The sequence below is a fragment of the Dipteris shenzhenensis genome, chromosome 5 (genome assembly GCF_047967505.1).
Source record: "Dipteris shenzhenensis isolate YYH24624 ecotype China chromosome 5, Dip_SZ_1.0, whole genome shotgun sequence".
Taxonomy (NCBI): Eukaryota; Viridiplantae; Streptophyta; class Polypodiopsida; order Gleicheniales; family Dipteridaceae; genus Dipteris; species Dipteris shenzhenensis.
Window position 1 is genome coordinate 16229683 of NC_141600.1, and position 72089 is coordinate 16301771.

Below are 72089 nucleotides of genomic sequence, written 5' to 3' on the forward strand. Positions count from 1 at the left end.
ATGTAATCATTGACACAATGTTACTTGCCTCGGAAACACCCACCACACCCCACAGTTAGGTGAATCTAGTGCACCCATGAGAAGGAAAACATCCATATTAAAGAAATAAAGTATTCTAAAGTATTGCGGTCTTCACCTTTGCTGATCTTGCTCGTCCCATACTAGTTGAACAAATTCAACATGAACACAACTGCCTCGTCGTCCATCGTATATGAGAAACAATTGCATTATAAACAGTCTCTGAACCATCTCTCTCTCCACTAGCTCCCTCATCCCTCAATCATGCATACCACATAGTACATTTAAAAGACATTGCACATGTTTACTTATTATTAAAGTGATTACTTGCATATTACTGCAAGGGAGGTTTACACATCAATTCCGTAATATGCAATTGAACTATTGCCATAATTTCCATTCTTTTTGTCTCCTCTTCTTGTTTGATTTTGGAGAGCCTTTCTTCGAGGTCATTCCTTCTTCCTTCTAGTTGTTCCATATAGTAGAACACATTGACTTAAAACCCTCTGCCACTGCACGGGAGGATGCAAGTTTAGGATTTTCTTTTTTCACTTGCTTTTTGGCTCCTTCACTTTTTGGCCCTTCAAACCATTGTCTTCTTTGTCCTTGTCCTTCCCCTTGTCTTCAGACGTGCTCTCCATGACCACGTCATCATCTAGTATGTCCTCAGGTAAAGGATTTTGTCCTATATCAGTGTTAACTACAAATGGAACTCCAGCCTCCTTAGGTGTGCTATCTAAGATAGCGTCTAAAGCCTCATAGAAAGTTGATGGCATTGAACCGATTTCATCTACAAGTTTCTTCTCCTTTTTGTATTGTTTTTTGAGTGTGTCTACTTTATTTCTAGCCTAATCAATATTGTAATTTCCTTGAATTTCACGATTGAGAGAAAATGTGAGATTCTCCCAATCTTTTTCCTTAAGACCCCCCCCCTCTTAACATGCTCATATACCTCCCCATAGCATGTAATCAAGACACTCATACTATTGTCATCCCAATCCACTCTACCACGTTTTTTTGCTTGGGTTGTGCAAGAAGAATTTGGTGTTTCTACACAATCCCTCTTTTTCATGGAGCTATCCTGGAAGCAATCGGGGTTTCTACATGAGCTCTCTTTTTGGTGGAGCGATCAATGATGGAGCAGAAGAAAGAAGTGGAAGAAAGCAACAATGCAGTGGATGATGGAGCGAAAGAAAGCAAGGAGCAAAGACGAGGAGCCTCCGACCAGCCTCCATTTATAAAGAGGTGGAGGCCTCCTCGTATTGCATGCTGGGAGTCCGAGAGAAGCCTTTTGATTGGTTATTTGTTGGAAGACTTGCCTTACCTACCTTTGTAGTTGGATATGCACCATCAGGGAACGGTTGAGCTTTTGACTTGAGCCACCTTGCAATGTCAGCATTCAACTGTCGGAAGGGCTCATAGTTAGAGGAAAATCAAGGCATGTGCCCAGGGTGAGCAAAAAGCCCAGCAACAACACAATCAGAGACGTGAGTGTATCTTCTTCCAAACATCGACAAAAGAAGACAAATAGTACTTTGCATCTTTTCCAAAAGCCGGCTCTTTTGCATAGAAAGAGAGCTTGACTCTTGATCCTTGTAAGAGCCATCAATCCATGTAAGAGCCATGAATCTTACCTCCTTTTCCCTAAGAGAGAGAAAGGTCCAACCAAATGCAGAGATAGATGTTGATCAATAATGCTAGATGTGAACCAAAACGAGTTATGTGCTCTAATGATGTGAACTAGAGGTATTATTTCACTACTGTGAGGATGTTTTTCATGCATCTAGAGAGTGTGATGCAATGAGTCCCAAAAAGGCTACAATTAAAAGAAGAGATATGCAAAACTTGTAAAGTTCATACTTCTCATTCCAATTCTTCAAATGCTTACTTTAATAAGTAATGATCAGCCCCATACATAATGAAGGGCATGGCAACCAAATCACAACATGATTTAGACAGCCTCTTTTGAAGATCTACAATCATAGCAAGTAATTGACAATAAACTTCAAAAATGTGCTTAGGGGCATATCCAATATGCATTATTCTTTTCGATTGTCTCATTCTTTTATGACGTATCTTTATTAGGACATGTTAGTATGTTGGAATGCAACTATCGTTTTTCCAAATGTGAGTAAATCTTGTTTTGTAAATAATATTTCATGATCATCATAGCAAGTTAATTCAAAATATATGGCCTTGTATTGTATAAATTAAATTCATGTTATTCCCAATATTTCCCTGACACAATGATGCCTTATCAATGTGGGGGTTAAAGGCCACTGTGCCTTAACACCAGTTATGTACAATACTCAAAACACATATATATATGGATGACATAGAAGATCAGGGTGTTCGGCACCCACCAAAACTTGTGTAGCTCTCTCTCTCTCTCTCTCTCTCTCTCTCTCTCTCTCTCTCTTGTTCCGCTTCCGTTGTTGAGATCTCTCAACTAGTATCAAAGCATGGGTATTCTAGAGCTAAGTCCGGGTGTGTGCCTAGAGCCTGAAGTCTGCTGTTGTAGCTCTGTGGGAGGAAGGAGAAGCTTCATTGGGTAACTTTATCTGCATCCTAGTGTGCAGAAACCTTTGGAAAGTTCTCCGAGTGGTTTTTGCAAGCCTGCAGGTGGTTTTGGAGCAAAAAAGACGTTTTTTAATTATTCCACTATTCCTTTTGGTGTCCATTGCACTTCGGGAGTTCGAAAACCCCTTCATTCTTTAATTTGGGATCATTTTGTTGGATTTCTGAGTTACCGTCTCTACTTCAACGTTTTTCTGCCAGTGTGTTGGAACTCAAGTTTAAAGCAATAGCAACCATTCACAGATCTGTCAATTTTGATGGACTCAGGAGGTCCTTAAACTTATGTGTTGCTCATCATTTGCACTCCAGTGGTGTTTACAAACAGGTCTATTTGCAAAAATGTTTTTTGGTCCGTGTGTTGGACCTGGTGATTGGGACCATGGTTTTCTAAACCGTATATTCCATTGCATTCCAGAGGCCCAAAAACCTCTATTTGTTAACTCTTGCACGATTCCGTGGAGATTTGGAGAAGCTCCGTCTCTCTGAGATGCTCTCTGTCAAAAATCCATTCAAAGGTTCAAACCTTTTATTTTTTGATTATAGGTCAATTGCAAGGATTGACTTCCCATTTCCCATTCATCGGTTGGGATTTCGGAGTTCCAATAGAAAAGAGATATTTGCAAATTTTCTTGCTGAGTCTGATTATGCAGTGACGCCCATGTTTTGAGTCATCTTAGGTCCTATTTCTAGTAGTAGTCATTTCTGTGGGGCCTTGATTTTTGGGATATACCTTATCCATATCATTTTGCTTGCAATCTGAGCCGTGTGTACTCATGATTTGTGGTTTCCTTGTTGGATGCGCTGATAGGCCCAGATTGACTTATGGGATTCTTTATTTTGATGGACGTTTAGCAGGCAGATACTATTTCATAGTGAGGGACAGCTTGGACACATTGCAGTTGATGCATTCATGGTGCTATGCTCTCTTCGATGAGACATTATTTATGCATATTCCTAGGATTGGATTTTGGATTCTAGTGCTTCATTCCATGTTACTCCCCATAGGGAATGGTTCTCCAGTTATGACAGTGGAAAGACAGGTTGTGTGCATTTTGGAGATAACTATGCATTTGAAATAGTGGGAGTAGGTGACATAAAGTTTTCTTTTGCAAATGGGTTTGCATTTGTTTTGAAAAATGTGAAACATGTGCCTAAGTTGACCAAGAGTCTTATGTAGGTTAGGTAGATGATGCTGGTTTTTAGACCACCTTTGGCTTTTAGAGTTTGAGAATTCAGAAGGGCTCTATGGTTTTGGCAAAGGGTGCCAAGTGTGGGACATTGTATCCCTTACATGTATCAGGGGTGTTTGATCATGTTGTTTGCAATAACCAAGCAACCAAGTACTTCTTTGTGGCATTGCCGGTTGGGACACATAAGCCAAAATGGAATGAAACTCTTATATCGTTTGGGTTAGGTACCGCATTTGAGTTTTTTTTACTTTGAATTTTGGAGGAATTTTGTCAGCGTTGTTTCTATGGGAAGCAGACTAGATCAACCCATAAAAGAAGGGAAAAGAAAGAGCTTGAAAAGCTTGATTTGGTGCATTTGGACGTATGTGGTCCCATGCCAACACAGTCATTAGGCAGGGCTGAATACTATGTGACATTCATTGATGATGCAACTAGGAAAGTGTGGGCTTACGCTATAGCTCAAAAGAGCGATGTGTTCCATGTATTTTAGAAATGGCTGGCTTTGGTTGAAAATCAGTCAAGTAGAATGCTTAAATGCCTATGGAGTGACAATGGTGGAGAATATCTCTCTCATGACATTCAGCAAATGAACCACACCATTCAGGAAAGGTTGCAATGTATGCTTTCCAATGCAAGTCTATCTGGTGGTTTTTGGGCTGAGGCAATAAAGACTACAGTGCATGTGATCAATAGGTCACCTAGTAAGAGTTTGGATGGTAGTATTCCTAAAGAGGCATGGAATGGCAAGAAGCCCTCTTACTATCATTTGCGTATATTTGGGTGTGAGGCATATGCACGTGTGCCAAAAGAGCTTTGGAAGAAGCTAGATCACAAGTCTACGAAATGCATCTTTCTGGGTTATGGTGAAAGTGGAGAGATGGGCTATCGTCTTTGGGATTCAGAAGTAAAGAAAATCATATGAAGCCATGATGTGGTCTTCAATGAGAAGAAGATGCATAAGACACCCATGAGGGATGTGGAAATGAGGAGAATCACTTTCCATGATGTGAATCCACCCGCATATGTTGATAGACAAAAAGTTGTCCATGCACCGAAATGTGTAGGAAATGGTGCCACCAAGTACTCCCATAGGTACACAATCAAGGACAAATGATGGATCATCTATTGGTGGAAATGATGAGCCAAATGTGGCTGATATGCAGGCAGTATAGCAAGCTAAAATGCCCTTGAGAAGATCATCTAGAGTGTCTAGACTGCCTTAGAAATTTGTTCCAGGGGTAGACTATGTGATGCTTACTTATGGCGGGGAGCCTTCTTGCTATGGGGAGGCTATGATGTGCGAGGACCTGTGCAAGTAGCAAAGGTTGTGGTCATCATGAAACTAAGTGTTGGGCATATTTGATAGGAGTTTACCGACTTTGGAACATCATCAGAAAGGTCCTTAAGGACATTGCTCAAAAGAAGGATGCCAAACTACACCCCCCTTAAAGAAATAGCATGGCGACCACAAGAACTGGAAGAAGTTGAAGGTGATGTGCAAGCTCTCAATAAGTTGAAGGCATTTTGGTCACCGATGTGCAAAGGAACACAAAGCTTATAAGATGTACAATCTTATAGCTCATAAAATGTTTGCTTCCCGTGATCTGGAGTTCGATGTGAAGGTAAAGCAAGCTACTTGCCACCATGGTTATGCAAATTCAATGGAAGAAGGAGAGAACCAACTGGTTGACAATGCTAGAGATGCAAATTTGCATCTCATGGTCATGCTGACATTGACTAGGAAACCTCATCATCCAAGCTGATGCCAAGGTGGGAAAATAAGCTAGTGGATCAGGAGAGAATTTTCAAGGATATGAAGCCCAAAAGGGTGCAAACAAGCTATAGGTGTTCCATGGCACAAGTTAGAGAAATGAGAGAAAATATCAACTTTTGAGAGGCTATAAAATCCAAGGAATCAGTTGATGACATGGAAGAGGAATATAATGGCATTTAGAAAAATGAAGTTTGGGAGTTGGTGGAACTACCCAAAGGAAAGAATGATTGTTTGTATATGGTTCTACAAAGTCAAGCAAAAATATGACGAGAGTGTAGACAAGTATAAGGGACAATTGGTGGAAAAAGGATATGCTCAACAGGAGGGCATTGACTATGAGGAAACCTTTGCACTAGTCATAAGGATGAAGACAATCTGCCTTATTCTTTCTATTGCTTTTAGATGGATATCAAATGAGTGTATAAGAAGAGGTATATATGCAGCAACCACAAGGATTTGTGGAGAAAGGATCTGAGCACTTAGTGAGCATGTTGAAGAAGGCACTCTATGGCCTCAAGCAAGCCCCAAGGCCTTGGTATAGCAAGATTGACAATTATTTCAGAGAATAAGGGTCCAAGAGACATGAACTTGATCATGTTCTTGCATTACATTTAAGATGTCAAGATAGAATAGACAAAGAAAGGCATATTTTTGAGTTGAACACAATATATTGACTCAATGTTGGATCAATTTGGAATGCTAGATGCCATCCCTATGAGTAAACCTATTGAGCTTGGCGATAAAAATTTAAAGTTGTAGAATGTAGAATTTTCTAGATTCTGCTCATCTATCTAATGACATCAACACAGCTTGATATTTTCTATGCAGTGGGACTTTTGAGTTAGTTCATGGCAAAGCCATGTGCCCACCATTGGAATGCGGTGAAGTGGATTTTATGATATCTTAGTGGGACAGCCAATCATAGGTTGGCATAGCTGAAAGAGATCCCATACGCAAAACCACAGCTTGAGGGGTTCTATGATGCAAATTGGGGAGGAGGCCCGAACAGAGGTCTATTTTAAGATACAACTTCATGTTGAATGCAAGAAGCAAGCCACCATGGCATTGTCTACAGTAGAGGCTAAAAATATATCTCTTGCACGGGTTGCATGTGAAGCAAATGGCTTTGTAATCTCTTAGAGGATCTTACTCTAGCCCAAGATGGTGCTACCATAATCTTTTGTGATAACAAAAGTGCTATTGCATTGGCAAAGAATCCAAAAGATCATGAGATGTAAAAGCACATTGACATACGCTACCATTTCATACAACATCAGGTGGACAAAGGAACTATCCATCTAGTTCACTATATCCCGGAGGACTAGGCAATAGATTTGCTCACAAAAGCCTTGCCTCATGAGAAGTTTGAGAAGTACAAATCTTGCCTATCTCTTTTTGACATAGAGACCATCCAATGATAGGGGAGGAGTGTTAAAGTATACGGGCCATTGGGTTGGTCATCATCCATGTACATATGGTGTCACATATGTTCATATGTTGTATATATGGGTAGAAGGATAGGAGTATAGAGGACTCTAAAAGGGATCCTAAGTCCTTGTGTGAATAGTAATTATGGACTTATGGCAACGCATTTAGAGATCAATATATATATTGTATCATGTCCATCTTTTGATTACGTGAGAGTGTATATTTGTATAGCCAATTGTGTGTGTGATCTCTCTCATCCTCTTTGCTATGTGCTCTTTCACACCCTCTACACAGTAGAGACCTTACACTCTACATTCACCCACACCATCTACTATGCAACCCTTGTTCTAAATCCCTTCCATCCCCACAACTTCACTCAATTCCATTAAAAAAACATTTGCAATATTCCCAAACTCCATAGTCAATTACCATGATGATCCATCACATGCTCAATTGTATCCCAATCTTGCTTCCTTTTCACCGATTAAAAGAACATCCTTGATCAGTAGTCTCCCACTTGTAGCCACAATTGCCTACTCTTTAGCTTGTTTCCTTCAATGTATTTTAGTTCCCTATTGCTAAAGCTTTTTTGTCCTCCACCAAAAGAGTCATAACCACCACATCACCTAGAGAATCCTCCACTATAGTGTTCAAAGGTGCTCTAACTCTAGGAAGACCCTTCTACTTCTCTCCTTGCAAAGCTCCACTGCATATTCTAACTTCTTGCAAGTTTTAAACCCTTTAAATCCCATCTTTCACATGGATCTTCAATGCTTATAGTACAAGAATCCCCTGTACATCTCACCTCTTCATAGAAATTGCCACCTTCAAAAGCCTCTTATTAAACTTACATGGAACATCTTTAGATCTCCCACTCAAACCTAGTAAGCAAAAATGTCAGATCACTAGAAGATGATCACACAATCTATTATTCATGATATATTCACTGCACAAAGGGGACACCGTCCACTATAGAACCTATCAATTATCAAATCTCTAAAATTTTTTTCCTTTCCCTCGATAATTTTGAGAAACCACATAAACCTATTGGATCCAAAGTGAGGGCATGCCACATGACATCCCTATTTCCAAATCCCATATACCATTAGGTGTTGGCTCAATTCCCTAGACCTATAAAAGGGGCTTTAACTATGCTTGCAAGGCATTCAAGTTTTATGGAATCAATGGTTCCACAATTATTGGTACTTCAACATCAGCCCCGATTGTCATCCTTATATATAAAAAAAGTAAGGAGGAGTATATGTGGACCAAGTGCTAGAGATTCTTAAAATGCATCAACTTTATGCCAAGCCTCATAAGTGTGCATTTATATGGTGCAAAAGGTGGAATACCTAGGTAAAGGAAATTAAGGTGTGGCTAAATCTTTTTATAGAATATCTATCAAGTTGTTGCATGCAATGATTTGCTTAAGAAAGGGGATTTTGTGTGGGACTCTCCTACTTGGTCAAGCCTTTGAAGATCATAAGAAATCCCTTAAGATAGCTCCAATATTGATATACCTAGACTTTCAAGGCCATTTTTAATAGTGGTGGATATTTCAAGTGGTAAAGAAATAGAAGCTATTCTCCAAAAAGGCCATGGAGTCATTGCCCATGAGAGTAGGAAATTGAGTGACAAGGACTAGATCTTCCCAACTCATGACAAGGAGATGCTTTCTATCATACATGCTATTAATAAATGGTGCCATTACTTGTATGATAGACACTTCAAGGTAAGGATGGACCATATATGGATCATTGAGGCGAGATTGAGGCATTTCTTATCTTAGAGTACCCTTTCTCCTAGACACAAGAGGTGGCTAGATTTTGTTGTTGATATTGAATATAAAAGAATCATAGAAAACATAGTAGCCAATTCTTTGTCTAAACTATGGTAGTATCAATGCTATGCACTTTCCAATATCTACAAGGACTAGATTCATGACATTCAAAAATAGTATATGGGACATACTGAGACTATTGCTATCTTTATGGCCTTACAAGATCCACATTGCATGGATTATCCATGGCATGCCTTGAGGAATTTCTCTTATTATACTTAAATAGAGCTTATTTGATCCCACATTCCTTTGACAGTCTTTGCCATAGAGAAAGCTATGGAACAATAGTGCTCGAGTCAACAGTCATTACTATTCTTCATATTCTTGATTTGATGCAATTTTGTGGGTCTAAGAATTTGAGCTTGATGCAATTTTGGGGTTCCATCCAATACCATAATGATGGTCATATGCTCAATAGTAGTTTAGCCTATTTAGTATATATTTGCTCAGCAATTGCCATAGTACCCATTGTGTGTGTCCAAATGAACCTCAATTTAACAAAATGACCCTTTTTTATGGCATTTTAGCATTCAAATATTCATACGCTCTTGGATGGACTGAAGGAACTTTTATTTTTTGTAGTCAAGTCTATTAAGCCTTCTCATTCTCAGCTCAATGTGTATTCCACCTTTGATGATGCCAATAGATGTTAAGCGACTCACATTCTTGATCATAAAGGTTTTCAAAGTTAGAATGACTTCTATATAAAATGTACAAAGATTCTCTACAATGAGGCAAGTATCAAGCTTTTTAGTTTTTTCAAGGCTATCATGCCTTTCTCAATTCTTGGCCACTCTAGCATGAGATGTCTCTTATCTACAAGTATAGAACTAAGTCTTGTCCCTTTTTTGTGGTTTTTGGTCCCTGATACCATTATGCCATGCATTCTCTCAATGACTTTGTCAACAATGGTCATGCAGCCTTTTACCATCCCTTATCAATTGGCAAATCTTATTTTGCTTTAGAATTTCTTTTGTACTGCTAGCATCTATCTTGGTTTGGTGGCATGCTTGTTTGTCACAACCTTCAATAGTGCTTCTTTCCAGTTTCACCGATTAGTTTCACATTTATTTAGTTCATCTTCACATACTTCATCCTTGTCTCATCAATCTTTTACAACAGTAGGTATGGACTGATCATCCAATCTTTAATCAAGTGGATATTTTACTTGGCATAGCTGCATTTTTCCTTTAACCTATTTTCTTAGTTTTGTATGAATGATCTACATTGTAAAATGGGAATACCACATGTTAAGTTGTAGTCATTCTTGTGCTTGTAGCGATTTTTTGGTTTTTCCCTTTAAGAGTAGTTTTATTCTACACTCCAGCCTCATCTATAAATTCAATTTAGGAGATTGTGTTGAGGATGTAAATTGCATCATAGTGACTCGTGTCCATCTAGAATATATGGGCCCCTTATCCTCCTATGTATATAACCATATTTGGGATCAATCCACTTATCCTCCTTATTGCCTTATCCTCCTACTTGTAATATCTTTGGGTTTAATCCACTTGTGGGGAGCATAATGTATATATCTTGTATAGTATATGAGGTGTTTATCTCTCCCATTTACCTCTCTCTCACACCTATTCTTTATTAAGATCTACTTAGAAAAAAGCCATTGATTCATCAAAATAATGTAATAGATTTATCAATAGACTAGTGTAGTTTGAAGGTAGATGTAAATACTAGGGTTGGGAGGTACAAGGCATTGGGTCGGTGACATTAGGGTTGAGGGTGATGGAAATAGATTGTTTACTTGGTTGTATGAGTTATTAGTAGCTAATGTATTATATTTATCAAAATAATGTTTTGCATTATCAATAGATTAGTGTAGTTTGAGGGTAGATATAAATACTAGGGTTGGGAGGTACAAGCCATTTGGTTGGGGACATCAGGGTTGAGGGTGATGGAAATAGAATGTGTACTTGGTTGTTTGAGTTATTAGCTAAAGTTGGACCCTATATGTTCAATATATTGATCATGCTATCTATAAAGTAAAATGTCACATATAAATTCTTCATCCTTATCCCTCTTGTGCTCTTCTCTTATGTTGTCCATTTTTGCTTGTTCAACATGGTATTAAAGCACATCTTTTGTCCTACTTGTGCACCGTCTGGCCATCCAAGGTGAAGTTGAAAGACTATGACGTACAATCCTCCATGACCAAGAAGTGCTCACACATTTTCTAGATTTTTTTGCAAAAAGGAGGGTTTTATATTAAAATGTCAAAGTGAACTGTTAGAGTAAATACAACTGTTCCTTTTAGAAATTGGGGCCATCACTGCTTAGAGAATCTAGTATTCTTATTTGGGACAGACATGTCAGGATGAAAGGTAACAAATACAACAATAGTGTCAGAAGCTCGGTGTGTCTGTTGTGTGTTTCTTAGCCCCGCATTGCGCTAGAGTTCAATATATCTCTATGGCATTTCCTAAGTTGAAGCATTGAGCCAGTGACAACTCTACCAGTTACTCTCATTTCGCACTCTGTAGGTAGCACTTCTTGGATCGGTTCGTGGCACAAGCCACTTGTACTGCACGAATGGTATGCTTTCTTCTGGTGAGATGGGAGTGGGGATTGCTGCACTTGGTGTTGTTAACCAAGGGTTTTTTTCTATAATAGATATTCTATCATGCAGTGGTAACATTCTTGACATCTCCCCCATCAATCTCAACAGGTAAACACATTATTGCATTTTCATCATCATTTGAGGGGAAGGGGAATCTAGGCACTTGTTTTCTTCCATGTCCTATACTAGAAAGAAAAATACAATGTCTGTCATGAAATGTGGCATTTAATAACCACATTATTCTTATATGCATGACATTTGAAACACGACACCCTTTTATTCACATTATCTGCTCCCCCAATAACCCTGTCTAGTCCCCCAATTCCCCAATCGAAGCATCAAGTGCACCTTTATATATGTGCTTACAAGACCAGTCTATGCGTATGGATGTTTAAAATATAAGAACCAAAACTATGAATCAAGATGAACCAAGACAACTTTTCCCATTTGGACCCAAATGTGAGCTCCATGGCCATGCCCACATTGTTCGAAACCTTCTCCTTATGTGATTGCATTGGTTTTTCATACACCATGTTATAGTCCATGTCTTGAATTTGTGGCTATAGAATGCATTGAAGATGGCCATAGTGTACTCGCACCCTGGGAATATTGTAGGTTGCATTATAGCAATACACATTCCTCTTTCATAAAGAAGAAGATTTCTCTCCATCATGAATATGCCTACTCACATCTTCATGAATGGAAGTGAACCTCACTAATTAAATACTCCACTAGTTCCCACTCCTCAAATTCCAAAGGAAATACATCTACCATGAATAAGAACTCTATCAAACCAAAACATAGAATTTTCAAATACAATCATTACATTCATGTTGGAAAGACTGTATACCCAAATCTTCGCCAAATCTCCATCAATTCCATGGTGGGTCCCCATGTGAGAGATTATGTATAGGCTCCTCTTGCTGGGTAGGTGCAAGTAGCAGGTTGATCGCAAAGGGTCAACCATGTAGGTGGATAGGGGGGAGAGATGTGTTGGTCCCCTATGGAAGAGGAGGATCCAAAAGGTGATTTCCTCATGAACCACCCCAACATGGCATATGCCCCCATAGAAAGGAGCACTCCCATCAATCCACCTCAAGTTCCTCCCTTATCCATAAAGATTAGGAGATATTAATTTGGGGCCCTTTTTGAGACCCCAAATCTCCCCTAATTTAAGGCTTGTATGAACCCAAGCATCGTGGGTGCCAAATTGTACTAGGATTACGCGGTTCAATATGAATTCTTATTTAAAGGAAAGCAACTATTCATTATAAAAGGGTGAATCCAAAAGTGGATCTAATAGGATCTTTACTCAGGAGGGATCGCATGACACTTTGGAAAAGACAAGTCCTTATAGTTCAGACAAATAAGTAGTTCTATCTTATGATGCCTTCTCAAATTAGTACATTTGTGAAGATGGTGTACAATGTCAAGAAAAAAAAGTAGAGAAGTGAAGTGCAGGTCCATGCTAACCCATACCCATGCATATGGGAAGATGTGAGCATGTATTTCATCTTAGTGTTGCCAAGAATTGTGAACAGAAATGATGACATAATGGTGGTAATTGATAGGTCCGCTAAGATAACTCACTTCAATGCTTGCAAGAAGATGGTGAATGATCTAAAGGTGACTAAACTATTTTTCAAAGAAGTGGTGAGATGCCATGGGATATTATTTATTGGGTATCACCTTAGATAGGGATACTTGTTTTCTCCATTACTATTAGAAAAATGATGCCTTTGATGGTTAAAGTCTTGAAGAATTTTGAAGGTAGAATAATTTCTTTGGCTCCTTTGCCAAATCATTTGGATTTTTTTATCAAGGTGGAGACGCTTTAGATTTATCATGTTGATGGCTTCGATTGTTAAATGTTAAAGTTAGAAATTTGCATGAAGAATGTTGTGTTGCAATACTATTGAAATGAATTCAATGGTTAAAGAGAAATGTTTTAGCTTTGTATGTTGTGCAATACACATCTGATCATGCCAACCTTACAACTTGTAAATAGTAGTCAAAGATGAAAACTTGATGTTTATATATTCAAGCCACAAAGGATTCTTTGAAGGTGATGTGTATTAGATATATTCTAGTAAGAATGTGTTCTAGAGCCAACCTTGTGAGTTTTAAATAGTAATCCAAGATGAAAACCTATTGTTTATGTATTCAAGCCACAAACGCTTCTTTGAAGGTGATGTTTACTAGATATATTCTAGTAAGGATGTTTATATTCAAGCCACAATGGCTTCTTTGAAGGTGACATGTACTACATATATCCTAGTAAGGATGCGTTCTATAGGGATTAATTGATTAATGATGCTTAAAATGGATTTAAAGGTTAGGAACATTTAAGTTGGGTTTAGGGTGATCAATGTTTTCAAATGTTTTATTGTTAGTTCATGGAGGTGTAGTAGTCGCATTTCTCAATGGATATTTATAGCTTTTATGGTTTAGAGTTTCTCCAATGGATTTAGCAATCTACAATACCTCATCACATTTCTCGAGTGCTCAATACAAGCACATTCCCTATTGAAGCTAGCACATCATCTTTCCCTTATTGCAGGCAGAGAATGAACTCATATAAAGAACACTTTCTTGTAATAATAACATCCTTCTTCCTATGTTTCCATCTTTCTCTCTCCTTCCACCTTGAGAGATAATAAATCCTTCTTCCTATTTTTCCATCTCTCTCTCTCCTTCCACCTTGAGTTCTCTCTAGAACTCTCCCCCTAGCCCAATGCTTGCTAAGTGGCCTCAACTCTTGGTGCCATGAGAAAGCTCTTTCATAAGCCCTCTCTTGGGCTATCCTTTGCACCCCTCGTAAATGTTAAGGCCTAGGTTTCACCCTAGACCCGAGCCCTCTAGGCCCTATAATATGCAAGAACTATCAAGCCCTACTCGACACAAGCAAGTCGCAGAGCTTCCATGATTATGGTTGACATAACAGTCTCATCTATGAGTACCAATGTTGCTCTTGTAATGCTTGTTGCCAGCATATGAACTATGTTGCAATAAGCTAGGATAACCTATTAGACGGGCTTGATGGATTGTCCTGTACATTCTAGATCCAATCTTTTCACCAATATGAATCACCTTCTTTGTGATGAATGTCACTAAAGTAGCATCTTTCATGCAACTAGCCCATTGGTGCAACTTCTATGCCATACCTCCCTACAACTTTCCCTTCGAGATTGCATTACCTCCTTCCTCTACTTGCTCAATAGCCCTCCTAATCTTGATGCTAAGTTCTTCTTTCAATTCTTGACCATTAAGGCTTTCTTGTCGAATTGCAAAACTCTAGTCTTAGGTGAGGCCCATATGGAATGCCATAGCTTCATCTACGACACCCTGACACGATTGGTAAAGGATGTTCTTGTGATGCATGCTTCTCCAAATCTTGCCATCACATTACCAATGTAGGATTCAACCCAAATTAGTGTATCGAATCCCATTTCATGAGATTAGCTAGCACATTGTTATGGGAATGTATCTCTAGCAATCATTTTCATTCCTCTACAACCTTGGTGTTACAATGTGTCAATTCTTTCTATTGTGTCTTCCATCTCTTGCTCTTTAACATGATGTTTTATCTACTCTAGTAGTTTCTCTCAAAGCTCTTGGTTGACTAGCTTTCATTGCACCTTTGTCTACACTCAGCACTTGGGTTTTGTAAAAAGCCCTAACCCTAGACTAGCAACTAAGAACTCTTGTATAGAGATTCACCCAAGGCTCGTGAAGAAATTTACAGTCAACCAAGGATCTTGTATAGATAGTCACCCAAGGCTCGTGAAGAAGTTTACAAATTACATGCAATACATGCATATCACAAGCCCTGTTCATTGTTGCTTGCTATTGCAATTGGTTTCTTTCAGAGGCTTTGCAAAGTTTCTTCTACATCACGTTATGCAAAATCTCCCCATAGCAATATTTCTTGAACGTGAATTAAAAATTGAGATGTGAAGGATTGCAATAAATCTTGGAAGTAAACATTGTTCAAATGACATGTATAGCAAAGGTGGGGATATGGTCCTACAAGATGGGATATGCTCCTACAAGATGCGTCTTTGAGAGGATGATAATCATTGATAAAACTCATCAAGGAGTGGTATGAAATGCAACTAGGGAAAGAACCAAGATCCAGCTTGAGTTAGTTATGTCACATCAGTATGATAGAATTGCATCATTTATGAAAGTCTTTCTCAAAATATTTGATTAGTTTCCTACTACATTCCAAACACATGCTTCCTCAGCTTTCAAATTTGTGGTACCATCCTAGCTTTCCCAAAACGCCATTATAAATATAGTTTTTTAACCATGGTTAGGTAAAAACCTTGCGCACCTTAAGATGAGGGACCATATGCCCTTACAGTATTGTGCAATTTATAACATCCTTAAAACCCCCTTGGATTACACATTGGATAAGTAGAGTGAATGTGCATCTCTTTCTTGGTGCATATGATAGCAACCAAAATGAACAAAAATTATTGAAAAAATAGAGCACATTTGAGCATAATGACTATGCCACGGGAGTATATAATACAATGAGTACAACCTAGTGGATCATATACATAAATGTGCATTTTTCCCTCTTTATGTTGTAGATCATTCTTCGCCTTTGGAACAAAACCCAAAAAGTAGAATGAGAAAGAATGCCAGAAAGAATAAAGTCCACCTTGATCAAAAACTAATCGATCGCCTACGTGCTTACATAATTGCATGTTGCAGATGGTTCACCTGTCATATAAGTCGATGTGGACTGTGAAACTGATCTATCAAAGATGCATCAGAATGTAAAGCTGAACGGTGTAGCTAGGAAGATAATCAACTGCCTCTATCATGTGGCAAAACCAAGATTACATGCAAGTATTCAAGGAGAAGAGTGAATCAAGGATATAGTTAGAAGCAGATGCTTTTGACTTTTAAGGGAAACCATTCCTGGCCAAGGAATGTATCTAAACTAGACATGCCAGAGATTATGCGCAAAGGAAAAGTACACTGTGTGAATGAGCTGCATAGGATAGAAAGTAATGGGTGCATATGAACATGTGGAGCAAAAAGAGCAGTGGGATAGGGGGGACGGAGGTGGGAGGTGGAGCTAAACTAAGCTACGGGCAAGGAGGTGATTCCTCCTCCAATGGCTATCGTGCATGTTCCCAACACCAACACAAGTACATCACCATCCCTCCAGCCTTTGATAGAAAATCATTCTCCGATGTTGTGCCATAGTCCACTCGCAAGTAGTGCGATGGTTGGTTACTGAAGCAATCGTAGTGTATCATCGCCCCCTCCATAGAACTCATTATTATCACCCCTATGCCGCCGTTGCACCCCACCCCTTCAATACACCATTCTTTTGCACCAGACCCCACACTCACCCCTAGCAAGACACTCCATGCATCATCATCCCCAGCCGCTGTAACCTCCACCAGCTGCACCTTGTCCATCAGATCATTCCCCATACCAGCATCCTCTTTCACAAGCCCCACTGTTGCAGACCATCACACAGCATTATTTAGAAAGCATGGACATCTGTACCACCATGGTCAATGGAGGTTCAAGACAGCATCTGGCTAGAGCGATTGGTCTGGAGATCATTCAGTGAGGAGAATCTAGTTGCGAACACTGTACAGAAATCTTTATATCACCCAAAAAAAACAAACAGAGAGAATCATCACAAGACTTGAAACATTGCATCATGATGAAATTGTAGAGGCGTCCAAATCCCACTGCCATGCCTGTTGAGTCCAACAATGCATGCTCACTAGCAATGCACGGATGAGAAATAGGCATAGAAGGGTCCCGCAAATGCAGGATGCAGGCACTCTTCATGAGATACCCCAATCCATCATAGTACTGCTAAGATTATATCTGTCACTACATCAATAGAGTGTACTAAAGAAGCAACACTTCAACCCTTCTAAATGAGATGGTAACAGTACAGACACAGTTCATTAGCATAACCACCTCGAGCTCTGCTATTGAAGAGCTATTGTGAAACATGAGATGGTAACAATACAGACACTGTTCACTAACATGGTGGCCTTGAGATCTGGTATCAAGGAGCTATTGTGAAACAATCACACTTCGCTGTTTCAAGACTGCAGAGAATGAAGTATATTCAGAGGTCTGCTCAAAGTTAGGGACAAAATCCAGACAAAAACGGAGCACACAAGCTAATTTCTGAGCATCTTGAGTGGCAGCAGCAGAATCTAGAAATGTAGAGGGTGGAACAGCCTCAACCTGCAGGACAGGACAAATAGATCAATGAGGGAGCAATGGATTAAGATTTCTTGCATTCAAAGAAATGAAGGGACATTCTGCACTAGGTTGCATGATCAATAAGATACGAAGTAATGATATCACCAAGCAACAAACAAAATCCAATGCACACTCACTCTGTTTTGTCTTGCATATCTGAGGGCCTCCAACAGACGGCCTTGCTGCAAGAGCACGGATAAGTATTCTCCATGAGCAGAGAGCTGCTTCAACATGTCCATACCAAGCTTATGCATGGGTGGATGACACTCTCCAGCTTGCAATAGCTGGTGTGCAACTTCCCTCGATGGTTCTAGAATCTAAATTTCAGTTGATGACAAATTTTACGTATGAGTAAACAGAATTAAAATATACTTGATTGCAACGAGGAAAAAATTGTTGAATATCTACTACACATTTAGAAAGCAAGAGTACTTTAAAAGCTAAGATCAGACATGACATATGAACAGCTAAGTTCACCTTGCTGCGGATGAAATGTGACAGCTCTGCATAGCGTCCATCTCTGGCAAGCAGCTGAGCAACCAAAGCTTGCAATGGAGGCGGAACCTTCAACTTCTCTGCTGCTGCACTGTAGTGAAACACAAACAACAATTGTTACAGCAGTTGTCATACGCGCTCTAGTTCATTGATTAACTCAAACTACAGAGTATCACCTCATATATGTCCTGGCATTTTTGAAATATCACGATTTAAAGCTGATATACGACACCCCACATTCCATATAGAAGCTAGATGCTACAGCTCTCAAAGGCACTAACTCAAGCACTATAGTACAGTGCCCCAATATATAACTCTCGAAGCTATAAGTGTTAAATTCCTATTGCCATCCAATTTTGATTAATACAATCAGACAACCAACAACTAAATGTGGAGGGAGGGTACCTTCGTATGAACTGGATGATTGTGGCTCCTAAAAAACCTGGGTCAGCTGCCATTTCTTCCTCTATGGTTGCAAAAACATAGTGGTGCATTTCATCTGGTGAAATTGCTGCGATAATAACAGCTCCTGAAGTCTGAGCAATGGTGTCTGAGGCTTTGTCAGCATGCACTAGACTCTTTTGTGAGGTCTTTTCAGTTGAAATCTGCTCTGATCGAGAGCTTGGTGACTGATCTTCACTATCCAGAGCAGGCTTCAATGCATCCTGCTGGATGTTTCCCACAGAATCAATTTCTTCATCCTTTGTCTGCGTCGATGAACTGGGACTACCCTTACTATCCTCCAACTTGGAACTCACCTCCACTCTTCTAACATCGTCTTCAATATCCTGAGACGCAGTGTCCGCACCATTTAAAACTTCAACTGAAGTGGGATCCTGGCCTTCCCTTTCAACTATAGCCATCCTTTGATCTCTATTAACTATATGATCCCCCTCCAAGGCCTCTGACATACCAGTCTCTGTGCCTGATACCGATGTGCCTTCACCAGCAGTTCCAATAGTGTGTTGTGGAGACTTTGATGGAGCCGGCTTAGGGGGTAATGCTGAACTTGATTTGGCTGAATGTGAATAAGCCAAAGATATGACATCCATTGCATCAGCAATCAAAGAAAGGGGCCTCTTTTCGACAATGCTGGAGCGTAAAACTGAGATAGAGAGCTGCTTTGCCTGTAATCAGCATTTTTCAGGTACATTCACAAGCAATTACTTGATTGTCTACATGGATTCACAAGATAAGACAATGAACGTAGTTCAAAAATTATACCTTGGCAGCATCCAGCCGTCTTCGTTGGAGAAATGCTAACAAATAGGGAATATCAGATGAGCTAGCTGCTATGGCCTGCGATTTAATAGAGACAAAGAACGTTCATGTTGGATACTTGCAGTTGAAAGTGAAGCCTCAATCCATTGTCTTTTTGTGACCAGCTAGACTTTAATGCATACAAAAAAGAGGTGCCAACCTCCAAGTCCAAGTGAATCCTCCAGAGAAGTCCATGGACATTGTCCAGAATGATGTCTGGATTAACAAAAACCCAACCATCTCCATAAATCTTGCTCTCAGATGATGTCAAGCCCTCCAAGTTAATAGAACCTGATGATGTACTTTCATTGCTTTGGGATGCCGAAACAGGATATCCTGGAATCCCTCTAAGCAACAGGGGGAGAGGTGCAGAAATTGGAGTCTTTATGTCAGACAGAATATCATAAAGCAACACCACCTTCGAAGATATTTGATGAACTAGCAGAACACCATCCACCACACTAATTGCAACATTTTCTGAATATATCGGAAGTGTATCCTGCAAAACATTCACGAAAAAAGGTGTCATCTGAGGCTGTGCAATAAAATATCAAAAACCTTTTCATCTAAAGCAATTTATAAAGCAAAAAGGTAACAATGAGTCCCACCAGAAGCACTCTACTGAATCTTCCTTACAAATCAGTCAGTTAAACCAAAAGCACCCCTGTACAAGTAAAATCTTTAAAAAAACCTCACCTGGGGCACAACTGCATCACGGTAAAACCTGTATATATGGAGTTCCATGGCTACCCTATCTACCTGAAGGCAATAGAGTCTCCCATACCTAGCCAAAAAACTTCAAAATAAGCACCAAAGGGAACAAAAGTGGAAAACTATGCCATATGGATAGGCCAGATTGTGTCAAATAACTATGCCTTAACATATATGTGACACCAAACACCAGCCAAACCTACGCCCAAAAAAAAATAAAGGAAAACCATCCAAAGCCTTACATGGTTGCTATATGGACATCCTCAGGTGCAAGCACAGGCTTCTTATTTGCCTCTGCCTTTGTGACATTAGCCTCAAACTTTGGCAAACGGATGATCCCACCTGCAGAAAACTGTGCATTCAAAATATGTGGTCAAAACAGTGATCTCATAGCATGATACAGAATAACTAAGCACCATCATGCAGCAATATTCGACTCTCATGGCCTGACAAGATCAGCTCAAATACAAAGAAGACTTTCAACAGTATCACTATGAATGCTCTTCAAGAAATTACTCACCTACATATCGGCTTCAGGAGCAAAACAGAGATACATGCCATGTCTTTAAGATAAGGACACATTTAGAAGTGAATTAAACAAAACTATTTGAGAAAAAAACTGATTGCTTTAGCCAAGATTTTGTAGAAAGTGCCCAAAACAGGTAGTAGGCCTCCATTGAGACACTTAAGTTCTACTGCCCCCCTTTGGAATAAGATCAATGAGACCATCTGTAAGTGAGCCCGGCATCTCACCAAAGTCCCAAAAGTCCTGCAGGGCTGAGGTAATGTGATCCCCCCAAAAAGTAATAAAGGAGATAATAAGCACATCCAAACCCGGGCACTTGCCCTGATGAAGAGCAAGAAGCGCAGTCCAAAACTCTATGTGTGTAAGTGAGCCCAGCATCTCACCAGAGTCTCAAATACCTTGCAGGGCTGAGGTAATGTGATCCCCAATCTTATCCCAAAAAGTAATAAAGGAACCAATAAGCCCGTCCAAACCAGGGCCTTTCCCTCATGAAGAGCAAGAAGCGCAGTCCTGAACTCTATGTTGGTGAAAGGTAGCATCAAGTGAGACCCACATATTTGGTTTCACCAACATAGGAATACATTGCCATATAGCATATCTGAAATCATCTCTGGCTTGTGTGTCAGCATCTGCAGTGAGAAGGGAGGTATAAAAATCTATAGCTGTAAGCACGACGGCATCAGGATCTGTCTGCAACACCCCGTCTAACTCAACAAGCTGCGAGACACTCTCCCTGGTATACCTCCATCTGAGTCCAAAATCACTCGCATGCATGAAAGGCATATTCTGCTCTTTGATCTAGCAATATCTATTGATGTGCCCTTATTGCAGCAAGGCACTCCTAAATCCAAGCATCTGTAGGCCATTTCTACTCTTCCCTCTGTAGGGCTGCCAATCGCTGTCAGATATCAATCTTGCGTCCAAGAATGTCACGTCTCCTGGTGCTAGCGACCGAGTGATAAAAGTCACTAACACCAATGAGGGTTACAGCCACATGAAAAGGGAACGGCACTCCACCCTGCATGTGAGAGACCCAAATCCGCAAGGCTACCTATGTGAGGTCCTCCTCTGCATAAAAGGCATCTGGAGTCCTGAGACTAGTACAGCCTCCTCTCAAATGAGGCTCCGAAGTCATCAATACCACAGGAAAGTGATCTGAAATTGGATACCCCAATGGAAATGCCTACAGACCTCCCTCTATCCAGAGCCCAATCCTCAACATAAAATCTGACAATCCGTGCATGGATAGGCACCTACGGCCTCTTGTTTGACCACAAAAACAGGAGTACCTGTGGCTGAGCGTGAAAGGCATCATTAAACCACGCATCTCTCCCAATGAACGAAAATAGGAAGGCATCCCAAGCTGCTCTCTCCAATGAGTATGTGCCACCCTCTCTACCTCCTTTCTTACCTTAGGGCAACTCCACCATATTAAAGTCACCTCCAATAACCCATGAATATGCAATGATGGCCAAAGAGAGCACATCCTTCCACATAAGGACACGATCACCTCTATTATTGTGAGCATAAAGGTTGAGGAAGCCAACCTTACGTCCCCCAATCGAAAGAAGGATCCCTGAGCTCTAGAGGGAATGATGACTTCGTGTCCAACAACCAAGGGAAGACAAAGAGTCTGAAACTTAAATGCATGTACCTCCCCTACTGCAATTGCAGGTGACCAAAAAGTGTAACCTGAAAGCATCTTACCTGACTTCGCACAATCTCTAGCATCCAATTTGTGTTCCTTAACGAAAAGAATATCAACAAAATCCTTAATAACACCCGGATGACGCTGAGTACGAATCAGCTACGTACAGCTGCAATGTGGCACACCACCACGGTCCTATATGTTCCAAGTGACAATCTTCGTCGTGGGAGGAAGTTGGATGAAACACCTTACCCAACCTGGTGGCTGAAACAAACCCCTCCACAAGGGAAGACTGCTTGCTAGAAGAGCGAGAGAGGAACCTGTGGAGGAAAATCCATTGGGCGAAAAATAAGCCAACCTAGGGTCAAAATAAATACCAAAAACTGCCTCATCAAAGGTAAAGGTCGCAAAATCCTCCTCAAGAAAGTCTGATAGACCTGCCAAGGCCGAAAAAGAGTTCTTGAAAATTGGTCCAATCGGTTTCCTAGAATCCCAGCATTAAAAAATGGAGAGTCTGAAAGCACAACCCCCTTCCCTCGGTCAACGAGGGTAGACACAGAGGAGCCATGACTATGAAAATCTATCAAGGCTACAATCGTGTCATGGTGGGGAGTTGCAATCTAGGCAGCATCCGGGGTAACATGAGCAACAATCGGGATAACCTCCGAGGTAATAACATCCTGAGCTGAGCAAGGGTAGCCTCAGGTATAGTAGTCACGGCCTGAGAAGAACCATGAAAGTCACTAGCAACAACCAAAATGTGGAGGGGGGGAGAGGGGATCTCAGTGACTAGTCCAAAAGTAGCTCTGATCATGGCAAAGAACCTATGGTACACCTAGGGCAGACCAGGAAATCTAATAAAGAGAGACGTCTTTTGCCTATCCTCCTCTACAAGGTCGAACCCGAGAGAGAAGGGCTTGAAGAAAATCTTAACGGAGCCCAACGGTACGGGACTAGAATTGAGCACAGTGCTCGTAGCCCCAAGAGCGTTAAAAGCCTCGTCAATCCCAATAATCTAATGTTGGTGAGGTGTCGGGCGAGGTCCTCAGGGCTCCTATCCTAGGCTGAACCTAAACCTAGCTCTAATCCTAAGACGAAAACACTACCCTACTGTTCTCCAGTGGGTACTAGTGAACAAGACTGAGCTACCTAACTTGGCCTAAGGCTGAGGTAGCTTGTGCCTCACTGTCCCTAGACAAGGGCTCACAAAGGGGTCACAGCATAGGACAAAATCTCCTATTAGGGAACTATTACACACTTGTCGATGTAGCCAGTGGAAATATAGACCACGGAAGCCAAAAGGACATGATAAACAACAATAATTCTAGCATTCCAACAGAGAAGACTAGACTTCTAGGTATTTATTCCCTTACTTTGTCAACATTGAGTCAAATCTTTGTTTGTGGAGATCGCAACCCCTAGAAGGCAAACAACCCGAGGGCCACCACATTACCCCTAATGTTTACCAGTGGAAACCATAATTCCTCCACTCAAGCTAGCTTTGCATCCCAATCCACTCAAAAGGCAAAACCTTGGCATAATTGCATAGTGAGCTAGAAGCCTGACCAAAAAATTGAACTAAGTACCTAATCTACCATGGCCTTGTCAGGTTTCACAAACGTAATATTATATCCAGTGTAGGGAGCTCACACATTAGGGCATGGAAGGTCACAATGCAAAGATGGGAGGGTGGACTTAGTTAGCGCCCTTCAAAAATCCTCCTTTTTTTAGCCCTCTCTAGCTTAAGTGTCCCCCTAGAAATTCTATTGCTAACCCTACTACCTTAGTTCATTTTTCTCCTTTACAGGTTGGCATACCAAAATTTTCATTGCAAATCATCAGATCAAAGTCGGATTGTCAGTAAACACTGAGAAAACACATTAATGCTCATTTTTGGTCCCAAAATATCTGCCTTCATACATGTATAGAGCTTATGCAATAGGGGGTTTTGGCGGTGGCTAGGAGGTGGGTGTTGTAAGTAGTGAGAGTAAGTCTGCATAGGTCACATCAAAAATGTGGTACAAGGGAGGGAGGGTGGACTTATTTAGCAGCCCTCCAAAATCATTCTTTTTAGCGCTCTCTAGCTAAAGAGCCCCCCTAGGAAATTCTATTGCTAATTCCACTTCCTCCTTTACAAATCAACCTTTACAGCTTCAAGGCAATCATTGGATCAAAACTGGGTTGTCAGGAAACGCTGATAAGTTACAGTAATGTTCATGTCTGGTCCCAAAATATCTGCCTTTCATGCATGAAAAGAGCTCTCTTGGTAAGGAATAGGACTTTTCAATACAAATACGTAAGCATTCTCCTATGCACAGTTGCCCAGATCTCTTCAAATTGAAGCGCTCTGCTGATAAAAGGAACATTTCCCAATCCATTAGAAGACAGCACAGTACCTGATAACCAAGGAAGGTCTTACATTGCATCCCAGACGCCAACAGCACTAGCCTGCTTTCATGTGTGTAAATGTACCAGCTTACATTGGATAGCTTTACATCAACCAGCTTCAAACCGTCCATTCCAGTGGGCAGTGAATAAAGTTCAAGCCCACTAATTTAATCAACAAAAAGTAAGTATTAGCAGAGAACACAGATTCAGATCTCAATCTGCTATGGTTTGAAATGATCGGATCACAATCCACAAAGAAGGTTTAACGGACTAACCTGCTGGTCACATACACAATATCACAAGTTGGGCAATCTGTCCAGAAGAAACCTAAAATCCGTTCTGTCCGAGACTTGCAGGGCTGACTGAACTTCAATCCATTTTCTCTGTTGAAAAATACAATTTCACTGTCTGACCTTTGGATGGCTAAGATTTTCCCATCCAAGGAAAAGCGAACAGCTAAAACAGGGCCATCATCCACAGCAGTAATGCTAGGACTGTCAGAACGAGGATGCCGGCTAACAGGCCATGAGTGCACCTGCATCAATTTATCAATGGCAGCATACTCAAATAAAGGTTCGTTGATAAAGAGATAATTGATACTAGCATCAGCATCACAGCTGCTCACATATAAGAATAAACATCAATGAGCTATCTATAGGAAAGTATAACATAAATATCAATGAGCTATCCATAGAAACGTATAATATAAATTAACACAGAAACTAGTGAGAATTTATCTGTGCTTGTCTTTACAATACAAGTTGAAAATCACGTACCTTACTTGGAGAGGGCACGAGTAGTAGCCGATTACCATCATCGTACATCATTCCTATGGCTCCAGGTATACTACACCTGAAGGGAGGATACTGAACGTAGACATGAGACAAAGCCCCTGATCCAGCCATGCTTGTTGCACTTTGAGATGATGATGCACTTTGGGCAAGCATTCGAACAAATTACTGTCACAGAGCCAAGGCAGTAACTATCCTCAATCTACTTCAATCATCTCACATTAAAAATTAGTCTGAAGTATGTAAATGTTAATCTGGGTAATCTGTCGAGTTGTTGATACCATCAGTATCCTAAACATGGATCATTCATGGGAGTCCAGCCAGGTGGAAACTAGGTTATGTGCACAATGTATATGTTGAAAGTTACCTAGTAATGCACAATCTTCACCACATTAAAGGCAACAAATCTCCTCATCCATGTGCCTATTTATGGTCCCACCTTCAATTCCTGAATCATTTCTTGGTCTTCAACTGCAAAACAAAAATTCGCAATTAGATATGACAAAGGAACTCCATTCCGAGAAGACAAAATTGCACACAACAGCAAAAACCTCAACATCAAGCTCACAGGCTCATAGAATCTGTATTAAAACAGAAAGGTGGTTAAGGTCATCTCTGCAGCACACAATGTGGTGACTGGTTGTAGCACAAATCTCTCTCTCTCTCTCTCTCTCTCTCTCTCTCTCTCTCTCACACTCTCAGGGGCCCGTCAGAGCCGAGGTGTCAATCTTGATATGGCTCATCAGATATAGAGATCACGGAGACCATTGCCCCTGCCACAGCGAGACAGATGCGGATACGATATATCTTCGCATCTCACCGGAGAACCGCCACGGCACCTGGTTTTGTATTTTGAGTTCTACTTTTTAGTTTCAGCTTTTGAGCTTCTTAGCTAGGGCCCTAGCAATCCCTTTACTTCAGCTCACAGTGGCTTGTATGAGTTTGATTGTACTCTTTCTCGTAGGCCCGTGAGGCCTCCTAAAGACATAAATACATCCCTCTCTCTCTCTCTCTCTCTCTCTCTCTCTCTCTCTTTGTGTGTGTGTGTGCATGCGTGTGTGTGTGTGTGTGTGTGTGTGTGTGGTGTGTGTGTGTGTGTGTGTGGTCGAGGGTTGCTGCTCAGCCTCCCCAGCCTCCGTATAGGTTCGCGTCAGGCCTCCGCTCAGCCCCGCGCTCAGTCCGTACAACTGTACGGACGCCGTACAGACAGGCCGCCTCTTCCCTGCGCAGCTTCGCCACATCTGCCTGTCCTTCGACCTGCATCTCCGCTGTATAGCCGTACCCTCCGTCCTTTTCCGTACAGCCTGCCTTGTCTTTTTGCGTCAGCCGCCTTTTCCTTCTTTGCATTCCGTACAACCTCTGCACTCCCTGTCTCCTTTCGTACGACTCAACCCCCTCAGACCATCTTCCGTACATCTGTACGATTTGTACATTCCGTACAACTCGTACTTTCAGCCTGCTCCTTGTCCGTACAGTTCTGCTTTGATTCTGCCATTTCATCTATCCCGCCCTGTTTCTCTTCATGGAGGACCAATTCAAAAGTTACTCTCGCAAGGAGTCGACCCGGAACTCCAAAAGACAACAAGTTGATGTCTCTGTTGCAGATTCTGTAGACGCTCACTATGTTTTTGACATGCTTAAAGATGAATTTCATCACAGCCGGAAGGAGTGGGCCAAACCTCCCCCGGCCATCAAATACAAGTTGAAGCTGCCTTCATTGGTTGCTCCTCTTCGAAAGTTCTCTCAGCAAGCAGTTATCATTTTTTTCCCAGGAAAGTTACCTTCAGCAAACGATGTGGCCCAATGGGTTCAGGCATTGTTGGGACGCTGCTTTGTTGAAGGAGTATATTTTGCTTCTAGGGGTTTTTATGAAGTGCACTTTTTGGATGCCTCATATCGTCAGCAGATATTGGAGATGTCGCCCTTATTCTATGGCAGACAAATGGTGCATGTCATGCCATGGTCGCCAAACAAGGATTACCACAGCCTCATTCAACATCACTGCCCCGTATGGGTTGAGGTAGTGGATTTTCCAGACTATCTGAGGGCTGAGTTACCACGTTTCGCAGCCACTTTGGGGCAAGTTGTATGCCCTCCCCGTCCTTCGGGTAATCGCAATCGCTTTTGTATTCTTTGGGATACAGATCACCCAACCCCTCCTTCCATTGCGGTAGAAGTGGAGGATGTTCCCCTTGGTGAAAAATATTTTGATTTGAAATGGGGAGTTTTTGCAGGTACTTGTTTCACATGCCATAAGTTTGGCCACTTAGCCTCACAGTGTCCTGCAGTCCTGCATCAGCTCCCACCCACAGCTATTGCTCCAGAAAATACTCCCCTCCCAACTTATGCCCAGGGGTCTAAGGCAATGCCTACCAAACTGGGTGATGTGGCTCCCAAATCTGTCCCTTCCAAAGAAAATGTGGTTCAGGTTTCAGCTAAGCAAAAGGATAAGGGGAAGGGCAAAATTTCAGAATCTCATGCCTCTCCCCAGGCTGTTTGGCAGCAACCCAAAAAGGTATTCGCTCTTAAACCACGTCCATTACAGTCTCGCCATTGGGATGCTTCAACTTCTACCCCTGGTCAGACCTCTACCCCCGCTGACAGCCTTGCTTCTCAACTGTGGGTTGATGTGTTAAAAAGAGGCATTCCTGTATGTGACAATGATGAGGATCATAGAGCTAATGATCCAGGAGCCCAGGTGGATGTTGATGTCATGGCTGAGGCCTGACAGCTTATACTTTACTCTGCTTTTTGGTTTGACTGTACATATCTTCTATGTCTACTTCAATTACTTGCATTACAATGTTCAGGGTCTTTGCAATGTCAATAAGTGGAGACTTTTCTGGCATTATGTACATAGAATGCATCCCGATGTGATCTCTTTACAGGAACACAACCAACACTTCTTGGCTGGCCAGCAAGGCCACTATGCTGGTTATGATATTTTTTATGCTGGTACAATGCACTTTTCGGGGGTTTGCATGCTGGTAAAACATGATATACAGCCCACGGTTGCTTACAATGACCCTCAGGGTCGATGGATGGTGATCAGATGCACCTGGCAGGCTGATCTCTATGAAATTGCATCTGTTTATGCCTCACAAACTTCTGCGACTAGAGCTCAAATGTGGGCCTCCCCCAAACAATATCCATGGCTGTCCAATGCTTTTTTGTGTGGAGACTTTAACAACTCACCTGCCACTCAAGACAATACCACTCATCGTTCTCACATGATCCCCACCGAGCTTCGACATTGGGAAGATATGCTCTCATCTCTGCATGCAGAAGATCTATGGCTCTCAACAAGAGACACAGATATCGGTTATACATATCATCACAATGCCTTTACTCATTACTGGGCTCGACTTGACAGGATGGTATTTGCTGCATGCTCAGCAGTATGCTGATTTTACATGTACATTACGGGTTGATCACTCCCTCTTGCTATCTGATCATTTTCCAGTATGCTTGACATTATCAATAGCACGTCTGACAGATGATATGCCTTCTTTTGGTCGTCGCCTGCTCCATATTAATAGTGCTTATTTGCTTCATCAACAATTTCAGAACATGGTGAGAGTGGCTGTCCATCCCCTCCTCTTACATGCTCAGGAAGATATGGATTTTGCATGGATCAATTTTGCTCACCGCTTACAGGCTGTTATTCAAGACTATGGACGGAGTTACATGGGAAACCTCAGGCTTAAGTTGAAATGGGCTCAATCTCACAAGCAGCAAATGAATGCAATCAGTTCTCATAGGCAGCTTACCCCTTCTGAACAAGATTCTTGCGCTTATGCAGTTCATATCCACCAAAATGATCTTCGCAAATTAAAGAAGTGGCAAATCCGAGCTCGCATGAAACCCCTTTTGGATAAGGGCTGCTCCTCCAAAGCCTTTTTTAAAAGTCTCCATGCAGATAGGCGAAAGGAGGATATTTGCAGGATCAAGAAAGATGATGGTACCTGGACCACATCCAAATCAGAATTGGAATTGCAATGTTCTAGTCATTTCCAGCATCTTCTTTCTCTTCAACCTGATCATTTGATGCAAGTGAATGCAGCTAGGTCTCAATTTCTCATGCATGTCCAGCCCATATTGTCTCGGGAGCAGCCTTTTATGCTTAGTGAACTAGATGATGCCTTGAGTCATCTACGCAAAAGCAGCTCTCCTGGTTGGGATGGATTGACTGTTGAATTTTTCCGTGCATTTTGGGGTGATCTCAAGAACACTCTTCTTCTAATGATCAATCATGCTTGGGCAGAACAATCTCTTCCTCCATCCTGGAAACATGGCCTAGTAAAATTGATTCCCAAAAAAAGGTTGTGTGAGACGATGGCTGATTGGCGGCCTATATCTCTCATGCCTGTCATTTACAAACTCATTGCTAAAATGATTGTCCTCAGGGTTCGCTTCTTTTTGCAAGCAGGACTTCATCCTAGGCAGTATGGGTTTGTCCCCAGAAGGCAGATCACTGATAATATCTCCAATGCCTTTCTTGCGATTGAGTATGCCAAATATTCTAAACAAGATGTTCTCATTCTGCAAGTAGACATTGCGAAAGCATTTGATACAGTCCATTGGGATTTTATCTCTCAGACTATGCATAAATTGGGATTTGGCCCTCGGCTCGTCCATATCATCTACTGGCTCTATTCTCAGGCCACGGCGCAATGCTTGCTTGGTGGTGGGTTGTCAAGAACCTGGACTATGACCTGTTCAGTGAGACAGGGTTGCCCTCTTAGTTCCTTACTGTATGCCATTGCTACCCATCCGTTACTGTTGCATATGGACTATCTTGCAGACACAGGACAGCTTCATGGCTTGCAAATTCCAGGGGCATAGTCATTTCTTGCACAGGCATATGCTGATGATTCATACTTTATGCCCAGGAATTCTCAAAGTGACCTTTCTCACTTGATGCATACACTGAATGCCTTTGGCATAGCTGCTGGACTGCATATCAATTTTCAGAAATCAAAACTTCTAGCTTTGAAAGAAGCTGATTGGCATGCACTTCTCTGGCCAGGCCACATTATATCTTCCCATACTATTGTCAGGCATCTAGGCTACCCCAATGGCTGGAATATTACCCCACATCAACAGCTCAAATGGGTGCTTCAAAGATCAACAAGAAGCTGGAATACTGGCATTTGTCCACTTGGCCTCTACATGTTCGACTTCGGATAGTACAGTCCATCATTATGGCATATGTGCAATTTTATTTGCCTCTTCTTCCCTGGTCTTTCAAGCATTTGGCTTCCTATATGTCCCAGGCTATGGAGATTTTTTGGAAAAGCAAATCTCATAAAAAGGCCTTGCGACTACTACCTATGCAGTCTATTTGTTCACCTAAGACTCATGGGGGGCTGAATATTCTCAATCTCCAGGTTCATGTTGGCAAGAAAGAGCACTATGATTGCTGATTTTCTTCAGCAAAAACAGCCATGGGCTATTATGTTAGCAGCTATGTGTGGAAACATGGCGTCTCATGCATATGGGCATTGGATTACAGATCACTGGGAAGCAGTCATGTCCACATTTCAGGGAAAAATTCCTGGTTGCCCTGTTTCTACTGCTTTTATTCATGATTGGAAGAGAATTCTCTCATATGCAAAATGGACAGGTGCTTCTTCTCATCATGGTAATTCTTTTCGCTTGGAAAGCATCCATTGGAGCAAGGTGTTTGAATTGCCTCTCGCTCTACAGGCACCTATTAAAGCATACAGTCTCATGAAATTGGGCATCAGATTTGTTGGTGATGTTGTGGATCAACAAGGTTGTATGCTTTCATTTCCACAAGCTTGCAGGACATTCTCCTTGGGTCTGCATCATAGGTCCATTTGGAGAACACTTTCAACTATGTTGCAGCCATTTGTTCCGGTTCCTCCACTGTTTGCACAGGATAGATTAATGGACTGGAATTTGACTTCCTTACCTCCTGCTACCCATACGCTCTCAATGCACAATCTGACCTCCTCGAAGGTTTACAGATTTCTTCTTCCACCGCCATGGATTGACAAGCATGCCAACACTCTTTGGAATTTGGATAGGCCTTTATCTTGGTGGCAATCACGACTCATGAAAATCTGGAAAGCCAAATTGCCATTGAAACAGAGGCTTTTCTTTTGGAGATGTATAGTGGGAGCTTTTTCCATTGGGGTGAAATTGGCAGCACGCCGCATTGCTTCCCCTTCCTGTCCCCGTTGCTCTCATCATTGTGAGACAGTTCCTCACCTATTATGGTCTTGCCCACACTCTCGCATACTGATCACTCATGTTTCTCAATTGCTGAGGCTTCGGTTTCCCTCCATCAGATTTGGGAAACTCTTCTGGATGTTTGGATGCCTCTCATCTCAGATGTCTCCATTCCTCCTCTTCTTTCACTGGACTCGCTTTTGGGTACTATGGACCATTTGGACACAGAGACTGCATTCTAGGATGGGTCAACAGTTTCCTCAGGCTTATATTTTCTTCAGAATGTCCCTCAAGCAATCCTTATATGACAGTTTTGCTGCAAGGGACTTGGATGCCACTAGCCTTGAAGTGTTCTCTACCTGTTTTTGAGTTCTTCCATTGGGCTCTCTTTTGGAGTCTCATGTCAGTGAGTGGGAGACTTCCCATCTTGTAAATTTATGATAATATAAATACACTGGATTTTACCCCCAAAAAAAAAAAGTGTGTGTGTGTGTGTGGATATTTTGTCAGCCCAATCAAGGCAGGTAATGCTTTGAAATGAGTTGTCTGTATGCGAAGGTCTTGTTACATAATACAAACTCTACATGTATCATTTCTTCCCCTGAATCATGCATGAGAGCATCATGAATTGGCCTTTCACTCATTCTCCTTGAGATTTATAACCAAAAATGCAGTTGTATATAGGATGAGTAGTCATGAGCAAAATAACCATTTCAATCTCGTATCAAGTCCATTGATCATCCTTTGCCATTTTAATACGCTCTAGACACCCAGTTACTAGGCAATTAATTTCTAGGACCAGAGTGTGCAACAGGGGGGCCAAAAGAGTGGTGCAATTAAAAATTGCTAATTTTAGCACACGACTCCAAAAAGAGCAGAGAGCCCTGCTTTAGGGTACAAGAGGCCAAATCCAAGCCTAGAAGAGAGAGAACAGGGTTCACGCAGCTGCAAGGAGCTGCCAGGACACAATCGCGACCTACCAAGAGGTCCCAGGAGCTGCCAGAAGAAATCGCAATCTGCCAGGGCTGCCAGAGAGCTGCAGGGGAATTCGCACCCAAGAGCCTGTCTGGGAAATTCGCAATTAATCAAGGGCTGCCCAGAAGTTGCGCTTTGTTTCCAGGCTGCATAGACGCTGCTGCAGGTGTGCGGGTTGCTTCCAAGCTGAGCAAGAGCTGCTACAGGGATTTCAACCTGTTTTCTGGCTGTCTTTTGGGCGGTTGTTGCTGATTTTGGAGCTTTCCAAGCTTGGGCGACTTCTTCCAAGTTGCCTTTGGGCTGTGCCAGGGCAGAATCAACTATTCTTTGGAGGATCTAGCATTTTCCAGCCCAGGTGACCTGATTTCTGTGGAATCTGGGCAGAGGAAGGCTAGCGTTTGCCTGCTTTTGCTGTTCCCGGACTGGTTGTTGGTTGGTTATGGCGTCTAAGATTGATTTCTCACCAAGAAGGGTTGATTTTGATGTTGGGAAGTGGCCAGGAGGGCTAAGCGCTTGGTGGATTGATTGCACCAAAGTTTGGCTGCCTCGGGCTTTTCTGCAGTTGTTCAGCTTGTGGTGCAGCTTTCAGGAGACCTTGCAATCAGCCACTTGGCTACATATGAATATTAAAGAAATACTGCAAGCGGCGCCAGCGTTTGGGGCCAATCAGTGTCCTTGTTTCTGAGTAGGAACGCTCTAGCTCCCTGTGATTAAGTTTGGGGTGATTAATTGTTTGGTTATTACTGTGTATGCTATAGTTAAAGTGGATCTCACCACCCTTTAATCTAAGAAGGCTGGCTTCAGAAATGACGACAGAAACGGGTGCCGTTTCCGAAACAGCAAAACACCATTTCAGAAACCCTGTTTTTGTTAAAAAACCTTGAGCAGGGTTTTAGCCGAGTTCGGCTTCATTTCGTCTCCTAAATCGTCCGCTCCAACCTCTGGTATTTGTGGTGATTAATTGTTTGGCTATTACTGTGTTATGCTATAGTTAAAGTGGATCTCACCACCCTTTAATCTAAGAAGGCTGGTTTCAGAAATGACAACAGAAACGGGTGCCGTTTCTGAAACAGCAAAAAGCCATTTCAAAAACCCTGTTTTTGTTTAAAAAACCTTGAGCAGGGTTTTAGCCGAGCTGTGCTTCATTTCGTCTCCTAAATCGTCCGCTCCAACCTCTCCACTCTCCTGCTCTCCTACTCTAGCCTCTCCACTCTCCTACTATGATCATGGATGCTACTATGGGTGTGCTTTTATTTTTCTGACATTGATATGTGACATGTCACATAGTTCATGAATCTGGAATCTGGATAATAGTAGATACTATGGATGCTTTTTACTTATGCAGTTGCAAATCGTAATCCGTTTCAGATAGTCGTAACTTATTGTGGATTCTTGAATCATCATTCATGAATGATACATCATAGAATCGTGGATGCTGAAGCATCATGCAGACTGCATAAATCATGACTTAATGGCAAATGCTAAGTAGCATAATTTGTCACTCTAAGCACTATATTGATAATTGTATTACGTATAGAAATTTTATTTTTACACATGAATTGAACCATATTTCCGTTTCATGTTCTGCTGTCTCGGACCGAAAACTCCAATTCCGGCATTTCCCCCATTTCCTTTTCGGCATGCAACTATGCAGACTTCATCCCACACAATCCAAATCAACACAAGGCGAGAGATTGAAGGCATATGACACTACCAAGACTTGAGGCTATGCACTCTATGTGACATGCATGAGGTGGAGATAAAGGAACATGTAAATTGTAATGAGACGCCCCACATACTAAAAGATCTAAGGTCAATATCAATAAGCTCCCACAAGAACCATAGGATCAGCAAATAATAAGCAAACTAAGAAGCACACCACCCTCCCTCGGCAATTCACCCAATATATACCAGGTGCACCCATCTGCCTCCTCCAAGTCCAATGGCCAAATGTGTTCTAGGATACCTACGCCTTCTAGGTTACTTAGGACATCTAGTTAATACCACTATCCCCTTAGGCGTTAGGCCTAACCAACTATGACCACTATCTGTATTTCCTTATTTCCTAACTCGAGGCACATTCCTAGGGGTAATGTCACGCACTATACTATTATTGATTTAACATTTCCTCCCCTTTAAGAAGAGTTGGAGGCCTCCGCAACATGTTAAGAAATTGCTTTCTCAGTTTGCTTACACTTTCTTAAGTGGTTTTCTCCTTTCCTACTTACTAAATATTGTTGCATACGCTTTACTTTGACATCAAGAAAACCTTCTGCCTCACGTGGAAGCATTGAAGGTTCCTTCAATTCATGGGCATCTCTCTCATGGTATTAGAACCCTAGGTGTTTTACATAGCACTCTGCTCATCACTTTTTGAGAGTCAGCTCCTCTCTCTCTCTCTCTCTCTCTCTCTCTCTCTTTGGGCTCCAAACCCCTTACTATCACCGCAGGGGGGACCCTCAAAACCGCAACACTACTCCCTGTCCTTCCCCTTGCTTGTTTTTCTCAATCAACCACCCTTGCCTGTTCTTGGGATGACCCCTCACTCATCTCCACATCTCACTCCAATTCACGTGTCCACTATTCAGCCCCATCCCTCCACATTTGTACCAGACCCCTTTCAGGTTCAGATCCCACGAGGACCAATCTATCCCAGGGCTCACATACCTAATGCATGGAAGTCCCTCATGGTGGAGGTCCATTCTATATGCGCCCGTGAGGTGGAGCTGACCCGCTTCGCATAGGAGCAAGCCCGTGTCATGGAGCAAGCCGCCCTCATCCAAGAGCTCAGACATGATATTACACACCAAGGGGGAAGATGACCACCCTGAAGGGGACTACAAGGGGTGCGCCATCAGTAGCAAGATAGCCACCATGTAGTCAACGATCTCAGAGGCCTCTCGATGGTTAGATGTGGCGAAGCGGAAGCTCGCAAAGGCCACCGTCTCAGCCACTCTTCTAGAGTGGCGGAGGAGGGCCAGTAAGGCCCTCAACATTAGAGTACCTGGGATCACTCACACAGATGATGTACCTGTGGAGGAGGCGATCACCTTTGTGACCTAGACCCTTAACACTATCACTCCTATTCACAAGGCAGGGAATCCAATGAACCCAGGAAACTACAGGACCATTATGATTGGACATGTCATGTCCAAGATCTATGCATCCGTACTTGACACGCAGGGCAGCTCGTTCGCAAAGATGCAGGGACTTAGGGCAAAGGGGCAGGCAGGTTTCTAACGGGATCATGGGACCATGGATCATGTACTCACACTCCGGAGCATCATAGAGGAGGCCAGATCACGGAAGCAAAGGGTTTATTGTTGCTTTGTGGACTTCGCAAAGCCTTTGACATGATCCCACAGGCCCGCCTCATTAGGCACCTGCAGGAGCTAGGGTATGACCAGGAGATCGTATGGGCTGTTATGGCGCTTTATGAGAGAGTCTCAGGCCGAGTTTGGACTGGACAGAGGAGATTATGAGCAACATTGGGATCAAACAAGGTTGCCCACTATCACCAAACTTATTTGGCCTCTACATAGACGAGCTCGAGACCTTCATAAGGGCATTAGGGGGGATTGGTTGCTCTCTCACCAGTACCTTGGTTCAAATCCTCATATATGCAAATGACATGGTATTGATGTCCTCTTCTCTCGAGGGGCTCCAAAGACACTTGGACGCATTGCATACCTTTAGTGAGTCACACAATTTGAAGGTCAACCTCGGTAAAACCAAGGTTATGATCTTCAACAAATCTCGAGCAGCCATGCACAGGGAGCAGTTCACATTTGATGGGCCGTCGGTTGAGATTGTATCACTCCTTGGTTCGACCAGCATACATGTATGGCAGCCCTTGTTGGGGCAGTTTCTTACAAACATCTTTCTTTGGTCTGCATGATCTTTTTCGTGGCAGAGACAATATCATGGGGAAAATGTTGTTGGGATTCATCTTCCTTTCTATTTTTCGTAGCGATGGAATCAAAGAGGATGCTGAAGGACTTTAACGATGTAGCTACTTCCTATATGAAATCCAATTTCTAAAATGCTTGTTGGTAGATGTGAGATTAATTATATTTTCCTTGCTTAAATGTCAGATTCCTTGTTGAGTAGGGGTTACTATTTTAAATTAGAATCCTTACTATTTTAAAAAATGTAGTTTTAAATAAAACATTCCTTACCGTAGCAAAGGAATACTATCTGGAAATCAAGACACCTCAGACACAAAGTGGCTCAAGTAGAGCGATTACAGATTCTCTTGCTCTTGTGGATGATCCAAGGCAAGCCATCGATGCTGCACCATATCATTCAAGCAGAGTTCGGCGCTTCTCCGTTGCAGCTAGATGCAGCCTTCCGGACTATCACCTATCTACATCGAGTCAAACAGTACGAATCCTACACATCGGAGCGACATAGGCTACCATGGCTGGCTATAGCCTCATCCATGGGTCTCGCAGATGGAGGAGATGAGAGAGGCTGGTATGAACAAACACATAAATGGTTCGAGTGATTGGGGCTCCACATTGATAGATTGTCTCCTTTTCTATACAGCTTAGACGCTCCGATCCCACTTGGATACCACGAGGTGAACTAGGTCATTCGAGAGGACCTCCTACAGCTACACACTTTCAAGACATGGTTGGAGCCGAAAGAGCTTCTAGTGAAGCTCAGCTTCTACAAAGACCACTGCCTCCACACCTGGGAGGAGGGTTTCATTATGCCCCCAAAGTACACGCGGATCCACCTACCGCACTCATTGAGGATCGCCATTGGGCAATTTCGAGTGTCATCACACCGACCCCGTATTGGAGAGTGGACGAGCTGAGGGGATACCCAAAGAGTGTCGCATATGCACGCTATGTGATCGATAGGAGATCGAGTCAGAGGAGCCCTTCGCATTCCAATGCCCCGTGTACTATGAGATCCGTGGTCGATATCACTGTCTCTTCAGAGACGGTTTTGGTCCCCTCTCCAGGCTTCTTTCATACCCAAACCAAGGGTGCGTTGTTGCTTTCCTTCATGATGCACTTCGGCACAAAGAGCACCTACTCAGGGCGTGGAGACAAGCCTCAGACACACAGCTCGATTCCTCCCAAAGCAGGATTACAGAGTTTTTTCACTCAAACCGTATGGATCACACAATCCCTGACGGAAGACATAGCAGATACCCTGAGTCTGAGACACACCATACTCGACAGCAAACGGACATGTAGATTACACTGGGCGACCTCCGGTCCCTGTTCAAACCTGGAGCATGGCCCACAACAGTTATAGTAGCTTTGGTTAGGAGCAAGGTCATCGCCAGGAGATCGAGACGGACTGCATCCAAAGACAGCCGCCAACGCTCCATCACTCGCTATACATCCGCATGACCTCGCCCTCTCCCCGAGCTCCCCCTAACACCACCATTATGAGACTGCATTGTACTAATGAGGATGATGATGATGCCACTACTAATGATATATGACTGTTTTTTTTTAAAGGACTTAGCACTCAGCATGGGTGATGATACTCGCTTAGTAGCTCCACCCTTCTGCTTGTTGTATCAGGTTTTCTACCAGTCTCATAGACCAGTCGGTCTTTCGTAGACTTTAATAAAATCTCTCTCTCTCTCTCTCTCTCTCTCTCTCTCTCTCTCTCTCCCTCTCTCTCTCTGTCTATCTCTCTCTCTCTCTCCGTCCGCCTCCTTCAGCCCTGCCTAGCCCGTCCCCTATCCCACCTAACTAAGGCTGTCTCCCTCAGCCTTTAACCCACAGGTCATCCACGCCCCTAACAACTTACCAGCCATTGCACCTCCAACAAACAGGCCGCGTCCCCAACAGCTAGCTCGCCTTGCATTCAACTAAATAGACGCAGAGTTCACGTCTTCAACAGCAGCAGCTCCCGGATCAACCGCACCGCCAGCAACTCCCTTTTCTTGGGCCTAAGCTTTCAGCTCATAGCTACACAAACCCAGGTTGGGCTGAACCCCTGGCCCAACCTCGGGGGTTAGTTCTAGCTGAGGGGCAATACAAGCCACCATGGTTCGTCTTCCAAGCCAAGACTTTTGCCTCCCATCCAACCAGCAAGGCCTCCTTGCAACCCTGCCATCGCCTTCCCCCCATGGAAAGGCACCTAAAGCACAGAAAATGGTGAGTATGATAGACGCGCAACAGCATGTTTACTATTTGCAGCAGGAAATCTGTGAACTGAAGCTCCAACTTGCAACTCTAGAAAGGACAGTCCATGATTTGGAAGGCAATGGAAAAAAGGAAATTATTCAACAGGTATTGCACAAATGTAATTCATCCCCACCTGCACCTCAGTTTGTATCTACAGCAAGGGAAATGATCACTAACCAAGTGAGCTCCATCAAGCATGAGATGGTTGCTGATGTTAGTATTAAAGTGGATAAAGCTGACCTTCATGCAGAAGTAAAGGAGCAGGAGAACAGAATGACCAACAAAACGATCTTATGCATTGCTGGGCTGCAAGAGGACTGCCTTACTGATGAACAAGGATACACAAAATACGAAAAAATTACATGCCTCAAGAAGGAAATACCTCAAGTTGAATGCGATGAAAATGACATAAGCTGTATCCCTCAAAAGGGAAGTAAGAGTAAAGATTCTGAGACAAACAAATAAGCTGAAGGGTACAAGGATTTGGATATCTGAAGAGCTCACTCCAACTCAAAGGAACAAAGAACTACTCAGCTCAAACAAACGAACAAAGAACTCATTAAAGTAAAGGACACACGTAAAGCGGGCAAATGGGCGGTATATTGAGATGGACAAGCATAAATTAGGGATATCAAATCCAAACCCAAAGGCCCTCAGTCTCAAACTGATATAATGAAGGCCCACCTCATGATAGGATTAGAACATAGTGTGTGCTATAATAACTTCGAGCTGAGATGACATTTGCACTCCTGGACTCTCTGATACCCAAAGATGTAGCTACTACTCTTTGGTGTGTACTTTGTCTCATAGGCCCATGAGGCCTCTAGAAAAGACGTTCATAAAGTTCTTTTCTTTTCTTCTCCTACCAAACTATCGCCCTCAAGTAGTCCCTATTCAAATGACTAACATGAAATACTCAATGAACTCTACATACATCTGGTAAGACTAACTTGTAAGCAAGCTCGCCAATCCTCTGAAGTATATTGAATGGACCACAATAACTTGGAGACAACTGAGGGCAGTCACAGGTCTATAGGACTTTAGAGGACTTGAGTACTCTCAAACAACGTGTCTCACATTCTTCAAATTCAGCTTTTATGTACCCTTGGAACATTTAGAGTGGTCTTAGTGTAAAGACGTTTAAGACATCCTCTGTCTATAAAAGAGCTCATTTGGGTGGGGCTTCTCAAGGATACCTGGAACCCATCCAAATCTATGTTTCCTTAATGATATATGTGCATAGATTGGGTTGTGTGGTATACCTAGGAGACTTGAGCTTGCCTAGCCTCCAGCTCGAGGGTGATCCTCAGGGATCTACAATTCAGTGGTGACACACTAGTGTACCAACCTATGGGTGTTCTGCAGGTACACTAGAGGATGGAATCGGTCCTAGGTCCTCCACCTTAGAGGTGTCTTACCTTGAAGTGATGTTTCATTTGGACCTCTATCTTCAATGTGTGTATGTGTTTGCTTAGATACTGCGAGAGCTTAAGAATAGTCGTACCAGCAGGTATGGCACCTAATACCCCTCCTCGGCAAGGAGGTGGAAGAGGTCGTGCACAAGGTGCAGCTGCAGAACAAGTTGTTGGTGCAGCTATAGCCACTACTCCAGAGCAAAAGAGATGAGATTCACAGGATGCCTTAGCTTTGTCATGCATCTCTCTTTCAGTGAAAAGATTTATCATTCCGCATATTCGGCCGTGTAAGACCTCGAAGGCAGCATGGGATATCTTAGAAAGCATGTATGCAGCCCGAAATGATGCAAGGGTATCTTTCTTGAAAAGAGAGTTAAGTAATACACATATGGAAGAGGGTGACTCCATGTCAGTCCACCTCACAAAGCTACAGGATCTCAGAGAGCACTTATTGAACATAGATGAGATTATTCCTGATTCAGAAATGATTACTACCACTCTGAATTCTCTTCCTGAGTCTTATCTCAGCTTTCATACCTCACTGAACTTATCATTGAGGGGGGGGGTGCAAATCCTCTCACTTTTTAGGAGTTGATAGGACTTCTGCTTCAAGAAGAGCAGACCAGGAAAAACTTGGCTTCACGAGCAGGTGAACAAGCTATGCTCTCAAAGTTCAAGTCAAAAACAAAGAGTCAGGCAAAGACATCAGTAAATCAGCCTTCCAGTGGGTCAGGACAGCCTTTACAAAAGGCTAAAAGTGATGACGTGATGATTATGATGAATGCAGTGGAGGTAGGTGTCGTACTGTAGCATAGCAAGTGAGGAGCCATGTTTTGTCATTACTACAAAAAGCCAGGTCATCACATTGCAGAATGCAGGAAAAGGCTTGCAAAAGAGAAGAAAAACAGCTGCGGTATGGCTGTTTCAGATTCAGCTCCTCATGCATCTGACAGTGGAGATGCTGCAGCCAACTTTGTTGGACAGGATTATGCCTTTTTATCTTGCATTTCAGATTCTAGGCTGGCTGCTCCAGATGCTCGGGATAGTACAGCCACTTGTAATGATGATACATATGCTTTTTTGACTTGCAGTTATGACTCTTCTACGGATGCATTTGCTTTCAGTGTCAATGAAACACTGAATACTTGGTATTTTGACAACGGTGTATATGTGCCTGGTATCACCAAGAATCTTCTTTCAGTGTCCACTCTTAACAGGGCTGGATTTCAGGTCATCTTTGAGGATGACAAATGTGCTGTCCGAGACAGGGAAAATGATTATACTCTGCTGCGGGGGCTTTTTCAGCTTGATCTTTTTGAGAAAAGAGCAGCCCATGCTCTTGCAGTTTCTACCCCTACTGCTGCCATGCAGAATGCAGAATTATGGCATGCCCGTTATGGCCACATGCATTACAACAGCTTGATGACACTTCAGAAGCACTCTATGGTTGATGCATTGCCACCTCTTGAGATACCTCCTCCACATGCCTATGAAGGGTGCATTTTAGGCAAGATGCATAGATTCCCCTTCAAAAAGGATGGTTCAGTTAAAGCTGTATGCAAATTACAGCTTATACACAGTGATGTCTGTGGTCCCATGAGGACTCCATCATTGGGTGGTCATCTCTACTTTGTTACTTTTATTGATGATTACTCCAATTTCACTTGCGTCTTTGAGCTGAAGCGCAAATCAGAAGTGTTCATGGTGTTTAAACACTTTTCAGCCATGGTTGAAAATGAAACCGGACTCAAGATACAGACATTGCGCACAGATAGAGGTGGGGAATACTTGTCTACAGATTTTGATGCTTTTCTGAAAGGCAAGGGTATTGTGCATCAGCTCACAATGAGGCTGACCCCTCAGCAAAATGGCAAAGCTGAGAGGAAAAATAGAACTCTTATGGAGATGGACAGATGTATGCTGAAAAGCAAACACATGCCTCACAAATTCTGGCTTGAAGGTCTGATGTGTGCCAACTACATTTTAAATCGGGCTCCCACTAAGGCTTTGAAAACAAAAACTCCCTATGAGGTCTGGAATGGGAGAAAGCCTTCAGTGGATCATTTCCGAGTCTTTGGATGCCTTGCATATGCTCATGTGCCAGTTGAATTTAGGCACAAGTTGTCAGATAAGGCAATTAAGTGCATATTTGTTGGGTACAGTGCAGAAAGCAAGGGGTACCGTCTCTACAATCCTGCTACACGCAAGATCATTGTCAGTAGAGATGTGATATTTGCAGAAAATTCAGCTCACACTCAAGCTGAATTTCATATGCCTTCTTCTTCAGAGGATGTTTTTGAGGGGTTACTACCCATTGCTTTGGGTTCCCCTGCTGATATTTCTGATGCAAATCAGAATTTACAGCCACCTCCCGATGCTCCAGTTCAGCCACAAGATGTCTTGCCACCTCCACAAGCAGTGAAATAGGTGGTTCAGCAAGAAATTACAGACATACATGCAGCAAAAACAGTCCCAAACTGGCTGTTACAGACTCTCAGAAAGAGTAAAATTGATGCTCCATTACCTGGCAGGACTCGCAGTGCAGCTCAAACCCCTCTATGCATCTGGGTGGTGAGACCCCCTGCCAGTCTTTGCCAGACCCTGTGAAGGCTCCTCATCGAGGGGGAACCCTTCCCGTAAGGGGGGCCTATGAGAAGATCCATCTATGTGAGGGCTGCCACAGTCCCTTAGAAGCCCTCGCTGTAAGAGGAGCTTCCAAGGCTCTGCACCTAGGGTGAGGCCGCGAACCACCAACTTGCCCAGGAGGGCTCTGCTCTGCATCTCCAGATCAATGATACCCAAGCCTCCCAGTGCTTGCGATCACCGGCTGCCAAGCTACCCGGGCTCTAGTGTTCCTCGTGTCATCCAAACTTGCCCAAAGGAAGTTTCGAATCAACTGTCGGAGCTGCCCAATGCATCCTCTGTGGAAGCACCAGTAGGAGGCGATATACTAGGCCGTGGCAAGAAGGACCTGGTTTGCCACTAAGGCGCGACCCGCTACATTATTACGAAGGAAAGAACATTTTCATGGATAACAACATCTTGCAAAAAGGGAAGGTGTCACCATGCCAACGTTTTTACCCTTTTAATGTAGGTTTCTAGATCCACATTTGCTGCTCCTATATTTCCCTGATCGTTCTACATGCATGTTGTCATTTGCTTCAGCCAAAGCAAACTTGCTCCTTTACTTTCCAAGTCGCTTGTTCATTCTATCAACTCAACAATTATGGATACACGGTTTCACAATGCAATTAGCGTACATGGTGAACAACCATATTTCAAGCTCGCAAATTTTCTCTTTACCAAATCACAAATGATAGAAAGACCAATAAAAGTTGGAACCACAGTTTACCAGAAAGCATGCAAAATTGACCTAGATGTTGAACATACTTGGCTGCTTGATACAACTGATTACACTACAGCTTATGTGCTTGAGGCGGGCCAGACCAAGCTTGTGCCTCCATAGCTAGAGATGAGCATCCTTGGCAAGACCCAAAAGCACATCTAGGCAGCTTTGGTCCTCACTACTCCTGCCTTACTAGCATTTTTTCCAAACACTATGTATCTCAACTTTTGAAGTGCATTCGTCTAATCAAGAATATCCAAGCGGGTTTGACATGCACACTGCTAGCATTCTTTTGAAAGCACTATAATTTTTTTTTGCAAGCAACCACTCACCCTCCTAAGGATCAAATCCCACAGGGCTGGCCACAGAGGAGGTGTGGGGCATCCCCACTAGGATCTAACCCATCACCACTTGGACGAAAATTCAAAGAATTTGCATGTCCGCTAAGGTGATACAAAAATATACCTTTGTAAGACTAGAATAAGTCCAATCATACAAATTTAGATTTTTTATTGTTCTAAAGATCAAAAATCTTCACACAATAAGTTTAGCTGTTGGGGCTTCTGCGTCTGTGTAAGATAAAACGATGTAGTAGAACAGCTGATCACCACTTGGACGAAAATTCAAAGAATTTGCATGTCCGCTAAGGTGATAGAAAAATATGCCTTTGTAAGACTAGAATAAGTCCAATCATACAAATTTAGATTTTTTGTTGTTCTCAAGATCAAAAATGTACACATAATAAGTTTAGCTGTTGGGGCTTCTGCACCCGCGTAAGATAAAACGATGTAGTCGAACAGCTGATCACCACTTGGACGAAAATTCAAAGAATTTGCATGTCCGCTAAGGTGATAGAAAAATATACCGTTGTAAGACTAGAATAAGTCCAATCATACAAATTTAGATTTTTTATTGTTCTAAATATCAAAAATCTACACAGAATAAGTTTAGCTGTTGGGGCTTCTGCACCCGCGTAAGATAAAACGATGTAGTCGAATAGCTGATCACCACTTGGACGAAAATTCAAAGAATTTGCATGTCCGCTAAGGTGATAGAAAAATATACCTTTGTAAGACTAGAATAAGTCCAATCATACAAATTTAGATTCTTTATTGTTCTAAAGATCAAAAATCTTCACAAAATAAGTTTTGTTGGGGCTTCTACACCCGCGTAAGATAAAACGATGTAGTCGAACAGCTGATCACTACTTGGACGAAAATTCAAAGAATTTGCATGTCCGCTAAGGTGATAGAAAAATATACCTTTGTAAGACTAGAATAAGTCCAATCATACAAATTCAGAATTTTTGTTGTTCTAAAGATCAAAAATCTACACAGAATAAGTTTAGCTGTTAGGGCTTCTGCACCCGTGTAAGATAAAACGATGTAGTCGAACAGCTGATCACCACTTAGACGAAAATTCAAAGAATTTGCATGTCCGCTAAGGTGATAGAAAAATATACCTTTGTAAGACTAGAATAAGTCCAATCATACAAATTTAGATTTTTTGTTGTTCTAAAGATCAAAAATCTAACCCTAAACATAGTCCAAACACAATTAGCAAAACATAATACATATCAACAGGCGACTCACCTGATCCAGTGGGGTGTGCACACTAAATACCAACACAATAACCTTGGCCACTCTTGTAAAGTAGAACATCCCACTTTATGGAAAGCATCCTAGCTAAGTATAGCCAACTCGAGCTTTGCAAATCAAGTCCTCTAGTCCCGCATTAGCTTGTGAGAAAATCAAGCTTCCTAACTTAATCCTATGCAAAATCTGTATCATAAACAGGGATTACAAGAAGAACCATAAACCCATACCAGCCTATGCGCTAAACTGTTATAGCCTATGTGGCGGTCAGCTCCACAATAGGGTGTAACTAGCTTCTCTCAAGCATAGGTTTCCCTATTGAATTCAAGAAGCGGCTTTGGAATAGATACCCATGTCGAAGTCGAACCCTATAGCCTATTTTTAGAGCTAAATTGAGTTCCTCAATGAAGTATATGCTTTGTGCGCACGACAAGCGGAAGGAACTAGCCTCCTAGAGGCCTCATAGGAGGAGGCATGTCTCTTCCAATCCCAACAATGGAAACTACTTTTCAATTGAAATTTGCATAGATTTCATGTATAAGAGTGTGCCTTTCTCTTATGGGCAATTTTTCCCTAGAGGTGTCCCACCATAAACCCAATCTGCTATGCACTCCTTTGTTTTCAGTTGTAACTTATTACTCCATCCAAAAAGAGTCCTGTGATACAATGACAAACCGCATACAGCTCTATCTTGTCTTGGTGTTGTTTGCATTACTGCTCATGTTAATTCAGTAGTCTTTACACGAATTTGCTAAGAACAGGGAATTCAGATAAGCGCGTGCATTCTATAAATGAAATGATTTGCATAAATAAGGACGCCTGAAGTACAATCCACGTGTCTCCCGCTATACAATCCACGTGTCTCCCGCTATAGCAAGTACATGGGCCGTTGTTTGGGTGTTAATTTCATGGACAAGCTCTTCATACAGACGTACACCTATGTAACACGCAAATATATACAATACACACCAAGAATGGAGCGCACGCGCACAAAAAGGAGAGATTCTTTAGAAGGCGTACCAGACAAAGCTAATCTAGAAAATTAACCAATAAAAAGCTAAGAAACCCTTAAGATCTCATCAATACCCGGCCCTCGTCATGCAGCGATGTTATGTTTCTACGCGGATATATGGGAATTAATGACAAAACGATCGGCCTCATTCCGGGAGCCCCAAATAAAAAATCCAATTTGAGCATGTATCAGGTTCAGTTTGACAATTTTCTTTACTTTCAAAATCACAAGGGAAAAATAGTGATTCGCTGTACCACTTTTAGCATGCACCTATTAAGAGCCATAAACTCCTCTGCGCACATGCCCTGCTCAATGGAAGGAACTTTGCTGGCGACACACTGTCCGTATGCTTTCATCTGCGAGAATTGGGGAAAAAGGGAGCGACAAACGATGTGAAAAGTTATGCAGCAGCTAAGAGGAAGGTGCAAAATTGAGGGGAGAATGGTGAGGAAACTAACCTCAGATGAGCAGGTAAGGAAGACACGTTTGAAAGAAGGTGGGAGGTTAGGGCGGTCGCCTCTAGACTTCCCCATGCCCGAGCTGCATCTACTAAGAAGAAGCATGCCCTTGCAAACTGCATTTGACACTCCACAGCCCTACTCTATCCCTCAAAAAGAAAGACACACTTTTTTTAGTAAAAGTACACGTGGTAAAAAGACACGCCCATTTCGCCTCTCTTGTGGTCAAGCTTCACGTATCTTCCCTGTGGTGCGTAGATCCTCCCTTGTGCCTACAGAATCTCGTGTCCCATTCAAATGTTCCCCAATGGTAGACGCCACATTCTTGAAAGTATGCATGGGATCAAGCAAGTGATTGATCTTGAGGTGGGACCAATATGGTAGTCGATAAAAGATGGAGTATCTAAACAAAAGATGGTGTTAGCATGCAATCTTTAGTTCCATTCAATATAGCACACAATAGTTACAAACCCTTACTAGCTCATGCCAAGTGGTGGAGGAGTCGTGGAACCGTCCCAAATTCTCATTTAATCTCCTGCAGTGAATGACTCTGGGGGGACTTCATTCCAAGGGGCGACATATCTAGGATGGATCAGGTGGGAGAAATAGATGGTAATTCTCATAGATGACCTTATTCAATGCATCTGCCCGTGAGGCAACTAGTGAAGGACCACATGCAGGGTAACCTGATGTAGTGAGACCTGAACAATAGATGCAATTAAGAGTTCAAGGTGGGTTCAGGATGCCACATCGATTGCCTACTCATAATTAAAAGTTCAATCCCCAACAAAGATTGTTGACCATTCCATTCCAGATGAGAGAGGGCGTGCTTCCAATCAATAAGTAAACTGGGGACCAAAGGGCAACCGGGCAAATTGCCATCGATGCAACCAAATAAAAAATCCCAGTAATTGACTTGCCAGTGACCAAAGGCAACAATACTGATATGTGTAACTAGAGATCTAATCATAAGAGCCCAAGGCTGATCACCTTGCAGAAATTGTAGCAACATTTTTCCTCTGTGAGCAAGGATGTGCACCTAGATATTCATGATGTTCAACCACCATGCATCTTAGGAGAACAAAGTTGATGCACTAAAAGCAGTCTGGTACTTTTTCAGCCATGTTTGGAACGCCAAAAGATTTCCATAATGGCAAACATGAAAGAAGCAAGATTTGCCTTTGTGAACATTATCAAAGGCAAGTAAAATTGAATATATGCCACAAGGATGGAATGTACTGAACATGCAAAGGCCAAGTTGCCAATTTCCAATATTCTAGCTTTTTGCGAAGCTTGACCATCACCCAATTAGTTTGTTGATGACGAGTGAGACCCCACCCCAAAGGGTAACCAAGATGATGAACAATCTGAGTGGGTGGAATGATTTCCCCCGGCCACAAAAGATTATGCCAGTCTTTAGAATGCAATGGGAGCAGCTTGGACTTTTGAAAATTTACATGAAGACCAGCTACCAAACCATAAACAAAGAGAGCTTGCATCAAAGCAGAAAGATCATTCTATGTATTCTTTGGGGTAAAGAAAGAATCATCAGCATAAGCTTAAGCAACCATGCTGTGATTTGCATCCAATTCCAAACCATGAAGGGAGCCTGCAGCCACGAGATGATCAATATATTGCAGCATAGGATGGGTAGCAAGGGCATACAATAAAGCACTAAGGCGATATCAACTGCTTTTTTGGAAGGAGCTTGACAAGTCCTTTTTTCCATGACATAGGCATTTGCCAATTTTCCCAAGCTGAATTAGCCATTTGTAGCAAAGTGTGCTTAAGGATATCCCGGAAAGCAAGAAAAAAATCCACAATGAGACCATCCCATCCGGGAGATTTCCATCTGCCACAAGATTTAACCGCATCTGACAATTCTCTTTCAGTGAAAGGAATTTCCAATTCCAAAGCCTGAGCATCAGAGAGGATGGGATGGACATGCTGCAAAAGAAGCTGGCAAGCAAACACAACGTGAGGAGAAAGAATGTCCACATGCCCAAAATAAGATGAAAAGTGATGCACACAAAAAGCAGCAAGCTCTAAGCGAGATGAGAACCAAGAACCATGAGGCATCCGGATCCGACAAATATTGGCAGCTTGTCTTTTGTAATGCAAAATTTTAAAGAATTGCTTGGAAGAGCAACCTTTATCCAAAAAAGCCTTTTGCCTAGATCAGGTCTCCCATTTAGCAAGCTTTCTTCGATCATTCGATTGGAGACAAAATTTAGCCTAACATAATAGCAAGTTTTCGTTTGAAGACAAAGGCCGAAGATGACTGATGTCTGTCAAACTGTGGCAAGTGTATTTGGCATGCTTAACGGTCTCCCATGTGGCCTACATGTAAGATTTACCATAATCCCGAATAACAGCTTGCATTCTTGCAACAAAAGCCTGCCATGCATACTCCAGATCAATGTGCATTTGATGAGAAAGAGGCTAAATGGCATCAGAAACCATGGCTTTAAAATCAGCATGGTCAAGGTAACCATTATTTATAAGCAAAAGGCGTCTGCAAGCCAATCTGTCATCTGGAAAGTCATGCAAAGAAAGCCTTAGCCAAAGAGGAGCATGATCATAGTATATGAAAGCATGGTCTATCCAAAGCTAACAAGTGAAGGCATCAGAATGTTGTGGATCAACCCGATACATATGTCCAAGCATGCCTGATATGAAGATTGAGACTTGTGCTGAAAGGTATAGCCTAGAAGCATGGGTTGCAATTCCTTCCAGAGATCAACAAGAGACAACTGAAGCAAAAATTCAGACCATGCTTGCTTTTCAAAAGCCAACATGTGAGTGTGGCCTGGGGTATTATCTCCCAATTGTGGGGCAGTATTGAAATCACCGTAGATAAAAGCATAATGCCGCCAAGGATATTCATGCATGGCATTCCAAACCAAAGCTCGATTCTCGAAAGATTGAGGAGCATATACTGATGCAAATTCAAAGATGTCGCCTTAAATGAGGCATTGTATGATCATCCATCGACCATGGTGATCATTGAAGGCCACAAGAGGGTGAAGATCATGCTTAACCAAAAAAGCTACCCCAGAGAAAGAGTGCTCTCTAGCATTAAAAATGTCATAACCAGCAAAATGTCCAGATTTCCCAGCATACATATGCTGATTATGCTCCTGCAAAGCCACTATATCAGGTTGCAATTGGCGTTTATACAACCAGACTAGTTTCCATTTTCGAGCATTACACAAACACTGTACATTCAAAGTGACACATTTGCGATGTTTAAGCATATTTATAGATATAGGACAGGTATGTACAACAGCAAAAATTTCTTCTATGTCTGCATTTCCACCTCAGTATCTGGGCCTCTGCCCTGAGAAGAAAACTCAGCCTGAGGAGAAGACAATAATGCAGCAACTTCCTCTTCTGGAAAGAGGGTACGATTGGTTGTCCCAGTCCCTGCAAGCTCCATGCCATTTGAACTGGTACATATGGCACCGAAACGTAACTCCTGCCCCACAACCCCGATCTCTTCTTAGCCTCAATATCCATCCCTCGACCTCCTCATCTCTACCGCCCTCCCCTTAACTCAGACACAACTCCCTGGAAGAAGCCGATGACCCTCGCATGAAAGAGCCCATGCCAGAGACCTATTGTAGAGAAAATTGTCATGGCGGAAGCAAACGAAGAGACAAAGAGCGACTATGAGACGCCACAGCCAGCACTGAAGAAGCAGATAATTACAACTACCTTCCCCAAATTCAAAGTATCTCTAAATGTGCAGAAGAACCAAAAGTGGCTGAAGAAGATTGGCATGCTGCACTACGCGACACTGCCCTAGGTAGCTTGGAAATCCTCACCCGATGCTCTCAAATAGTACGAGTATTTCCAGAAAACGGGAGCTAAGTTGACAGATACATTGATGGTTACCCCCGAAGTCATTGCTGAAGTTTTTCAATTATCGTTGATAAGGGAGGAGGTAACATATCAAAAGGATATTGATCAAGAGATGCAGCAAGAGTTTGGTCCACCTGAGATGGCCAAAAAGTATTTTGTTGTCAGTAATGTGCAAGACAGCAGGAGAAGGCAACAATTAATCTGGTATTTGGAGAGAATGCAATTTTTGGTCAAAACCAATACCATGAGCCGCGACTCATATGCCTTGCTCAGAGCAACCAAAAAGGGGACCAGAATTAGTTGGGCTCATATCCTGCATTCAAGGGTCATGAGCAAAATCGTGAAAAAGGACTTACTGTCAATAAATGCACACTCGAAGATTTCGCTAATCATCACTACTCTATTTGAATTTGCAGCACAAAGTTCGAGTGAGAAGCCTCATGTGAGTATCCAATATAGGGAGCAAAGGACCAAAATGTGGCACACCCAGATACAAAGCAAGAGAGCAGGCATAGCCCGATCCGGTAAAAGATGCCTTGGTACAAGATTTGGAGCCAGCCAACTATTTACATGCAAGCGGTGTATGGAACATCACTAGTAGAATCGTTATGGGATACTCCCATTGCCAAAGAAGCAGAGCTCCCAAGAAAATCACAAAAGCCAGCAACAAGGAAGATTAAGCTAAATCCAAGAGCCAACACAGTAGCTAGAAGATGACCTCTCGAGAATCCTACTCAATTCTCCTCCACATAGCCTGGTAGGTGGTTTCTCACCACTACGAAAACTTACTGTTCTTTTGGATACCCCGATATCAAATACACTGGCAAAGAGGACACATGAGGAGGTGTCAACAATGGAGGTAGACCATGCCTTAATCACAATCAAAGACTATTGTGATCAGCAAAGAAAAAAGAACTAGGAATTACAAAAGCAAGTACATGAGTTACAAAAAAGAAAAAGAGGCAGCAAAGAGTTTACTTCTCAAATAGACATAATTTGAGAAAGAGCTGGCTAATGCACATGCAAAGGCTGTCGAGATGGCTAAAGAGTATAATAGCTCCAAGGAATAGCAAAACAGATACATAGCAAAATTGACAGAGCAGGTCAAAGTACAACAAGAATGCATGCCCACTATTAAAGCATGGCTGCAAGAAATGAAGGATGAGGTTTTTATTCAACTTAACAAAATGGGAGCTGATAAGAGAGAATTACAGATTGAGAATACACTCCTGAAAGATCGCATCTGTGCGCTTGAAAATGTTGTAGTACAACTCAAGGAAATGGCAGCAGCAGTAGACGGCGTGTTTATGACAATAGCAAATATTACTGAAATGAAGAATCAGCTCAGTAGAACTTCACAGGAAGCATGGGCCAATCTTAAAAGACTAAAGGATCTTAGGGCAAGAGTGAAGGCGAGAACTAAATTAAAAATGCCATTTGAGTAGAATTTTTCCATACTAGGAGAAAAACCTGCTGACACCTCAGAAACTCCTACAATGCATGTTGAAGAGGTTATTCAATATGCCCAAGTAGAAACAAAGATGCCTACATTATTTGCAAATGCTGATGCTATAAATAGTCCAACTCAATCATGGTGTGCTAGTCCACCTAAGAGTATAGAAGTAGCAGAATATACAGCAGATGCAGAGCAGCATGACACAGAGGAAGACCAGCACATAGTTGACCCTATTGTTAGTCAAAGTACAGAAATTGACCTGGCAATGACACATAGTTTCAAGCTTGATCTGAAGGATTATTTTCAATAAAGGGTTCGAGTCTCCAACTTTTTGGGAAAAAGTCTCTCCACCAAAAGTGCCAGGTGTTGAAAACTTAGTCTCCACCTACGTGGCCAATAACCCAGGGTCAGCATAGGTTAGGATAAGTTAGTCGCATGGCACAAGGTAGTTACTAAGCATGTAGTGAATACCACTTTCTGTAACTGATAAGTAGTGGGCTAATGCAATAGTATGATGTTTTGTAACAAGGGATGTTACTAAAAGATATAACTGACTACAGACTTATAATAGTCAAAAGGGATCTGGATAGCTATAAAAGTCCTATAACAACCCATTTTGAGGTTGAGTTGTTGTTTATCTCTGCTGAAGCATAATACAATATATCCGTTTTGCAAATTCACGAGTTCTCTGCTGTTCTTTCATTGGTTAGTTCAATCTACATGCAATCTGACTCCTGTTAGTCTCTTGTCCAACTCCTTGCACCTATTGCATTTGAGTTGACGTGTGTTCTGTGTTTTCATTTGTTGAATGTACTCTAAACAGTAACCGAATAAGAGTCTGGGGTTGTGGACTATCTGTGTCCCATAAAATACAAAATCTATTTGCATTGCCATTAGGCCGTGGTGGACAAACCACTTTGCCAAGAGAGGCTACAATTTTTCACAAAAGAGAGGCTAGACACTAATGGAAATCCACAACTTCCACCCAGACAAGGCATCTGTGTCGGATCAATGCCTGATAATCTCTAGTAGGAGACCAAGGCAACACATGAACCATTTGTTGCCCATAGAAAAGAGGAGAGTGCTCCAATAAAATCTGCTTGTGCTCTTCATCTACCATGATCACTTCAAAAAAGCCCCTTGCTACATAATGAAATTTTTTGACAAAGCAACCACCTAGGGTTCTAGTTAGCAACATCTGCAAGAGTAGGCATATATCGTGGAAAAAAAATAATGATGGCATGCTTGGCATATTCCTTCATGGGATCAAAAAAGTCATCCACCTCAACCATGATGCCCGTGGTGGGAAATAGATCTTTCCAACTCTTTGGAGTGTCTTCAAAACCCTCATGCATCACCTCATAGACTAACTGAGCCTCTACATAGGCATGGAGGGGGTCATCCTGACCCATAACCTGCTTTTGTTTTTTATTCCAAACTGATCTGTCTTTGTGAAAAGGCTTCTCATAAGGACAATTCGCCATTGAGATTTGGAAAAGTGAAGAGCCCAAGAAAGGAAGAGATGAAATAAGTACACATGAAAGAGAAGAAGATGACGGGCTTATGTACAACAAAGGCAAAAACTAAAGGACAAATAGAGGAGCTGTACGACGAAGAAGAAAGCAAGGAAGATCTATGAGAACAAAGAAAGGCAAGCAGTAGACGACCAAATAAAGGACAAGGTAACAAAAAGAACAAACGACCAGCAGCCAACGCCGAGAGAGGAGAAGAGACCGACGACCAAAAATAGCAAAAGCGATAGAACTATACAAGTACAGATAGGAACGACTTGCAGAAGGCGTCACGTAAGTAGAGCCAGGGAAGTGATGTACGTCCCATACGAAAAGTATAGAACTATATAGACAGTTTCGTACAGGTACGAAATAAGGAAGACCTGCAAGGGCAGGGGCGCAAAAACCCAAAATGGGCAGAGCAAGGTAGCTACAAGCCAATATGAGATCTAGAGAGGGTGAAAATCCCAGGCTTACACGCTTATGCTACTACAAATGGGTGCCAAAGCTGAGCTCTCCTCGTCCTCACCCTTTCTCTCTCTCTCTCTCTCTCTCTCTCTCACACACACACACACACACACACAAAAGTGAGTCTTTTTACACACTGCTCCGCACCGGTCATTTGAACCAATAAGGAGTTCGGCGATCGATTGAACCTATCGAAGAAGAGTTTTTGGCCTGCCCTCTGGGTAGCCTTAACAACGCTTCACATTGGGCAAAGCAGAAATTAGGCATTTTTTAGAATTTTTAGAAGTGCATTTTTCCTATTGGACAATATGTTGACTCTTCTTCATTGGACTTGAATGTAGACTTTAAAGTGGTTGACTCTCTCTCTCTCTCTCTCTCTCTTCTTCATGATCTCCTCAAGTCTTCTTATACACCACCTTTTCTCCCTCCCCAACCCCACCCACCCCCCGTTCTCTCTCTCTCTCTTTCTCTCTCTCTCTCTCTCTCTCTCTCTCTCTCTCTCTCTCTCTCTCTCTCTCTCTCTCTCTCTCTCCCCTTTATCTCTTGGATTCTTCCTCCACACCAGTTCCTTTTTGTTTACTTTTTTTAATCTTGGGCACACCATCTCCACCTTTTCTCCCTCCCCAACCCCACCCCCCACCCCCCCAGTTCTCTCTCTCTCTCTCTCTCTCTCTCTCTCTCTCTCTCTCTCTCTCTCTCTAAATCTCGGGCATGTAGACAATCAAAAAAGCTGCTTGAAAGAAGCGATACTTAGCCAAGGATGGATCATTAAAGAGCACAATAAGTATCAAGAAGAAGGTGCTCTAAAGAAGTGATACTTAGCCAGAGATGGAGCACCAAAGAGCACAATAAGCATCAAGAAGAAGATGCTCAAAAGGAAAAATCTTACAATGCTGATGGACTGTCAATTCCTAGGATATGTGCTCAAAGCCCCAAACTACCCCTTCTCTTCTATCAACGTATTAGTTAAGAAAAGTACGACTCTAAAAACTCTAATTCTCAAGTGTATTTTTCACTCAAAAAATGGTAGGATGCCCTTCGCATGCCATCTTTTATGTGGTATTCAACCAAATTATCATAATTCCACACCTCTTTCATACTATAATTAAAAAAACCCAAATTGGCTAAAATCAAGGGTGCATGTGTGTGTTTGTGCATGTGCATATGCATGAGTGTGTGCATGTGTGTGTCGTGTGTGTATGTGTGTGTTTCCCCCACCAACCAGTTTCTCATAAGACAATAAATTCCAAACCTCAAAATAGGTAGCACAATAGTCTACTCATCAATTTGGATTGGGTCGGATTGGTACCTTCATATCATAATTAAATGGGCAAATTTTTTTGCCTTACCTAGCCATAGCTAAATCTTTTCAAAGTCTAAGTTGCTACCTAGAAAAATCTTTGTTCAATAAGTCCAAAGTAATTCTATGGCTCCAAAGTTAAAACTATTCTTGAGTTGTAAGAGAGCATTGAAATCCTCCTTTCCATATTCAATATCAGCATTACTTGTTTGAAAATGATGACCATTTATGAGAATGATTTTGGCCCATCACACTCTACCCAAACAACATGGTAGACTTGACAATTAAAGTGCTTTGATTTCATAGTACTCATCACTACTATTCCATTTTCACTATGGATGATAGTATGGTCATATTTAGGAAGTTTACATTAGTGGCCTTACTCCTACATGTGAGTGACATACTTTTTCTACCCTAAAAATTTTGGAGGTTCATACAAGAGATTTCATGCTAATCAAGTGTTTAGAATTCCTTTTTTTTAAATTAAAAATTGTATAAAAATTTCAGAGGAAGGTTACCAATTAATTCTTATACTCGGGTCCCTAGATCATCGGTGTGTAAGGCACATTCCATTCTCACCAAAAAAAAAAGTAAGGGACATTCCAACCCCTTCCACATAAAGTATTGCATCTACCCTTTAGAAGCATCCCCTCTTCAATGGGCCACCATTATTGAATGAGATTGTATCTGGTATTCTCAACAAGCCATGTCACTGGTTTTCATGAATAGTAAGAAAGAATTAAAAGCTACTTTTAATGGCCTCCTTGGGAGGAAAGTTTGCAAATCATTGGCCATGAATCAATTCACGTGATCAAACCATAAACGTTGGGCTCTGCAATCCAGTTTCTCTTCAAGGCATCTAGTCTTTAAAGTAAAGTCGCCCCATGTTGAATGTACTTAGGGGTTCTCTTATCATTATTTGAGGTTCTTCTTTTACATGTACCAAAGAATCCAACTGGCAACGGGTATCTACTTGTTGTGCAAAGGCAGACATAGGGGAAAAGTTTGATATTATAGACTATACTAATATCAAAGTTCTAAGCACCTCTTTTGGCTTTTGATTTAACAAAACTTTCTAAATCCATCAAGTCTACTAGAAAAATCCAAGTATCAGCAAAACGTGCTAATAAATCCATATCATGAAGCTCTCAAACTTTATTGTCATAAGCTAACAGCTTTGGTTCCAGGAGCCTTGAAGGGAAAAATGGATTAGTATCATCAACATGGATTAGTATCTGTAAAGCATTTTTTTTAAATACAATAGAGAAAGTCATCAAAATATTAAAAAAGATCCTCTCTTGCATTTCATCTGGCAGCCCTCCATGTCACAAAACTACATTGAGTTCTTGTAGAAGATGATCCTTTAGGAATCACAAAACATTTTAAGCCTAAGTTATCATGCAACAATGTGCCTACAATTGGCATCCAATCATAGCACAAGTACAAGTTTTTCATTGTAGTAGGAGATTTTCCAAGGAACTTTGTAATGGTTGGATTCTCCCTCGATTCTCCACTTTGATAGACTATGCTAGCTTTTGCAAACTCTGTAATTATCCTCTTCCATTAGGTTGTCCAAAGACTGCACTAATTGTTGGAGGATACTTAAAGTCTCCTCAAATTTGCCCCTACCCAACACTAAGATTTTACAACAGTCATTGAATGGTAGTTGCATTACTAGTGACCTATTCGAGTTTGGGTGCTCTTGAATCTCTTGTGAAACTAGTGCAATGTTGTATCCTTGGATGCTTTGATTGAATGGTCATGACTGATGAAAAACCCAAAGAAGGGGTAGGCAAAGGATCCTTTATATCGTAATGCTTTTAAATCTTAATGCCAAGTGGAAGCTTGTTAACTAAGCAAGTCCATTAGTAACGATCTCTTTTTCATCTTACAATGGATTCTCAAGTGTGTGTGTGTGTGTGTAAATAAAAAAGACCCCTTAACAACACAACACATGGAGCTCAATTTGCTAGGTAGATAATAAAAAGGTTTTTCCATGTTGTGTTTGCAAGGCTTAAGCACAAATTTAGTAAGGCAAATTGTTGAATCCATTAGGTAGCCCAAGTTCTGAGGTCAGGGTCACTTACCTATCACCATCCAAATAAACCAATTGATATAACAAAGCGGTTGCATCGAGGAAGACAGGTAATGCCTATATTCCTTGGCTTGTTAATACTTTACATATGAGCTTGAACACACTTTTAGGATTCTAAAAAGAATCATAATCACCTAGGAAATTTAAAAGAAAATGGTAATTAACATGCCAAGCCAGTAGAAGGATATAGATACAAAACAACATAAAGAAATTGAATGAGGGGAAAGCACAGTTGAAGTAAAAAATGGGGGAAATAAAGTTAAAGGAAAAGATTATGTATAACAAAGTTAAAACAAGCTTATAAAGAATCAAGCAACAATAAGGGTGCTACTTAACCTAGTAAAAAGTAAAAAATAATAAAGGGTGAAAGTTAAATGAGGAGTAAACTAATTAAAGATAGAAATAACTTAGATTAACAAAAGAGAAAACTATAAGTCAATAGAAAGCAAAAATTAATTAAAGAAAAAAATAACATAAAATAGAGTAAAGAAATTAATTAAAGTAAAGGAATTAAAGACATAACTTAAAAAGAATTCAAAAAATAGAAAGTAATTCTAAAGCAACAAGACTAAAAAGTGAAAGTGAGGGTGACTAAATCAAAAAAAAAAATCGAGGTAAGAACAAAGAGAGAGAGAGAGAGAGAGAGAGAGAGAGAGAGAGAAAGAAAGAAAGAAAGAAAGTTTATTAAAGTCTTCGGGAGACCGTGAAGGTCTATGAGACTAAAGATAACTGATACAATGAGCATAACGGTGGCAGTCTCAAAACGGGCCAGCCAACCGTTTCTATAAAAAAGAGGTTATGAAGGACAGTGTGTCTGGTCCTGATACAAAAAAGAGAGACGCAAGGTGGGAGGGTTTCCTTCAAGAGGGTTTGATAGTGCGAGCTCAGGGATGGAGGAGGAGGCTGATGGCTACATGCATTGGAGCTGATTTTGTAAAAGACTAGAACCTCCTAATGCATAAAGGAGTGAGAGCAACACCAAGCCAAAGTTCTGTACTAAGGGACAACTTAAGCATATGACAGGCTTCCTTACTAGTTAAAGGTAGAAAACCACATGTAAATGAAGTTTAAAGACCAAAGTAAAGCTTGAATCCCAAGCAAAAGGTAGAACAATCAGAGGGAATGAAGGGGCCATGCAAGCAGAGTAGGAATGGTCAAATGGGGCTTCTGATAAAAAAGGAGGCAAGCCATAATAAGTGACAGCAACTCCTATGTACATAAAGAGACCACCACCTGTGACTAGAACATAGGATGTAGAAAACAAACTTTGAGGAGCTCATAGCAGAAGAGCTCGACTCATTGCTCATGACACTCCACTTCGCTTGCACCCAACAAGGAACTCAAGCAACTAGTCAGCTGCCATGCAATGAGCCATCCACCAAGCAACTGGATGAGCAGAGTGAATGGACAACAATAGAATAGTTGTTGTTAAGCAACACGATGTGCTCGAGCAGCTTGTAGAAGCCAATGGATCCACGTCACTAGCAAGGGGCAGCCATGGAGCTTTAAAAAGGCAAGGAAGGAAATGAGCCATGATAAGGGTAGACCAAGTAGATGTTGGAGAGTAATAGTAGAGGCATAAGAAGGGTTGGCAAAAAAAAATGCAACAAAGGGCGAAGATGAAGATGGGGTGTAGAGAACTTAAAAGGATCTAGGATAAAACTTTAGGATACCAATGAGGGGAAGGTGAATACTTGGGCAAGAACGGTGGCCATCAGAGAGCTTGGAAGGCATTCACACTTGTGGGTCGATGGGAGAGTGTGAGAAGGGAAGTTGCAATGCACAAATAAATAATGATGCTCATGATGTAACAACCAATTTAGCAACATGTACAAAGGTGGTTATGCATGGGAAAAGGCAATGGAATGAGTCGAGTAGTGGAGTTTGGGTTGGGGGGTTGGTTTAGGTAGTAGATGAGTGAGTTGGTTTATATAGTAGATGAGTGAGTGAGTGTGTGTGCATGCGTGCATGTGCGTACGCGCGTGTGTGTGTTTGTTTAAGGCAAAAGGAAATAAGCGAAAGTGTGTGTAAAATAAGGGGCATTAATAAAATGCCAAGCATTGCCAACTTATAAACAAAATGAGTAAAGAATAAAATCTAGGTGTGTAGGAGAGAGGATACGTATAGAGAAGTGAAGGAAGGGGTGTGGTTGTGTGACTTATAAGTGTAAGGACATCGAAGGTAAGTGTGTGTCCTACATGAATGAATAGAAGGGTTACGTGTGTGTGCGCGTGTTGTGTGCATGCATGTGTGCATGTGTGTGCATGTTTGCATGTGCATGTGCATGTGTGTGAGTGTGCATGTAGGCACTCACGTGTCTGTGTGTTTTTCACTAAAAAAAAAGTATGTATGTGTGTGTAAAAGAGAGAAAAAAAAAGGTGGGATAATAAGATGCCGATAAATGTAAAAAAGTATGGTTATTGCTAAATTAAAAAATCTAGATGAAGGGCAAGAACTGGGGGTGTAACTCATTAGTATGTCAGTGTTAGGGGATAAGTGTGTGTGTGTGTGTGTGTTTTCACAAAAGAAAGTGTGTGTGTGTGTGTTCCTATCAGAATGCTATCCTAACTCTTTTTTAATAAGCAAATCATAACGACAAGCAAATCCATCAATAACTTTTAACGTTCAAGTGCCCACACCATTCAATCTATGTTAATCGAAAAGAGATCCACCTTCTCTAATAAGGATAAATTCTACAACACCCAAACGTGCACATCATTTCTCCATTCTCATTCAAAATTTGAAAACCTTCAAGTACACTTGTATTCGTCCCTTTGTTACATAATCAATTCTACAGATCGGTTTTAAAATGTTCAAAATGTCCTAAGTTTCACACCTTAAACCCCATCAAGGTTTTTGCAATCGTAAGTAAAGTCCCAAAACCTTTTAAGCATCAAATGGTTACACAACTACTATCACAAAAGTATCAAACCACATTAAAGCTTTTTAACTACAAGTTGAAATCATATTAAAGATTTTTAGCTACAAGTTCAAGGATAAATCTTGTCCCATCCATCATTTTTTACTTGTGCTATAAACCTATCAGAGTAGTATGTAGCTCACTTGCCACCATTGCACTAAGAAACATTGTCAGTACCATGCATGTTTACTAAGGTAGGCAAGCTTCTTAATTAGCATGCAATTTTTATCTCTGTCATCCTAACAAGGACACAATTAATATAGTTATTATCCATAAAATTTTCAACATTCTACATTATCCATTTCAATAGATATGTTCTCCTTCTCACACCAGTGCAACTTGTAGTACATAAAGTCCTTCTAGGAAACTTTTTGGCCTGCCCCTGGGGAGGTCTTAGTGTAGGTGCATGGGTCGAAAGTGAATGCTTCCTATTGGGCCAATTGTGCCTTCAGATTGTTAGTCATTCTTAGGTGCCATGTGTCATGGCTTTCATGCAATGCGCCATGCCTTTTGCTTTGCCATCCCTAGATTCTTTGTGCATGTATTCTGGTCCATGGGATTCCAAAGGAGTTCATCTCTAAGCCATGCATTTTAATGCAAACCGCTTCCATATGGATTTGAAAGGTCCGTCGTGGATCCCGTAAGTTCGTGCGGTGCGGGATTGCAAACGAATTGTGCATCAATTTGGAAGGGGTCCCTCATGGATTTGGAAGGCCCGTCAATCTCGTTCACCTCGCCTGCACCGTTGAGTAGACATGAATTCATGGGTGATTTCTACAAAGGGTCCTGCGATATCGTGGAGTCTCGATCGAGCCTTTGTGAGAGAGCTGCTGCTACAGTAGACCTTCGAGTAGCCTCTCGGTGTTCCAGAAGTTGAGCAGTAGCGAATCGTTGCAAACTGGAAGCAACGCGGATGGTGGCGAACCGAAGTTGAGCGTGTTGTTGCCTTCTGTGTGTCCATAAGACGGTCGAGCCCTCCCTCATTGTTGTTGCAGCATCGATTTCTCAGCTCTTTGCTCCGTGCGTTCTTGTTTTCTGTGAGGTTTGTGCAACCATGGCTTCCGGTCGCGAATGCTCTTATGAGTCCGCTACACGGGAACGGTCTCACAAGTCCATGGACACAAGCAGAAACACTCTTGGTCGTGGTAGTGTGATACAGAGTTCCTTTGGCTTTTGACCTTCATATTTTTGTTTTGTCATTCTTTCTTTCCTTCTGTTTCGAACCTTTCGCTTATGCTATTGGCTGTGTTTTCGTATAGAAATGGTGGAAAGATACGGGAAGGGAGCGGAAGATTTCCCCACGAGGTGAACTCACGTAATGGTGCGGGTCTTGAGATTTCTGTTTTGTATAGTCGTTTGCGTATGTACCTTGAGATGTGGGTGTTTTGATAGATATTCGTGACGCCCATGGAAAGCAATTGGAGGACTTGGGTGATGAAACGACCTCTCGCAATGGTGTAATGTCTTCATGTCAAATTTTGGCATGCAAATGTAGAGGGGATCGCAGCTGTTACAGTCCATCGTGAACTCAAAATGCCCTAGTCATGTAGTCATATGAGGGGCACCAACATTGTCCAAGTTCTTTAGTGCGTGCACTTCCTTGGCCAACAAGGGAGTTGTGGTTGGCATTCCTATGAATGCCATAAAGGGAGCCCCGCTAATCAAGCACACAGCGATCAACAAGAACTCAAGGAAATCCCTGCCAAGGGCCTAAGGATAGATATCGGGTGTTAGGTTTGCTTTAGTCCACGGGGTGACTGTTGACCTCTCTGTAATCTTGTCTCGAGAAAGACGGCTCCATGCACGGCCATGCATGCATGCTCAAGCCCCCATGTCCACGTAGCGACTGAACGACTGCATGAGCTGGCCTCATTAACGCACAAGCTTGACTCCTGCGCCTTTTTCGAAAATTCTTCGATGCTTTTTTCAAAAATTGCATGGCGAACGTACGGCAGCTTGACATCAAGGATCGTGGCGCGTCTAGACTAGGTTGACTGCTTACTAGATACGTACCGCATAATGATATATCGGTCAAGAATTGGTACACCTTCTTAGTTCTGAAATGTGTCTTGAACCTCAAGGAGGTTTGTGGTAGGCATCTCTTCAATAGGCACAGGGAGCAGGTGCATGGCTTGTAAGCCATGTTGTCTTTTCCAAGGACCAATCCCTAAGGGTGATTGTCCGAAGGGGCATGTGGTCGATCTTCATCATCAGGATCGCTCCATCAAATGTTTGCTTGACATGGGCAAGCATTATGACAATGCTCGCAACGTAATGCGAGCTAGGGCTAGGGCAAGCTCAAGAGAGGCATGGGGGGTTCTACCTCAGAAGATAGGGCCAGACAAAGACACTTGGATAGATGTAAGAGTCACGGAGAATATGTTGAAATGGGAAGGTGGCAAGGAGGAAAGAATTAGGGGGCAAGCGAAGCATGTAGAGGAGAAGAAGGATGAGATATTTAAGTTGCCTGACATCTCTATATATAATGAGGACACTTTCGAAGAGGAGTAAATGGTGTGTTTTGTGATAGTATGTTTTCGGGAAAAACTAGTTCTTTAGTGCATTTCACTTACCCATCCATTTTTGACACTTACAAAAGTAATGTTTTATGAACTTTCGTATTCTTTCACTCTCATTGGACAAGTGTGTCATTCCCTATTTCTTTCATTTATGGTTGTGTGTGATTACAAATATGAATATGAGGACATGATTTCGATCATGTTTAATTTATTCATCCTAATTTTTCTTTTTTAAATAACTAATTGGTGTAATGTCTTATATACACATCTACTTACTTTGTTTCTCATCTTTAGGTCAATGGAACAGCTAGACTCCCGAGTATCTTCACTCAACCTGTTCCCCATCTCCCATATTCTCACCATACATCACGTGGACATGCTTTAGGTCCACATGGTTGAGAAGCTGAACCATGATGCCGAGTGGAATGCATACAATGTGCGCATGTATGCATGTGGATGGGATCGAGACCGAGCATGTGTGGAGCAATGTGCTTTGAATCTTGCCTGCGTCTATCTTAAGGACCCACGAAAGCTTTGGCAAGATGGGTACACGCAAGAATTCTCCAAAGAAGATCATGTTAAAGATATCATGCGGTGCGTGGACATCTTCTACCATTGTGGCTACATCACCCATGCAGAGTGCCTATGCCTGCAAGAGGATGCTGAAAAGGAGGTGCTGAATGACCTGCCAATGATGATGACAACAGGAGTATAAGCGACAGCAACGCCAAGCAATAGTTTATTCATCTTGTCCTAAAACAAAAATATGTCTTATTGGGATTCATAAAATAGATTTGTATGATGGCATCGGTACGATTTTAGCAAATGGTTTGCATTACTACTCTTGATTGCTTTCAAGTGTGGTTTCTACGTGCATGCTTAATTAAAGGTTGGAGTTTATATACTTGTTCGAATGTTGATCATAGTTTTAAAGATTATTCTTATACGTGATTATGGCGACACCCCTTAATGTTAATGCTCTGATATTGTTTCATTTTGGAATGGAAGCTTAACATTTTAGCTTTCGAGAGCAATTGCAATTCTTCGCTCTATGTCTGTACGGTTGGATTACATTCTATATCGACAAAATCTTTGTACGCGTATGTTAAATGATTGGGATGGCTTCTCGATGGACATAATCTTTATACAAGGCTATTATCTTATTTGGTAGATGGCTTCTCCTACAAAATGTCTCCCATCCACTACAGTAATTCCACCCGAGGCACCCCAAGGCAAAGATAAGCGACATATTGAAGACGTCCTTGGGGATGATAAAAAATTGAGCACCCTCTCAGAACATGAGATTCAACCCCAACAAGGGGAACACATCCATGATTATGTTTATCGTGGGCATCTTATCGTACAAACCCACCCAATGGTCCCTTTGATCATGATAGGCTTCAATGGTTTCCTTTGCTAGACCCATGTGTACAAGGCATTTCAAGACGGACACATGTGCCTTTTGCTAGGGTCCAAGACTTCATCGTGGGAGAAGGCAACAGGGTCGGCTTTCCCACGATGTTCAAAAGATTGTCTCATCATAACAGAGCTCTCAATAGCATGACAAAGCCAAATGAATGAAGTTGGACATAGAAGATAATGTAAAGCTTTCTACAACCCACCTCTCCCTATGCATGTAGTATCGTTATCATGTTTGGTTACCTCTTGTTAACCTCACACTTACATATATATATATATATATATGTATGTATGTATGTATGTATGTATGTATGTATGCATATATATATATATATATATATATGTATGTATGTATGTATGTATGTATGTATGTATGTATGCATATATATATATATGTATATATATATATATGCATACATACATATATACATATATATATATATATATATATATATATATATATATATATATATATATATATATATATGCATATGTATTGTTATGGATAAATTTGTCTAAGGAAAAAGGCATTAATATGTGGGTGTGTTTGTATATGTGGCAATAGTATAATACAATATGGTGTGCATAGGGCCCAGGGTTGAGGTGGCAGGGCATGACCATGTGCCACCCTTCCACGTAAGAGGACCCATAAGGTGTGATGTACATAATCCATGGTAGTAATATTATAAAATGTAAGGTGGCATGGCTCCTCCATGTGCCACCCCTCCACCCAGGCTGCATTTAGTAAGATATGGCTCAAAGTCCATGGGAGAAGTAATATAAAATAGGTGGAGATGGATATTATATTGGGTTATTCCCTCCATATAGGATAGGCTCATGTGGGGGAGGTATAGAAGGTCCAAGAGAGCAAGTTCAATAATGGGGAAAGTAGGATGAGGTGGCAAGATTCCTTGTGCCAACCCTCCACTTGTCCTCCTAGAGGTTTGAACGTATTATAAAATTGGGAAGAGACCAAGGGAGTATCATAGACTTGAGATATGGGGCTTGATTTATGTGGAAAAATGAGGCAAAGGGTTGTCGCACACAATTGAGAGTGCGTAACCACCTAGCCCACATGGGAGACTCTTCCACACACACCATGGATGTGGGAGGATGCATTTACTGAGAGAGACCCTCTCTCTTGGCTATAAAAGGAGGGGGCTATTCCTTGATGAGACACGCTCATTCTTGTAAAGCCACCTAGCTAGTACTTTGATTTCTCCCTTTCCTTCCTTTCAAAATAAAGCATGGTCCTCTTCCCTTGATGTCTCCATCTTTACATTCCTCCTCCCATCATGTACATGCTTCTCTTCCCCCTCTCCCTTTCCCCTTGTGTCATAGTCTCCCTCTTCATTCCCTCCCCTTCTACTTCCTTTTCCCCTCCCATGATAACGTTTCGCCCTCATGTTCTCCTTTTCTCTATGGCCCCCGAGCGTCGCCATGCTTAGCCTCTAGCCTTTGGTCCTGATTTCTTTTTCGGCTAATAGAAATGGTGTGGCTGCTGGGATCAAAATTTCCACGGCTAGTGGTGTAAAACCTGTTACTCCTACGACTGCTCTGCAGCCTCTTCCGTGCACAGTTCTCTACTTTTGCACCTCCAAACTATGTACCTTTCCTATCCCTATGGCTGCAAATCCTCCTTGCTTCTGTACTTTCAGTTTGCCTGCTTTTTGCTCACGGTTCCTACGTGTATTCTTGCTGCTTCGGAGATAATTAAAAGGGTGTCCTTCATCGAAGGGTGGGATGCTCCCCAAGCTTGGGGGGAGATTTGGCGCATCTGCTTGTTAATTCCTATGGATAAGCTCGTCTTGAATGGTTTATTCTCAATCTCACTACAAAGGTTTCTAGGCCTCGGCTATGGTTGGCAATGTACCTAATCAACCATTTGTACCTAATCAACCTTTTGTGCCTTATTCTGAGCTTCAAGTTGTAATTCTTTTTGGTCTAAAGATAAACTATCAACAAAGGATTGCCAATTTATTTGGTGCTAAACGTTTGGCTCAAGTATTGAATTCTCCCCACCCTCTTCTTCTAGCTATCTTAGACTACCGAGAAACTTGGGATGTCCGGATTTTAGTCTTGGTGTGATGACATCTTGGATCCTTCAATTTGATGGAGCTTACAAACCTTCGACCAAGGCTGCTGGAATGGGTGTGAAGCTCACTTCACCGGGTGGTGAGGAGTATTGTTATAGCAAGTCTGCACCTGCAAGTACTTGCAATCAAGCTGAGTACTCGGCACTCATTTTTGGGCTACAAAAGGCACAAGAACATCACATCAAGCAACTTGAAGTGCAAGGAGATTCTCAACTAGTGTGTGAACAAGTTAGTGGAAGGTGGAAGGTGTGGAGCAAAGGCTTGGTTCCACGACATCAACAAGCATTGGAACTTTGCAACCAATTTGAAGAGGTAAAAATTCAGCGTAGCCCTCAAGCTCGGAATCTAGTTGCTAATTTCTTGGCACGTGAAGCTTGTACTTCAATCACGCATGACGCGAGTAGAAGCACTACCCCAACAAAGCCGCAAGCCACGAATGAGGGTGATCATTTGTAAGGAATGCAAAGGTTGTGGTCGTCATGAAACTAAGTGTTGGGCATATTTGATACGAGTTTACCGACTTCGAAAGATCATCAAAAAGGTCCTCAAGGACATTGCTCAAAAGAAGGATGCCAGACCGCACACCCCTTGAAGAAATAGCATGGCGACTACAAGAATTGAAAGAAGCTGAAGGTGATGTGCAAGCTCTCCAACTGTTGACATTTGTCATAGCATTCTTGTTTTCCTTGATGAACAACCTCATGCAACGCCGTGTCTCTTGTAAAGATGGATGTGATATCATGAGGGTTGGTCCTTTTAAGATTGTCTATGTGCTATTCTATGCTGAAGATTCTTCCCGTGTAGTATTTCACAATACACCAGTCACACCCTACCGTGCCTATGTGTGCTTTGTGGATGTATCTTCACCTGATTTTCAGTTCAAGCTTCCTCTTTCTATTGTTTGTCCATAGATAAGCCTCGTCTTGCCTCTCTCTTTTCCATCTTCCAAGCATGGCTGACATTCCCGTGTTTTGTGGACGAGTGGAAGAAAGTCCAAATGAGTATCTTGTGGCCTTCAAGCGCCGTTGTGTTTCTCTCAACTTTCTTACTGAAGACAGATGGCTATTGGTTCTTCCCACATTTCTAAAGGGTTTGGCTCAAGTGTGGTATGAGAAGTAGGCCGAAGACATTCACCAAAGCTAGCCAAGGTTGATAGCAGTGATGACTGAGTATTTCGGCAAAGAAGAGGAGCCAGAGAATGTGTACCTGCAGGTGGCAAACTTGAAGCAGTCAGAAGGTGAGACAGCACGTCGATATGTGGATCGAGCGGCCGTGCTCCTAGACCATTTAATTGCCACGCAGGAGGACAATGTCGGATTTTGAGCTGGAATGACTCAGCATGTGTTGGGCTACCTTATAGCAGAAGCAAGTGACGAATTCCGCCTCAAGCTTAAATGGGAGAATCCAGAAACTATGGTGCTAGCACATGAGATTGCTCAAAAGTTTGATAAAAATCAATCTGACCCCGCTTCAAAGAAGATGATTGTCCCTCCACAACCCCTCAATTCCTGCAACAACAACCTCGGGGTTCTAACTCAGGGGCATACCCCCACCCCTCATCAGGGATGTATCCACCGCCTCTACCTCAATGTATGGTCCTCCCTTAGATGCTTACCCTCAACAAGGTGTATATTCTCACCCTCCGCCTCGAAGATTTTCCCAGCCTCGCCCACGAGCCCCCCTCCTTTCTACTCCCTCGGCCCCTCCAGCTAAAGAGGCCCCCCCTGCAATAGAACCTAGAGTCAATGACCTAGCCAAGGCCCTGAATGATCTTTGGCTTGAGATGGTGGGCATCAAAAATCAAGCCAACCATCCTCCAAGAGACTGTGCTAATGTTGTATGCTACGAGTGCCACCAAAAGGGTCATTATCGCACGGAATGTCCCAATATTCCAAGGGTGAATCTTTTAAGTGAATTAGGCACTGAGGATTCTGACGTAAAGATCCTTGACCTTGGGAAAAGAAGTCGTACCACCTGGGACCCCTCTCCAAACCGTGGATCGGGCCACCCCAGGAAGAAGGTGTCCTTCTCAGAGCCCTCAGATGCTGAGATGGCAAACCCACCAATATAGAAGACTAAAAGATCCTGCAGGAGTAAGTGGTCACCCTCGGATTTTCCCATCGGCTCGGGGCAAGAAGACTATTCGGTCATTCAGGACCTTGCTCATCGTTCTTTGAGCATCATGCTCCCTCAACTAATAGCATTAAGCCCTAAGGTGAGACGTGGGCTGCAACAAGGGCTCTCAACAAGGAGGAACAAGAAAAAGGGAAAGGTAAGAGAGGTATGTTCTATCTCTGAAGAAATTGATCAACACCCACATACAGTCGATGTCATCATAGATAATTGCCGTGTCAAAAATGTGTGTGTTGATGGGGGAGATGCATGTAATATCATGGTGCCCCGAATCATGAAGAAATTGAATTTGAAATGTACAAGGCATTCCTCCACTCGAATCAAGGTAGCAAATGGTCGATGACTCGCCACCCTGGGAGTCATTGAGGATTTGCCCATCACTGTCAATGGGTTGACCACCACCGTCAATTTCTATGTAGTGGACATAGAAGATACAGGTAGGAGTTACCCAGCCATAGTCGAGAGACCATGGTTGAGAAAGAGTGATGCAGTCAGCTATTGGAAGAGAGGACACATGTCTTTTGGTGCTTCTAAGGAGAAGATCCCAGTGCAACTAGGTGCCACGGAACCAGAAGAAGAAGAGGAGCAAGACAGTGATACTCTCTCATCCTCGATGTCTGAATCAATGAAAGAATTAGATGGGGGGAGGAGTACTCAGAGGAGGAAGTTTACATGATGGGGGTGTCTCTGACCCTGCCACCTGTAGAAAAGGTAACAACTAGTCCTCAATAGCTTGAATCTATGCTTTCCCCAAACCTCACTCCAAGTGAGAAAGACGAGTTCCTAGAAATGTTCAAAGATTTCCCTGACCTCTTTGCAACTAGCTACCACCACCTTTGCCATGTGACTGCCATAGACACAAGATAGAGCTGAAGCCTGATGCGAAGCCTGTGGCTCAGAAGTATCAGAGATTAGGGCCCCTATGGACCGATGCTTTGCGCTCGGAGTTATAGAAGCTTGTAGAAGCTAGGTTTATTGTTCCGGTTCACAATATTGAATGGGTTTCACCAGTGGTAGTCACCCCAAAGAAAAACAACAAGTGGCAAGTCTGCATCGACTATAAGAAACTCAATGTAGCCACCAAGAGGGACCATCATCCTCTTCCCTTTCAAGACCTCATTCTTGAGAAGGTAAGTGGTCATGAGATGTATACTTTTTGTGATGGTTACTCTGGGTTTTATCAAATCAGAATTGTCGAAGAAGATGTGCTTAAAACCACATTTGCCACACCCTGGGGGATATTTGTATTCAAAGTAATGCCATTTGGCCTCATCAATGCTCCTACTACCTTTCAAAGATTTATGCAAATGGTGTTTGCTCCTTATTTGGGGGATTTCTTGGAGGTGGTTTTAGATGATTTTTGTATATTCTCATCATGTAAGGAGCACATCATGAAGGTAAGGTTGGCCTTCCAAAGGGTCAATGATGCGAAAGGCAGTCTCAACCTGGAAAAATGCACCATTGGAGCCACTCAAGGGAGGTTACTAGGACATATTGTCTCATCCGAGGGTGTCAAGCCTGACCCCGAGAAGGTAGAAGACATCCTCAAGCTCTCCCCACCAACAACCAAACGTCAGGTATGCTCATTTGTCAATCTAATAGGATACTATCATTGCTTCATTGATCAATATGCTGCTTTGACATGACCCATGACTATGCTATTAAAAGATGGGGTTGATTTCTCTTGGGATGAGGATTGTGATCATGGGTTTGCACAAATCAAGAATGCTCTAGCTTCAGAACCCATTCTACGCAATCCAGATTGGTCAAAGACTTTCTATATCAGTCCTAGGTTTGGTGAGCACACTCTGGCAGGTATTCTTCTCCAACAAGGGGAGGATCGGTTCATGTATCCCGTTTGATTTGCTTCTCAACAATTGCTCGACACCGAACGACGCTGCTCAAAGGCTGACAAGCATGCCTTGTCTTTGGTTTTCTGCATTGAGAAATTTAAGCATTATGTGGCTGGAAAGTCCTTCATTATAATCTCTAGCAATGGTCTTGCAAAGCAGGTTCTTCAATCACCAAATCCCATGGGCCGGTTGGCCAAATGGTTGGTAGTTCTACGAGAATATGATTTTTCTTTCAAAATTGTAAAAGGGGGTTGTTCCAACTTGAAGAATGCTTTGATTGATTTAGAGGAGTGCCTCGATGTTACCCTTGTAGTAGCCATAGAAGTGGGGGATCCATGGTATGGTGGTATCTATAGGTTTCTGAAGAGTCAGACTTCTCCTTTCCTCCAGAAAGTACTAGCTATGAGAGAAAGAAGATCCGCAGAGATAGTAGGCGCTACACCCTCTTTGATGGGGTGTTGTACCGTCAAGGCATGGATGGGATACTAAGATGGGCCATTGATGCAAATGAAGTACCTAAGGTATTGAAGCATTATCATGATGGATTTTGTGGAGGCTACTATGCCAGTGACTATACAGCTAAGAAGATTTTACATGCTGGATACTATTGGCTGACCTTGTTCAAGGATGTTACTTTGTATTGCAAAACCTGTGAACCATGCCAATTCTTTGGTAGGAAGGATTTGCATCCTGGGCAACATCACCAAGTGATGTCCATCCATCCGTTTCAAAAGTGGGGAATAGATTTTGTCGGGCCCTTGCCCATGACTGCCCGCAAAAAGAAGTATCTTTTGGTAGCGACTCAGTATGTCACTAAGTGGGCTGAAGCTATCACCCTCCCCACTACAAATGGTAAGGCAGTTTCAAATTTCATATTTGAACGTATCTACACAAGGTTTGGGACACCCATGGAAATAGTCTCCACCCATGGGAGTCCATTCTTAAATGAAGTAGTGGAGTTTCTCATGGATCGCATGGGTATCGATCATCGCACTTCTAGCATCTATTATCTAGCATCCATGGGTCAAACGGAGTGGACCAATGGCCTCCTTTGTAAAACCATGGGAAAAATGGCCACACAAAATAGGAGCCAGTGGGATCAAAAGGTCACAGAAGCCATATGGGCTTACAACATCACTCATAAAACATCTACAGGTCACACTCCTTTTGACTTGGTATATGGTACTGAGGCCGTTTTACCACTAGAGATAGAGATTCCAGCTTTGAGATTGGCACAAGAATAGAGGATGACAAAAGATGAACATGTAGAGGCTCGGTTGGTGCAACTTGAGAAGCTAGATGAAACCCGACGCCTTGCCCTACATCAACAGAGATTCAAAAGAATCGACAAAAGGCCCGCTTGGATGCTAAGATTCATAAGGGATGGGAAAGACACTTTGCTGAGGGGGATGTTGTGCTATGCTTTGATAACAGATTGGACCACCAAATGGATAAGAAGTTTCTACCACTATGGACCGGTCCATACAAAGTCATCAAGGAACGTAGCAATGGGTCTGTACAAGTTCAGGAGCTACATGAGCCATAAGGCAAGAAGGTGATTAACAAGCGTTACCTCAAGCCCTTCTTTGTGCGTGATGGACCTAGGCATGGAAATGTTGTGCATTCCCTGCCTGGGGGGGGGAACTGTTATGGATAAATTTGTCTAAGGAAAAAGGCATTAATATGTGTGTGTGTTTGTATGTGTGGCAATAGTATAATAAAATATGGTGTGCATAGGGCCCAGGGTTGAGGTGGCAGGGCATGACCATGTGCCACCCTTCCACGTAAGAGGACCCATAAGGTGTGATGTACATAATCCATGGTA

At 42.2% G+C, this 72089-nt stretch overlaps 1 protein-coding gene across 2 annotated transcripts; it reads right to left on the reverse strand.

The window, feature by feature from the left end:
• Positions 1-16747: 16747 nt before the first annotated feature.
• Positions 16748-46768, reverse strand: LOC147901675 (C18orf8). 2 transcript variants are annotated; one of them, XM_087374611.1, is made up of 14 exons: positions 46631-46768; positions 46443-46528; positions 25841-25944; positions 25459-25641; positions 24958-25217; positions 24691-24844; positions 20363-20472; positions 20106-20193; positions 19570-19908; positions 19374-19448; positions 18555-19276; positions 18132-18240; positions 17792-17971; positions 16748-17636 (listed from the first exon to the last, which is right to left on the reverse strand). In XM_087374611.1, the coding sequence occupies exons 4-14, from the start codon at positions 25627-25629 to the stop codon at positions 17460-17462; spliced, it is 2385 nt and encodes a 794-aa protein (XP_087230737.1). In that variant the 5' UTR covers positions 25630-25641; positions 25841-25944; positions 46443-46528; positions 46631-46768; the 3' UTR covers positions 16748-17459. The 2 variants fall into 2 exon arrangements, with proteins under 2 accessions (XP_087230737.1, XP_087230736.1); XM_087374610.1 differs by having other exon boundaries at positions 46427-46528.
• Between the last annotated feature and the right edge of the window lie 25321 nt (positions 46769-72089).

Excerpts from the sequence above, each read along its gene's own strand:
- LOC147901675 (XM_087374611.1), bottom strand. The coding sequence starts at position 25,629 with ATGCTTGCCCAAAGTGCATCATCATCTCAAAGTGCAACAAGCATGGCT. Across the intron at positions 25,218-25,458 it reads TCGTGCCCTCTCCAAGTAAG|GTGCACTCATGGCCTGTTAG; the intron begins GTACGTGATTTT and ends AAATTGATGCAG. Across the intron at positions 20,473-24,690 it reads AGACCTTCCTTGGTTATCAG|TTTTCTGCAGGTGGGATCAT; the intron begins GTACTGTGCTGT and ends TTGAATGCACAG.